The following is a 72,089-nucleotide window of genomic DNA, read 5'->3' on the forward strand; positions in this document are numbered from 1 at the left end:
GTGAGTGTACAGCCTGTATAACAGTGTAAATTTGCTGTCCCCTCAAAATAACTCAACACACAGTCATTAATGTCTAAACCGTTGGCAACAAAAGTAAGTACACCCGTAAGTGGAAATGTCCAAATTGGGCCCAAAGTGTCAATATTTTGTGTGATCACCATTATTTTCCAGCACTGCCTTAACCCTCATGGGCATGGAGTTCACCAGAGCTTCACAGGTTGCCACTGGAGTCCTCTTCCACTCCTCCATGATGACATCACGTAGCTGGTGGATGTTAGAGACCTTGTGCTCCCCCACCTTCCATTTGAGGATGCCCCACAGATGCTCAATAGGGTTTAGGTCTGGACACATGCTTGGCCAGTCCATCATCTTTACCCTCAGCTTCTCTAGCAAGGCAGTGGTCGCCTTGGAGGTGTGTTTGGGGTCGTTATCATGTTGGAATACTGCCCTGCGGCCCAGTCTCCGAAGGGAGGGGTTCATGCTCTGCTTTAGTATGTCACAGTACATGTAGGCATTCATGGTTCCCTCAATGAACTGTAGCTCCCTAGTGCCGGCAACTCTCATGCAGGCCCAGACAATGACACTCCCACCACTGTCAGTATATTTATGAAAATCTAAGTAGTGCTCTCCAAATAATATATCAGCTTATGGCAGGGTTATAACACAATATATTTAATAATTATCCTTAAAAATAGAAACCCTTAACCAACATGCATCTACTAGAAACCATATAATTAATATAAATACCTGAATTCTTTTATTTAGTTAATATCCATGAATATTTGAAATATATTTGCAATACCAGAATATGACACAATATTATATACGTTAAAACCGACTATTAAGATATGCTATCCTTCTTACAAAGCCCAGAAAAATGTACCTTCACAAATCAGCCTTATTTACAAATAGCCTTTCATTCAGTTAACACAATGGGACTAAAACCTTTAACTTTTCACATCCAAACAATAAAATCATAAACAGTGCTTATAAACAATAGGATAATATATATATTATGCTATTTAACTGCAATTTATCCTAATACAATATTGATTTAAAACATCAGAACTTGCACAGATAAGTTACTTAGTCTACCAGATACAAATTTAAACAATAATACAATATACACTTCTGAGTTATTATTATATATTTGCATAGATAAACAATTTAATATTGGGATTAGTTTAACAATACATAGGCTATGAAATGCTAACTTGAAATATAAACTATTTCCTTAACTCTGCTACATACAGCAATAGTAAATGTTTTTACTTTAAATGTTTGCATACAAATGGGCAAGCTAAGAGCTATTCAAGGTTATGCAATACAATTTAAAAGCACAATTTGCTCTCTCCAATCTTCCAATTGTAATTTAACTGTAGTGACTATGCCTATAACTTATTCTAAAACATCACATGTAATTTCAATACTTTACCAAATAAACCAATCGATATCCAATATTCCTTAATAGGAATTATTTTACCTCAGATCACCAATAAGTGTATATCGCAATCAATGAGAAAGGTAGATTAGCTTTGCTTGAGTAAAGTGGTATCTCGCGCCCAACAAACCAATTACAAGTTTTAGCTCAGCAGAAAATCTCCTCTCTCTCTGTTGCCATCACTTTATATGGGTTCTCCATCATGGGTAAATTTGGAAACGCCAAAAACGGAAACCTTGTCTCGGATTGGTTCATCTGGGAATATATGTTGCCAAGGAGATGCATCCTTGCAACAACCAATCATCTTATGGCTGCAATTCTCGCAACATTACACTGGGTGGCAGTAGACATACAAACAAAACAAATTCACCTTAACATTTCTAAACATTTTTAACAAGTTAATTATTCTCATAAAATGGTTATTTAATCAGATTACACTCTCTGCATTAATCATATATAACCCCAATTATAGATGGGTAGTATTAGATTATTTTTTCTGATTATTCTGATACCAAATATGTTATATTATTAACATTGTATTATATTAAGGCAATTTAATACTGCTAATTATTAGCTTAAAATGTATTAAAATTTTATCAGTATCCTGGCATTTCTATATCTAATATGTTTTCACATAATATAGTATGCTCTATTTCATATTTCCAATACTTCTGCCTGCATGCACTCCTCTATGATCCATCTGAAAAATAGAAAATTTATGTTATATATATGCACTTCATATATGGGATTATTAAAATGGTTATTTAATCTATACTAATTCTGAATTTATTTCCTAAATAAATATCCCATGCAGCAATTATCTATTTAATATAATGTGTTTAATTTCAATATATATTCATGTGTTTAAATTTATTATCATATAAAAGACCGTCACATATCCATTCAAAATATATATATTTTGTTATAATGCTGAAGTGTATTCTACTTGCCTATAACATAGTTGTTTTAAAATTTCATTGTGAGCCATGTGCTTTCTCTGTGTTATCCTCCCCAGACTCTTCCTCTTTTACTCACCACATGGGGTCCTTTTGTACCTGAGAGTAATGCTGACATTCTCACAAAACATGTAATTTGAAACTAGACTAACAGGTTCCTCTGTGAGGAGTAGGGAGTTTATCACACATTTCCACTTTGAAAGACAAATGGTATCCTGAGATGGTTGTCAAAGTTTAACAAGCCAAATGTTTTAGTGTCAGGGGGAAGTTTTAATTACAATTTGGTATGGGCTTCATGTTCACACTTTAGCTAGGAATGTCTCTTTTAAAGTAATCTTTAAGAGTTTCCTGTGTTAATTTTCAGCTCCTTGTGGTTATACAATTGCATAATTTAGCATATTGAGTGTGGGAGATCTCTTGGAAACAATCCTTTGTTCTACAAACAATCCATTTGATAAGAGGGAGGGGATTGTTTCTTTTTTTAGTGTCCATTTTCAGCTTTTAGAAGGTAAATGAATTATTTGATGTACACATCCACAGACTTATTAAATAAAGACAAACATACTTGTATATATTATTTAATAATATTTCAAATACCTTGACATAAATCCCCCTTTCCAATTCAAAAATATGTAGGACACATGTATTTGAATTGGATCAAAGTTAGTGGTATTTGTGAGGATGTTGACCGTACACATCATAGACAGTCTTCTATGTAGAAAGTCTGTCATTTTTGAGCCTTCATGTTCATTAGTGATGTCACAAACCTAAAATTTTTGGTTCGCGAACGGCGGACTCGAACTTCCGGTATTGTTAGCGAACCGCGCGAACCGCCATTGAATTTAATAGGCAGGAGAACTTTAAAACCTACAAGGACTCTTTCTGGCCACAATAGTGATGGAAAAGTTGTTTCAAGGGTACTAACACCTGGACTGTCGCATGCTGGAGGGGGATCCCTGGCAAAACTCCCATGGAAAATTACATAGTTTATGCAGAGTCTGCTTTTAAGCCATAATGGGCCTAAATCAACTAACATTCCCAAAGTGGCTGTCTCAAAACATCCCGGACAGAAGATAGATTGATAGATAGGATAGATAGATATACATAGATTGATAGTTAGATAGAAGAGAAATAGATAGATTTGTTAGATATATAATTACCCTGATAAAGTCTAATAATTAAACATGTGTTCTTGGACCCAACAAAGGCCTCGCTTCCATTGAGTCGTTAAAAATGGAGCCGTAAGCTACCGAAGCGGACGACAGCTAAAAGTAATTTACGGCTCCATTTTAGTACCAGGTTTCCATTGAAAAGATTAGCGTGTTGCGCGCAGTCGCTCTTTTCGGCCGTACGTAAGTTTGCGTTGCCAACCGATGTCGGATTTGTCGAAAAGCGCGCCATAACAAGTGCATTGCCATGGTAACCCGACCTCTGTCTATAAGATTAACGGTTTGCGCCTGCGCTCTATACCTGTGATCGCCTCTAGAGAGAAAGACACGGGAGCTAGTTGCGTTGGTAGGAGTTTTGGGTTTTTGAGAGTTGTTTGAGAGTTAGTGGAGAGTTTGATATTTTATTTTCATATATTCTTATTGTAGGCCTCATATAATATTAGGAACACACACACACATCCATACATTAGTTAATTAACACACATTAGTTTATACACACAAATACACACACACACACATACACACTTTTATTTGATACAAACACATTCACATTTTTTTTTTTTTCATTAACCCCCATATCCCCATCTTCCTTTATTACTCCTTTCATTAATCCCCTTATTCCACTTCCCATCCCCCCTTTGACTACCCTTCCCTTCCTCACTATATAACTTGTTTTTTTTATATATACATTTTGCCCATCCTATTTTTTTTTTTTAACATCCCATATTTTTTGTTTCATTTGACTATATAGCTCACCCCTTTCTTAATTTGCATCCCTTATTATTTTTCTATAATTTTGTTCTAATCCTCCTTAGTTTTTCCTTTTTCATTTACATCCCTTTGTTTATTTTCACCCCCACATTTTATTTTTATTTTGAGGGATATAGAATAGAGATAGTTAGGGTCTAGATAGGTTAGGTAGTTCGTTTTGGGGCTATTTAATTTAGGGTTTAGTTAGGTGAATTAGTGTAGTTAGGTAAGCTAGGGACTTTAGTGTTAGGTTAGAGTTAGGGAGGAAGGAGAAAGGGATGGATAGGCCTAGTGGAGTTGGGAAGGGGGTGGCTAGGGGGAGGGCAGTGGTGAGGGTGGATAGAGGGAGGGGGAAGGGGGAAGTAGGGAGTAGTATGGGCAGGAATAGGGGCCGAGGTTTGGGTGGAGGATTTATCCTTCCTCAAACCCTGGCAGAGGAGGGAAGGAGAGAGGGTGGAAGAGGAATGGAGGTGGGAGGAGTGAGGAGGAGTCAGCCTCAGCTAGGCACAAAAAGAAAAGGGAAAGTGGGGCAGACTGTGGCAACTGGGGGTGGGGCTGGTGGTAGCCTGTCACAGCCTGCAGGGACAGAGGAGGTAGAGAGGGCTGGTCCCCAGTCACAGGAGGGAGAGTCTGTGTCTGCTGGCCCTTCAGGTGTGAAGGGCAGGCTAAGAGAGGAGAGGTACTCTGAGGAGGAGAAGGAGGCTCTTGTTGAGGCATACTTGGAGAGGGCAGCTCAGCTGGAGAACCCTAACCTGAGGCCGGCTGTCCGGAATAAGCTGTGGGAGGAGATTTGAGTGGCAGTCAGCTGCTTAGGACGTAATCGTTCTACTGCCAGCATTAAACACCGCTATCATGACTGCAGGAGGGAAACCAAAGCTAAGCTGGCACAGCAGGCCAAATATGCACGTGGGACAGGTGGTGGCCCTAGCAAGAGAATACACCTAAGGTCATGGGAGGAGATGATGGCCAATGTCATCTCAGATGAATCTGTCCTAGGATGTAAGGGGACAATGGACACATCAGTGCCAGCTGAAGAGGTCCATGAAGGTGAATATTAAATATCATATGTAATAAATGTTTTATTTCTAACAAATATATGTTAACATCAGAAATATATATCGGCTTTGTTTTTTAAAATATAAATGTAATCATACACATGTGTAATACAGAATATAGAATGTTCATATATTATATATGTTTAGTAATCAATTGTGTTCAAGCATCAGTTGAAAACATACCTAGGTAGGATTAGTACAAGTAATGTTTTACATGGTTCAAAGTCTAATTTGCACAGTAACGTAAAGTGATAGTAAACCCAATGTTTTTATTTCATGATTCAGATAGAGCAGCAATTTTAAGCAACTCTCTAATGTACTACTATTATCAATATTTCTTTGTTCTCTTGGTATCTTTATTTGAAAAAGTAGGAATGTAAGCTATGGAGACTTTGCATTTTTGGTTCAGAACCCTGGCTAGCGCTCGTGATTGGTGGCTACATTTAGCCACCCAATAAGCAACAGCAACCCAGGTTCTGAAACAAAAATTGTCTGGCTCTTAAGCTTTACATTCTTGCTTCTCAAATAAAGATACCAAGAGAAGGAAGAAAATATGATAATAGGAGTAAAATATAAAAAGTTGACTAAATTTGCATGCTCTGTCTGAATCATGAAAGTTTAATTTGTACTTCATTGCCCCTTTAATGGCATCTTAACATAGTTGTAGTGGATATATTCATCCTGATTTCTGGAGTGGCTATCTGCTCAAACAAGCAAGGGTATAGATTTAAATTCTTTCTATCTATATCATATATATGGACTATGTGTAATACAAAGAGTCGCTTGGAGGCACAATCTTTAAATATACACCTCTGGTTAAATATGTTTAAGTTCATACAGAAATAATATATATATATATATATATATATATATATATATATATATATATATATATATATATATATATATAAAACTATATCTATATCTATAAATTTGATTTTCAAATGTTAGATGTTTCATCAGATTAATTTATAATTACAATTTATTTTTCAGAATTGGAACATGAGTATGAGTCCTCAACAAGACCGGAGGCCAGTGATGTTCTGGAATTCAGTGAGGAGGAGGAGGGGGATGTTATTGAAGCTGGATACTCCTACCTCAGCATACTTGAAGGAGATGAGCAACAGCCACTGGCTTATGAGGTTGAAAATGTTCCTGGCCCATCCCCATATTCATCTGGGAGGACATATCATCAGATGCAGCCTCCACCACCACAGCATTATCAGATGCATCCTCCACCACCACAGCATTATCAGATGCATCCTCCACCACAGCATTATCAGATGCATCCTCCACCACCACAGCATTATCAGATGCATCCTCCACCACCACAGCATCAGCAGATGCATCCTTCATCACCACAGCATCAGCAGATGCCTCCTTCATCACCACAGCATCAGCAGATGCCTCCTTCATCACCACAGCATCAGCAGATGCATCCTCCACCGCAGCATATGTACTATATGCCACCTCAACAACAGATTCAGCACCCTCCCATGGCACAACAAATGCCGCCACCACTACCACCACAACAACAATCACCCCCCCCCCCCACCAATGTCTGTCCTCAATTGGATATTGAGCCACCCACACAGTCCCCAAGACTGAGTGACGACAACCTCACACAGAGCCAGGAATATGTGCCGGAGACACCTATACAGCCACAAGTGCCCCCCATGGAATCCAATATCCCCGCACAGTCCCAGCAGGATGCTCTACTGAGGCTCATTCACAGGGAGCTTAGACTTACTAGGCTCCAGCAGCAGCATGATTTCAGGAGGCTACAGAGCCAGATGGACATACATAATGCCGCACTCTTCCGCCTGGCAGAGGCAGTGGCAAGGCTTGCAGATAGGCCGCAAACTCCCTCCTCACTCGCATCCTCCGTTATCTCCCTGCAGGACCCTGAATCGCATGTTTTAGCCTCCCAGTCAGCTGGTGTGCGTCGCCCAAGACGCCACACTTCCATCCCAAGTACCTCTCCTCCAAAGGCCAAATCCCGCCGCAAGCATTAATAAGTATTTTTCTTTTTAAATTATTTCCAGATATATAATATCTAATTTTTTTGTATGAAGCACTTTCTTAAGTGTGATTTCCATCTCATAAATATGCATATATTTTTCTAATCAAAATTAGAAAATATATTTCAAAATTGTTTTAATAGCTGTTTATTTTCAAAACATTAACAGCTTTATTCATTTTTATTTCACATGATGTCAATTAATATGCAGGTGTACATTGTTGATAAATGTATGTGTCCTTTTATTGAGGATATTATGCCGTTTAAGAATACTTGGGGATACGTGTCTGAAATTTATACAGTATATGCTATCTAACATTGGTCAACGTGACATGTGTAAATGTTATGATTTATATTCCACAAGCATATGTTGTTTGCTCCTTCAGATGAAGCTAATAAGGCTTATACAGTTATAGAAGAGTTGAAAAGTAAATATTCCTTCCTGTTGATATGGCCAAACACCTTGCATTCATTCTAGTCCTATGTGGAATGTAATATCTGAAATATATACCTATCATGACTAATACCTATCATGACTAATGCACTCCTTTTTGTCAAGATTATTATTCAATATTTAGAATAATTAGATAAATGTATCTTTATGATATTTAAGCAATGATGTCTACACAACATATATGTGATTGCCATGATATAGAGGTGATTAATACATTTTAATTGACATCATATGAACAGACACAGACTCTCCCTGGGACCAATGCACAATGCACTTTTAAATTGTTTCAATAATTCCATGTTAAAGACAATACTTCATATCTCTTGAAGTATGTAATATTAAGCACGTATGTATTTTGGTTAATAGTCTAAATATTGCAAATGTATTATCTGCTTTAGCAGACATGACATTACATATATTTTTTAAATATTAGTACTATGACACATTATAACTTTAATGTGTTATCGTTTTGTATTGAATAAATATGATTTTCACATTGAAAATTACATTTGAATGAGGGTAAATCTGTAATAATAAAACTCATCTTCATTATAAACAACTTATTTCCTTTGAATTATTTTTCTATATGTATTGAGATTATATATAGCATCCCTGGGCAAAGGTTTCATTTTGAATAGGTAGATATTTTATTTATTTTTATAATATTTTACCAGGAAAGATACATTGAGATTTCTATAGTTTTCAAGTATGTCCTGGGTACACAAAACATTGCATTGATACAATGGGTACAATAAAATAAAAAAATAATAATAATACATATGCCCAAAAATTTAACATAGAACAGGTAGGAAATATATAATCAACAATGACAGGTGCATTCTGTTTTGAGATATGTAGAGAGGGATCTCTTAAAGAATATTAGGCATGGGGAAGGTTTGAAAGTGTGCGGGAGGTCGCTCCATAATTGTGGTGCTTGCATATATTTTTATATGTACATACATATTGATATTTCTATGACAACATGGGTGCAAATATTCCTATACATAGGACCAATAAATGTAGCATATATAATGTTATTTGTACATTGAAACACTCATAATTTCTTTGGGATTTGCAATTTCAATGAGAAACAGGCCTCAAAAAAGCTCTTTTTCCTCCTTTACACCTAGTTGAGCTGGGGGTAATATGTCTCAATGTATCGACAGCCTCCGACAGTGTATTAACGGTTAGCGCTTTCAATGGAAACCTGGTATAATTTATTGATTAACGGCTTCTATTACTTTCTATGGGACGCGAAAATCTTTTCGGCAGCCGAAGTCCGGCAGCCGATATTGAGGTATAACGCGCCATTGGAAACAGTCGTTAAACGCTATTGCTTTCGACAGCATATTTAACGGTTTGCGAGTGCACGCAAACTGAATTACGACTCAATGGAAGCGAGGCCTAGGTTGTGTTAAGTAGTAGCCTGGCACAAAAGGCTGGCAGGCAGGAGGTAAATGCAATTCAAGGACACTAGGAGACTGAATACTGACAGTCAAAACAGTGAAGATTGACAATTTTTGCAATACTGTTTAAAGAAATATGATTGCTGGCAATAATTGGCTAGGTGGGCCTGGCACACAGGCTGCAAGGCAGGAGGAAAGTGCAATTCAATGGCACGAGCAAACTGAGGATTCACAACAACTATTACCAAAAATTTTAATTTTTAATTATTAAGAATACTGTGACAACAAATATGATTGGTGTAAATATATTTCAAGTAGGCCTGGCACACAGGCTTGGAAGGCAGTAGAAAAGTGCAATTCTAGGGCACACAAGCAAACTGAGGATTAAGATCATCAACAATCAAGAATTTTTTAATTTTAATTAGTAATTTTTGCAATGCTGTTAAAAGAAATATGATTGCTGGCAATTATTGGCTAGGTGGGCCTAGCACACAGCAGGCTGCAAGGCAAGAGGAAAGTGAAATTCAATGGCACCAGCAAACTGAAGATTTAATCAGATTACACTCTCTGCATTAATCATATATAACCCCAATTATAGATGGGTAGTATTAGATTATTGTTTCTGATTATTCTGATACCAAATATGTTATATTATTAACATTGTATTATATTAAGGCAATTAAATACTGCTAATTATTAGCTTAAAATGTATTACAATTTTATCAGTTTCCTGGAAATTTCTATATTTAATATGTTTTCACATAATATAGTATGTTCTATTTCATATTTCCAATAGTTCTGCCTGCATGCACTCCTCTATGATCCATCTGAAAAATAGAAAATTTATGTTATATATATATGCACTTCATATATGGGATTATTAAAATGGTTATTTAATCTATACTAATTCTGAATTTATTTCCTAAATAAATATCCCATGCAGCAATTATCTATTTAATATAATGTGTTTAATTTCAATATATATTCATGTGTTTAAATTTATTATCATATAAAAGACTGTCACATATCCATTAAAAATATATATATTTTGTTATAATGCTGAAGTGTATTCTACTTGCCTATAACATAGTTGTTTTAAAATTTCATTGTGAGCCATGTGCTTTCTCTGTGTTATCCTCCCCAGACTCTTCGTCTTTTACTCACCACATGGGGTCTTTTTGTACCTGAGAGTAATGCTGACATTCTCACAAAACATGTCATTTGAAACTAGACTAACAGGTTCCTCTGGGAGGAGTAGGGAGTTTATCACACATTTCCACTTTGAAAGACAAATAGTATCCTGAGATGGTTGTCAAAGTTTAACAAGCCAAATGTTTTAGTGTCAGGGGGAAGTTTTAATTACAATTTGGTATGGGCTTCATGTTCACACTTTAGCTAGGAATGTCTCTTTTAAAGTAATCTTTAAGAGTTTCCTGTGTTAATTTTCAGCTCCTTGTGGTTATACAATTGCATAATTTAGCATATTGAGTGTGGGAGATCTCTTGGAAACAATCCTTTGTTCTACAAACAATCCATTTGATAAGAGGGAGGGGATTGTTTCTTTTTTTAGTGTCCATTTTCAGCTTTTAGAAGGTAAATTAATTATTTGATGTACACATCCACAGACTTATTAAATAAAGACAAACATACTTATATATATTATTTAATAATATTTCAAATACCTTGACATAAATCCCCCTTTCCAATTCAAAAATATGTAGGACACATGTATTTGAATTGGATCAAAGTTAGTGGTATTTGGTGAGGATGTTGACCGTACACATCATAGACAGTCTTCTATGTAGAAAGTCTGTCATTTTTGAGCCTTCATGTTCATTAGTGATGTCACGAACCTAAAATTTTTGGTTCACGAACGGCGGACTCGAACTTCCGGTATTGTTCGCGAACCCGCGAACCGCGCAAACCGCCATTGAATTCAATAGGCAGGAGAACTTTAAAACCTACAAGGACTCTTTCTGGCCACAATAGTGATGGAAAAGTTGTTTCAAGGGTACTAACACCTGGACTGTCGCATGCTGGAGGGGGATCCCTGGCAAAACTCCCATGGAAAATTACATAGTTTATGCAGAGTCTGCTTTTAAGCCATAATGGGCCTAAATCAACTAACATTCCCAAAGTGGCTGTCTCAAAACATCCCGGACAGAAGATAGATTGATAGATAGGATAGATAGATATACATAGATTGATAGTTAGATAGAATCGATAGAAGAGAAATAGATAGATTTGTTAGATATATAATTACCCTGATAAAGTCTAATAATTAAACATGCGTTCTTGGACCCAACTAGGTTGTGTTAAGTAGTAGCCTGGCACAAAAGGCTGGCAGGCAGGAGGTAAATGCAATTCAAGGAAACTAGGAGACTGAATACTGACAGTCAAAACAGTGAAGATTGACAATTTTTACAATACTGTTTAAAGAAATATGATTGCTGGCAATAATTGGCTAGGTGGGCCTGGCACACAGGCTGCAAGGAAGGAGGAAAGTGCAATTCAATGGCACGAGCAAACTGAGGATTCACAACAACTATTACCAAAAATTTTAATTTTTAATTATTAAGAATACTGTGACAACAAATATGATTGGTGTAAATATATTTCAAGTAGGCCTGGCACACAGGCTTGGAAGGCAGTAGAAAAGTGCAATTCTAGGGCACAAGCAAATTGAGGATTAAGATCATCAACAATCAAGAATTTTTTAATTTTAATTAGTAATTTTTGCAATACTGTTAAAAGAAATATGATTGCTGGCAATTATTGGCTAGGTGGGCCTAGCACACAGCAGGCTGCAAGGCAGGAGGAAAGTGAAATTCAATGGCACCAGCAAACTGAGGATTTAATCAGATTACACTCTCTGCATTAATCATATATAACCCCAATTATAGATGGGTAGTATTAGATTATTTTTTCTGATTATTCTGATACCAAATATGTTATATTATTAACATTGTATTATATTAAGGCAATTTAATACTGCTAATTATTAGCTTAAAATGTATTAAAATTTTATCAGTATCCTGGCATTTCTATATCTAATATGTTTTCACATAATATAGTATGCTCTATTTCATATTTCCAATACTTCTACCTGCATGCACTCCTCTATGATCCATCTGAAAAATAGAAAATTTATGTTATATATATGCACTTCATATATGGGATTATTAAAATGGTTATTTAATCTATACTAATTCTGAATTTATTTCCTAAATAAATATCCCATGCAGCAATTATCTATTTAATATAATGTTTTTAATTTCAATATATATTCATGTGTTTAAATTTATTATCATATAAAAGACCGTCACATATCCATTAAAAATATATATATTTTCTTATAATGCTGAAGTGTATTCTACTTGCCTATAACATAGTTGTTTTAAAATTTCATTGTGAGCCATGTGCTTTCTCTGTGTTATCCTCCCCAGACTCTTCGTCTTTTACTCACCACATGGGGTCTTTTTGTACCTGAGAGTAATGCTGACATTCTCACAAAACATGTCATTTGAAACTAGACTAACAGGTTCCTCTGTGAGGAGTAGGGAGTTTATCACACATTTCCATTTTGAAAGACAAATGGTATCCTGAGATGGTTGTCAAAGTTTAACAAGCCAAATGTTTTAGTGTCAGGGGGAAGTTTTAATTACAATTTGGTATGGGCTTCATGTTCACACTTTAGCTAGGAATGTCTCTTTTAAAGTAATCTTTAAGAGTTTCCTGTGTTCATTTTCAGCTCCTTGTGGTTATACAATTGCATAATTTAGCATATTGAGTGTGGGAGATCTCTTGGAAACAATCCTTTGTTCTACAAACAATCCATTTGATAAGAGGGAGGGGATTGTTTCTTTTTTTAGTGTCCATTTTCAGCTTTTAGAAGGTAAATGAATTATTTGATGTACACATCCACAGACTTATTAAATAAAGACAAACATACTTGTATATATTATTTAATAATATTTCAAATACCTTGACATAAATCCCCCTTTCCAATTCATAAATATGTAGGACACATGTATTTGAATTGGATCAAAGTTAGTGGTATTTGGTGAGGATGTTGACCGTACACATCATAGACAGTCTTCTATGTAGAAAGTCTGTCATTTTTGAGCCTTCATGTTCATTAGTGATGTCACGAACCTAAAATTTTTGGTTTGCGAACGGCGGACTCAAACTTCCGGTATTGTTCGCGAACCCGCGAACCGCCATTGAATTCAATAGTTTATGCAGAGTCTGCTTTTAAGCCATAATGGGCCTAAATCAACTAACATTCCCATAGTGGCTATCTCAAAACATCCCGGACAGAAGATAGATTGATAGATAGGATAGATAGATAGATAGATAGATAGATATACATAGATTGATAGTTAGATAGAATCGATAGAAGAGAAATAGATTTGTTAGATATATAATTACCCTGATAAAGTCTAATAATTAAACATGCGTTCTTGGACCCAACTAGGTTGTGTTAAGTAGTAGCCTGGCACAAAAGGCTGGCAGGCAGGAGGTAAATGCAATTCAAGGACACTAGGAGACTGAATACTGACAGTCAAAACAGTGAAGATTGACAATTTTTACAATACTGTTTAAAGAAATATGATTGCTGGCAATAATTGGCTAGGTGGGCCTGGCACACAGGCTGCAAGGCAGGAGGAAAGTGCAATTCAATGGCACGAGCAAACTGAGGATTCACAACAACTATTACCAAAAAATTTTATTTTTAATTATTAAGAATACTGTGACAACAAATATGATTGGTGTAAATATATTTCAAGTAGGCCTGGCACACAGGCTTGGAAGGCAGTAGAAAAGTGCAATTCTAGGGCACGAGCAAACTGAGGATTAATATCAACAGTCAAAAATTTTTTAATTTTAATTAGTAACTATACTGTCTGTGACAACAATTATGATTGGTGTAAATAGTTGGCTAGACGGCCTGGCACAAAAGGCTGGCAGTGGCAGGCAGGAGGTAAATGCAACTCAATGGCACTAGGAGACTGAATATTTGCAGTCCAAAAAATTATGATTTTTATTTTTTTATATACTGTTACAAGAATTATGATTGGTGCCACTAATTGGCTAGTTGGGCCTGCCACACAGGCTGGCAGATATGAGTCGTGGATGGTATGTAGGGCAGCAATTTAACACAGTATGCTGTGTAAGTGACAAAAACACAGGCCTGATAGAAAATTAAGTTAGATTACACTAGCAAAATATTTTAAAATTTTAGATTTTAATATTGAAATTATGTTAAGAAGTGCAATGCACATATGACTCTATGAGTGGTCGCACTGGCTGGCTGCTACGTAGGGCAGCAATTAACAACAGTATGCTGTGTAAGTCAGATGGACAGTTAGACACAGGCCTGATAGAAAATAAAATTAGATTACATTAGCATAATGATTTAAAGACTTTTTTGGGGGAATTTAAAAAAAAAGGTTAAGCACATACATATGAGTTGGAAGGGCAGCTATTAAAAACAGTAGGCTCTGTAAGTCAGATACACACACGCCTGATAGAAAATACTATTAGATTACACTAGAAAAATGATTTAAATTATTTTTTTTGGGGGGGGGGGAATTAAAGAAAGGTTAAACACATATGAGTCGTGGCTCATAGACTAGGGAGGGCAGCAAGTAAACACAGTAGGCTCTGTATGTCTGCAAAACACACAGGCCGGATAGAAAATTATATTAGATTACACTATCAAACAAATTTAAACTTTTTATTTTATATTAAAATTAAGGTGAAGAAGAATAGATATGAGTGCTGGGTGGCTGCCTGGCACAGACCAATTAACCAAAAGACTGAAAAAAAATGAAGTATATTAATGCTGAGTGAGCCTGACAGACACAGGCCTGATAGTAAATGTAATTAGATTACACTAGCAAAATATTATTATTTTTTTAAATTTAAAATAATGTTATAAACGGATATTAACACTGGTGGCTGCTGGCTGGCAGAGAGCAATGAACCAGAGTATATGCAGTGTGCCTGATAGAAAATGAAAAAAAATTACACTAGCAAAATAATTAAATTTTTTGGTTAGTTAAATTTAAACTAATGTTGTTAGGGAGATATCAGTGGTGGCAGCATATGCTGTGAGCCTTAAACACACAGCCTGAAAGCCAGGCAAATGCTAATAAAAAAAAAACGGAAAAAAAAAAAAACGTCACGAAATATAGCCCTAAAAAAGGGCTTTTTGGGGTGCTGTGCTTGCAGCAGAGATGAGTGGAGTCCTTCTGGACTGTAAATACACTAGCCTAGCTATGTTTTTCCTATTAATGTCAGGAGCAAAAACACAACACGTCCTCTCATTAAGAAAGCAAGGTCGGCGGATTCCGAGTAGCTGGGAGGGTCTGTGAGGGAGTGTCTGATGTTGATTGGCTCTAATGTGTCAGGCGGCTGTGACATAAAGGGTCAAAGTTTCCTCAATGATGACACATAGGGGCGCATCGCCATGTGTTCGCCCACAAACGCGAACGCAAACAAGCTATGTTCGCTGTGAACCGTTCGCGGGCGAACAGTTCGGGACATCACTAATGTTCATCAGCTAGGCATCTTTAAATTATAGTAAGTCTTTAGTGCATTTGGGGATATGACACTTCATTCTCCCTCTACGACTTGTAGTTGGGATCAGGGATGACATGCCCGCAATTGATTGATATGGACCCATTTATCTATGAAACTTTCATTTTTGAGGATGCTTATTTTCTAGGCCACTGGAGATATTTTGTCAGAAATTACAAAAGGACCTTTCCATGAGGGAAGAAATTTCTTCTCCCTAACCTGATCTCTTCCAAAGTTATAAAGATAAACTTTATCATTTATTTCATATTCCCTTTTGGACGTTTTGAGATCATAATAGGTTTTAGTGGCTATTTCTAAATTCCTTTGAGCAAATACAAAGGCATATTGCAGATGCTTTCTTAGGTTCTCCACATATTGATGTGTATTGGTAGCGTTTATCAAGTTTTGGTCTGATGTACGGTACAGCAGATGCTGAGGTAGAACCATTCTTCTACCAGTCATCAGTTCAAAAGGTGACATCTTGGTAGCACTACTTGGAGTTGCTCTTAATGCCATTAGGACTAGAGGTAGTTTTACATCCCAGTCTTTACCCGTTTCACTCACAAACTTTTTGAGGATTTTAACAATGGACTGGTTGTAACGCTCTACACCACCACTTGAGGCAGTTCTATAAGCAATATGGAGCTTTCTTTTAACCCCTAGTATTTTCCACATTTTGGTCATCACTTCGCTAGTGAAGTGGGTCCCCCGATCTGACTCGATTCTTTGGGGTAAACCAAATCTGGAAATTACGTGGTTGATGAGCAATGCTGCGCATGTTTCAGCACTATTGTTAGGTGCACTGATGCACTCTACCCATTTAGTGAACAGGCATGTCACGGTTAACATGTATTTGTTACCTCTTGATGATCTTGTTACCGGACCAAAAAAATCAATTTGTATATCTGACCATGGCATTACCATCCCCCTTTTCTGCAATGGCGCTCTATGCGTTGGTGCAGTGGGTTGGAACTGTGGGCAGATTAAACACCCTTGACAGTAGGTTTGAACATCTTTCAACATGTGTGGCCAAAAAGCATAGTCATGCAATATTTCATACGTGAGTTTGGCACCACGATGACCAGATGTGGGAACATCATGGGCATGTTGAAGCATTAGACCTCTGAACTTGGTGGGTACTACCCATTGCTGGATGCCAGTTTTGGAGGTTCTAATTAACAAACCATCCTGTAACTTGAATTGTGATCTAGATTTTATTAAGATTCTAAGATCTTCTTTGCCAATACAATCATCTTTTGAGATGGGGTTGCTTTCAGGATCTTCTATGTGTTTATAGAAGATGCCTACAATGGGGTCTTCTTTTTGACTAGAAATCAGGTCCTCACTAGGAGAATCCTGACTCCATTGTACCAGGTTAGGCTCACTCTGTGGTTTGGCCTGGTTTCTGGTAATGGCTTCTACCTGAATTGCACCCATTAAATGGTCAATATTAAGGAGTTCTCCAGTTATGGCTCCTTGTTTGGCTAATGAATCCGCAAGATCATTGCCTTCCTTATCAGGACCTAGAACTCTGGAATGACCCTTGGTCTTTTTCCAGTGTATGGTTAAATCATTAGATACCACCAGATTATCAATCTCGCAGAACAACTTGCCATGCTTGACTGTTTTTTTATTGCTTTTTCTGCATGCCATTTCTCTTCCAAGTTGGCAGGTATTCAACAAAATTGTCACGCACATAATTTGAGTCAGTTATGATCACAAATTCATGAATACCATGTTCAATAGCCATTTCAATGGTTTTGAAAACGGCAGTTAGTTCTGCAACTTGACTGGATCTTGGTCCAATGTTGAAACCTATAGATATATTTGGGAATCCATTTGCCCCAGTTATACCAATGCCAGCGACTAATCTGCGCTCATTTTCAACGGTGGCATGGTAAGAACAACCATCAACATATACCCAAGGTAATGTTTGACAATGGTCCTCATTGTACATTTTATATGGGGAAAGCAATTGTTCCTCCAGAAAATCATCTTCTGATAATTCTTCCCCAGGATCTCTAGCAGTACAGTCATGGAGCTCAGCAAGCCCTTGTGCGACTGTATTCTTTTTATTCTGCTTGTAGCGAATTTCTAATGGCCAGCCTTGTAAGGAAAGAGTCCACGCTGTTATGCGGCTATTTGACAAATTCCCATCTCTTATTCTTTCACTTTGCAAATATAGCAAAGGCTGTTGGGCCGTTTCTACAATAATTTTCTCGCCCTGTATATAGCTGCGGAAATTTTGTAGAGCCCATACAGTAGATAAGAGGGCTTTTTCACAATCGTTAAAATTTATTTCTACTGGGGATAGATTTTTGCTCGCATAAGCAATGGCTTTGTTTAAATGATCATGCTTTTGGTATAAAACCGCACTCATGCTTACATCTGTGTAACCTGTTTCTAAGAAGAAAGGTTTACCTCCCTCAGGGTATGCTAGGCAAGGTGCTTGTGTGAGTTTTCTCTTCAGCTCTTTGATGGCTGTCTCTTGAGACTCACTCCAGTGCAATTTCACATCTTTCTTTAGAAGAAGTAGTAGTGGTTTAGCCAATTCTGCATAATTATCAATGAATTTGCGGGAATAATTTGTCATACCCAGGAATGATCTCATTTCCTTTAAGTTAGTTGGGTTTTTAGAATTTACTATAGCTTCCACCTTTTTCTTCTGCGGATTTAGCCCTTCAGAAGTAACTTCATGTCCCAAGAAGTTTACACGAGTGCGGCACCATTGAGCTTTCTGTAGGGATAATTTGACACCTGCCCTTTTATGTTGGCTGAGGACGTGTTTAAGCTCTGCTATGTGTTTTTCAAAGTCTGTGCTTATTAAAACATCATCAACATAAGATAAGGTCCCCCTTTCCAGTGCATCAGGCATAGCCTTATGCATGAATACAGCAAATCCATGTCCGGAATTTATGTATCCATGACTCTGGAATGCATATTGGACCTTTTGGAAGGAGAATGTCAGTTTATACTGGTCCTCCTCATGTACCTTCATGGTCCAATATCCCTGTGCACAATCAATGGCAGTGAATATTTTGGATCCCTGAATTTGTGCTAGGCACTGGTCAATGTATGGTACAGGCCAGCCAGACATGTACACTGGTTTGTTTAGCTGTCTTAAATCAGCACACAAACGCCATTGTCCACTGGGCTTGACAACGCCTAGATAGGATTATTATATGAGCTGTGCACCTGTCTGATAATACCTCTTTCTTCCAAATTCCTTATGATCTCTGCAAGAGAATCATATGAGGCTAAGGGAAGTCTGTATTGTTTGACAAATACAGGTGGTGCATCAGGATCTGTTTGTATTCTTGCAATGTGCAAGTCTGTAGTACCACAGTCATAAGAATCCTTAGCAAAAATATCCTTGTACTCCATCAGGAGTTCTCGCAGCTGTTGGCGTTCATCATCGCTGGAACAGCCGTTAGCTAAGGATATTTGCTCTTCGACTATATGCTGAAATCCTGGAAAGATTTCAGGCTGTCCTATTTCATAGGCTTCTTCCAACCTAGAGGTGAGATCCCCTTGATTATGGTTTACATTGCCCCCATGACTCTGGGAATTGGGGTAATCTTGCTGTTTGATTGGCTGATCAAACACTAGAGAGGCTTCTTCAATTTTACAGATGCCTTCCTCTGAGCTGAAGGGATAAATAGACTGAATATTAAATAGACCCTCTGGCATAGATGCAAAGGATTGTTCTATTAATTGTTCTTCAGTTAAGTATCCTTCAGGTATTAGCCCAATTACATTATTCTGGAATCCAAAAGTGTAATAACTTGATTCCAGTGCATATCCTATGGTAGTTCCCTTGGATAATGTTATATCCTGTGGGGTCATGTTATGCACAACAATATGTATTGGAACAGTTCCAATATTCACCATAGGAGTGTAGGTTACTGTGACACCCAGATTTTGTATTCTATGGGAGAGGCAAATTAGCGTTTCAGAAGTTTTTAATTTCTGGCCTCTCTTTACCTGTAAGGGTAAAAGAAATTTATCAGCCCCAGCAGGAATTATAACATTGCTAGATACCTGCATATTCACAGCATATGGCAATTGCTGGTTTGACTTCAGGGCTGCATTTTCATCCTGAAATACTTCAGGGTCCCCCTTTAACCTGCTCCAGAGGCAAGAGTTAATCAAATCTATTTGTATGGCATATCTATGTAAGATATCATTGACAATGTATATTTGATTATGGGGAGTATTTAAAACTAAAAACAGGTGCTTCACTGACTTATTACCAATAGAGATAGATAATAAGCACTTAGCTGTGATGTTATAGCTTTCAGACCTGTTATCCATGTTGTGGACACAGTGGTCTTGGGGAGAAAGATATTTAATCACTTTAGGTTCAGCTATTTGTGCTAATAAACCTTCGCTTATATAGCTAGCTTCCTGTTTTAAGTTTATTTTAGCATACTTGGTTTTACCAAGGTCATGTACTTGTATAGGGATAAATAGATCCTCTTTAACTCTCTCAATCCCTGTGAGGTATTGAGCGTGGCCTCCCCCTTAGGGATTTTATGATCCCCCTTGTGGAGTGATATGGTTAATACATTGCCATCTAGGGAAATATTCGCTATCTTTCCAGGCGAAATTTTAAATGTATTACCATCAGAGCCACTTAAAGGAGTCTGATCTATGTTTCTATAATGGAAAATTCAAGAACAAGGGGTCATGAGCTCAAGCTAAAGGGTAGTAGATTCAGGAGTAATTTGAGGAAGCACTTCTTTACAGAAAGAGTGATTGATTTATGGAATAAACTTCCTCAAGAGGTAGTAGCAACAAACACTGTGGGGGACTTTAAAAATGCATGGGACAAGCATAGGGCTATCCTACGAACTAGATAAGTTTATACTGTTAGGTAAGGTCGGGCAGACTTGTTGGGCCTATGGCTCTTATCTGCCGTCAATATCTATGTTTCTATGTTTCTATGATCATCTATTTGTAGAATAGTGATTTCAGGTACAGAGTTATTCCTGAAATGAATCTCCACAGCATCTGGTTTCTCTTCCAGCATATGACAGCTATGTCGGGTGCGAGATATACCAGATTTTTCATAATTTATAGGCCTTTTAACTTGTGACCAAATTACATTATTTATGCAATCAATTATGGTGCTTAATCGCTTCAGGAGATCACTACCAATAATTAAACGATCAGTTGGCAGATCCACTATAATGACAGGGTGTCTTATGACCCTGTTCCCCAATTTAGATTTTAACCAGGCAGTACCATAAACTTTTAGGGAGTCACCCCAACACCTATTAGAGAACTGTCAAATTCTCTTATTTTAGGTTTGTGGGGTGTTAAATCATTTAGCTGTGTGTAGTACCTGTGGGATAAGATAGTTGCCTGAGATCCGGTGTCAATTAATCCCATGATAGGGTTGGAGACTGAATCTTGCAGCTAAACTAATACATAATATCTTCCTGTATTTTCTACCATTTCACACATAAAGTTGGCGTTATCATACATCTGTGGGCTTCGCCACGTGTTACCTGAGTTCCCCCGTGTTTTCCGATGCAGAAGTTTCATACCTACCGGTCTCCTCTATGACAGGGTCGTCTGGATTCTTGTGTACTGCATCTGTGGAAATAAAGTTAAGGGAGTGCTGCAAAGGAAGAGATTTGTTAATTTTTTCCGGATGAGGTTGCCTGTCATCACAGCTAAATTGTCCGTTTTCGATCTGTGGGGAGAGAACATGATTAGTATCATTGATATTTATTATTACATTTTGTATATCTCTCCCCTTCAGGTGATACTGCAGTATTTATGACTGTGCCTGTGGTCCACTGCTGACCACTCGCTGTACCCCTAAAAAAGTATTGTTCAGTTGCTGAGCCGTAGAAAGTTGACTCATATTAGCGAATTGTTCACTCAACCGATTTAACTGGGTAAACAGCATATCTACCTGATTGTACAAGTTACCTCTACCCCTGGGCCTATCTCTTGGTGCCCCATGATAATGATTCCTGGACCATTGGGTTCCCTCAGAATCAGTGCCGCTATTTCTATTCTGGCGTGGTTTCCCCTGGGGTTCAGCTTGTTCAGTATTAGTACTTTGGGGAGCATTATATACCTGGGGTGTCTCGTTACCCTGAGAATATCTTCGCCGTCTATTGTATCTACCCTTGCGCGGATACCAATTATTTGGTGAGTATTCTCTTTGTGATTAATTATTCACCTGATTATGTCCCCCACTTTGGTTATAGTCTCCCTGCACCTCAACCCGTGTAGGGGAGGGGGCAGAGTTAAACCTCTGTGGAGATGGCCTGTTTTGACTGGCCACCTCCGCATAGGTTTTATTTTTAGACTCCAAATTGAGGGGGCTAGGTGACACTCTAGTTTCTGCTACACTTTTGGGTTTTGACTCCTTTTTCACCCCCTGTTCACTGGATTGCTGAATAGAGTATAATTTTGTACTCTCTTTGATCAGCCATTCCAATGAGCAGTCCTCATCAAAATCTCTAGCTAAGTTAATTTTGATGGGTGTAGGCAATGCTTCAAAAAATAAATTTATAAATTCTGAGCCATCAAATCTGGGATTATCTTCAGCCATGCTGTACGTATTCTTCAATTCAGAAAGGAATTAGATTGGACTCTGATTCGCACTACATTTTAAACCATATACCGCTATTTTCACGGCAGTTTTAGTGCGATATTGCCCGAATTCTTTTCTGCATTGTCGTTTTATTTCATTCAAGGAATGAATATTCATATCCTTTAGTGAAGTAAAGAATTTGTGATGCTTACTGTCAAATACCCAGGGCAGAAATTCAATTTTTAATTTCTCACTTGTAACATTCATTATAGCTAATGCATTTTCAAAAGCCTCTAAATCAATCAATTACAGATTTTGTTCCCTTATTGGAGAATATAGGTACTGCGCGCTGTATGAAGGTCATTATTTTATGGGAATCATATACTTTATCAGACTTATTTTGGGATTCTCTGTTAGAGTTTCCCTCCCCCGCACCAGCTGCGTTACAGCAGTCCTCTGGATTTACATCATGAGGTGACTGCCTATTTGGGAAATCTATTTCTGACCCATTAGGGGTCATTTGTCTATACTGTTCCATATATTTTTGTACCTCGTCCCTGACACGTTCGCTAAAAGAATTAGCATTATCTGCATTATTCTCACTGTTAATATAAGGGTTTTCATTATGGCGATATGACCTTTTTACATCGCTTAATTCCTTCTGGCTTTGCGCAAGCTGCTTATTTAATTCTTGTATCTGAGCGAGTAAGTCTATGTTATGCTTATCTAAGGCGGTTAGGTTTTGGGCAAATTCATCCATTTTATTTTTGGCTATTTTTAAATCCTCTTCGCATCTGCGTGAGGAATGAATACTATTTTCTAGCTCCTGTATTTGCAATCGTTTGTCTATTACACAAAACGGCATTTCGTCAATAATGCATATTAAAAGGGGCCAAGATTTTAGTATTAGTTCGTCTCGCTTTTTGGGAGTCTTGCATTGATTAATCATTAATAATTCTTGGAAGAATTCATTCTCTTCATTCCACATATTATTATTAATGGTAATATTTTTAGCCCTAGTTTCAAGCATATCCATAAAATAATTTAATTCACCCGCAATAATAAACTTCCCTTTAATGTAACTTAAGATATCTTTCTTAAAGACCTGACCTTTAGTAATGGGTATGGTAATGGGACCATTTTCATCGCTATGTATAGAATTAAATGAGTCACTTCTGGCTACAGACATTATTATATTGGTTTAGTATTTAGTTAAATTAAAACGCTAATACAATTTTTGCCAATAAAAAGAGGCCTCTGAGGAAGAAGTTTTAAACTTTGAAACGCGTAAGGCTGAGTGTTGAATCTGGCTGCTCATCCTTAAAGACTTTTTTATGCATACCACTTATTATTGAAGTGGAAACTTTTACCACAGTGTGGGACGACGGTCCTTTTAGTGAGATGCTATATTGATACCTCATACTAACTGAGGTCTCGTTTGTGAGTATCATTCTTGTGCTGTAAATAAATTTGTGTTACCTTTTAAACAGTATTATGCTATGTGCCGTGTTTGTTTCTTCTACATAATACGTTGGAGTTATCAAAGAAACATAGAACGGTTGCTGACAACAACATTGGAGAACCCGGGAAGGGGAGAGAATTGAAATAAACTGCGCTCTGTGGCTCCAACTAACAAACAGAAAATCTATCCGGGACAATGCACAGGATCACAAGCTTGCTACTGGAGGATCAGTGCTGGGGCCTGGCACATCAACAACACCCGTTCCTTACCTCATATGATTGAGGTCACCCATTGTGAGTAGCCTGTGAAACCATTTTGGGATTGCTGTAACTTTATGTTTGCAAGGTTGAACGCTCACATTTTGAAGATAGAACACCCTTGCTTATTTAAGACACGATCAACATATTTGGGAACTAAATATTCTCTCTCCATTATCCACCGCAATATTGAAATAACAGTTGTTAATATTTAATTAGACGGGTCATTTCCTATCCAGTGTATATATACATTGTAGCGATGTGCACTTTTTAAGAATTATTGTTTAATACATTTACGCAATTATTTTTGTTACATTAGGTGTACTGAAATAGTACACTATATATTGTGAGATCAGCGCTGTGAAGTGAACAACTCTTTGTTTTGCTCATATTAACACGGTCTGTTCACCTGTAAGGGTAGTGTGACCATACTGCTCCGTTCACTCCAGCAGCTTATCTCGTTTAGGTGGTAATATATTCTTTACGCCTCCAGTGTGGCCTATACCTAGGTATAGCTCACATCACGAAAACCCTTTTCTTCTGATATATATATATATGAGCAAAAAAGATGGGTGTAAGGGTGGCGCTGTAAAAATATATATTCAAATGTGACTAGAGTGATGAATTTGCTGCCTATGAATATCTATCCAGAGAAAACTGTGCCCCCAGGAACAGTGAACCTGATAGAATAAAATGTGTAATAAAGTTAGGGAAAAAAGGGGATAAGGAATATTCAAGAGGGCGCAACACTCAAAAAGTAAGACCCTAAATATGGGAGTCTGTTTTAAATTAGTTTAAAAAACCCAGTTTACTGAAATAGAGCAACTGGTTAATGTATATGTCTGGGTTTCCAAATGATAGAAATGCTGTAGATCAGAAAAAAAGTGATTATAGTTATTATTTGATGTCACTATTAAAAGCTAATATTTAGTAGGATAACAAATGGTATCTAAAATGAATGTATACAATATGCACAATTAACTTAGTTGGAATGCAGTTAACAATATTGTTGTTCTAGCCACATAACTAGTGTAGTACCCGCTGGATTTGTGTGTGACAAATTAAGTGCACAAAGACATATATCAAAATGCAGCCACCTGTTTTAGGAGTAACCTAAATATTAGCAGAAGTCACTACGCTTGGTGCTTTAAATATTATGATAGCCTAAGCGTACCATGCGTAGTAATAATAATAATGATAAGAGAGTTTCAATATCAATCTAAATCACAACAAAAAAAGCCCAATAAAGTTCAATAAAGTTCAAAGTATAAGTCCAATATTGGTGGAAAGCTTCAATAGCTGTAGGTAGATGCGAGTAATGCAAAATGTTTAGGCAAATATAACAATGTATCCACGTTCCACAACGAGCCCGTTGGGAGTATACTTACACTCCGTTACCTCAATCTAATGAGGTAAGTGCCGCGCACATAACTAGTGTAGTACCCGCTGGATTTGTGTGTGACAAATTAAATGTCACATGTCATTCATTATCCTTTTTATCTGTTGGCAAACAGATAAAAAGGATAATGAATGACATGTGACAGCAAGAGGTGGGGAAATCCGAAGTGTGCAGAGTGACCACAACCTACTGCACCTATACAACAGTCCATTTACAATTGGATTGAGCCAAATTCGAGAGAGAGTGCTAAAGAGATCTCTGGATCGTAAGAGGACACCGCTCCACTATACCACAGATACCGGGAGGGAGAACTACCTATACACTGCGCGGCACTTACCTCATTAGATTGAGGTAACGGAGTGTAAGTATACTCCCAACGGGCTCGTTGTGGAACGTGGATACATTGTTATATTTGCCTAAACATTTTGCATTACTCGCATCTACCTACAGCTATTGAAGCTTTCCACCAATATTGGACTTATACTTTGAACTTTATTGAACTTTATTGGGCTTTTTTTGTTGTGATTTAGATTGATATTGAAACTCTCTTATCATTATTATTATTACTACGCATGGTACGCTTAGGCTATCATAATATTTAAAGCACCAAGCGTAGTGACTTCTGCTAATATTTAGGTTACTCCTAAAACAGGTGGCTGCATTTTGATATATGTCTTTGTGCACTTAATTTGTCACACACAAATCCAGCGGGTACTACACTAGTTATGTGGCTAGAACAACAATATTGTTAACTGCATTCCAACTAAGTTAATTGTGTATATTGTATACATTCATTTTAGATACCATTTGTTATCCTACTAAATATTAGCTTTTAATAGTGACATCAAATAATAACTATAATCACTTTTTTTCTGATCTACAGCATTTCTATCATTTGGAAACCCAGACATATACATTAACCAGTTGCTCTATTTCAGTAAACTGGGTTTTTTAAACTAATTTAAAACAGACTCCCATATTTAGGGTCTTACTTTTTGAGTGTTGCGCCCTCTTGAATATTCCTTATCCCCTTTTTTCCCTAACTTTATTACACATATATATATATATATATATTTTAAAAAAAATAATATTAATTTTGAAATATGAAAAATTAATATTTCGAAATATGAAAAATTAATATTTTTGATTAACTTTGAAAATATGAAAAATGTATATTTTTGATTAATTTGCCGAAAATAAATCTTTTAATAATATTTCAAGATATTAATATCAATCACGAAATATGAAAATCAATATTTAAATTTTTCAAAAATTATATCTTCGAAATATTAATATCGAAATATGAAACGTTTTCTCTCTTTTATAATAATTTCTATTTACTACAAATATATGATATCAATATGATGAATTTTAATACATCTCAGCAGTGCCTCCAATCAATATGTCAGTATATTTATGAAAATCTAAGTAGTGCCCTCCATATAATATATCAGCTTATAGCAGGGTTATAACACAATATATTTAATAATTATCCTTAAAAATAGAAACCCTTAACCAACATGCATCTACTAGAAACCATATAATTAATATAAATACCTGAATTCTTTTATTTAGTTAATATCCATGAACATTTTGAAATATATTTGCAATACCAGAATATGACACAATATTATATATGTTAAAACCGACTATTAAGATATGCTATCCTTCTTACAAAGCCCAGAAAAATGTACCTTCACAAATCAGCCTTATTTACAAATAGCCTTTCATTCAGTTAACACAATGGGACTAAAACCTTTAACTTTTCACATCCAAACAATACAATCCTAAACAGTGCTTATAAACAATAGGATAATATATATATTATGCTATTTAACTGCAATTTATCCTAATACAATATTGATTTAAAACATCAGAACTTGCACAGATAAGTTACTTAGTCTACCAGATACAAATTTAAACAATAATACAATATACACTTCTGAATTATTATTATATATTTGCATAGATAAACAATTTAAGATTGGGATTAGTTTAACAATACATAGGCTATGAAATAACTAACTTGAAATATAAACTATTTCCTTAACTCTGCTACACACAGCAATAGTAAATTTTTACTTTAAATGTTTGCATACAAATAAGCAAGCTAAGAGCTATTCAAGGTTATGCAATACAATTTAAAAGCACAATTTGCTCTCTCCAATCTTCCAATTGTAATTTAACTGTAGTGACTATGCATATAACTTATTCTAAAACATCACATGTAATTTCAATACTTTACCAAATAAACCAATCGATATCCAATATTCCTTAATAGGAATTATTTTACCTCAGATCACCAATAAGTGTATATCGCAATCAATGAGAAAGGTAGATTAGCTTTGCTTGAGTAAAGTGGTATCTCGCGCCCAACAAACCAATTACAAGTTTTAGCTCAGCAGAAAATCTCCTCTCTCTCTGTTGCCATCACTTTATATGGGTTCTCCATTATGGGTAAATTTGGAAACGCCCAAAACGGAAACCTTGTCTCGGATTGGTTCATCTGGGAATATATGTTGCCAAGGAGATGCATCCTTGCAACAACCAATCATCTTATGGCTGCAATTCTCGCAACATTACACTGGGTGGCAGTAGACATACAAACAAAACAAATTCACCTTAACATTTCTAAACATTTTTAACAAGTTAATTATTCTCATAAAATGGTTATTTAATCAAATTACACTCTCTGCATTAATCATATATAACCCCAATTATAGATGGGTAGTATTAGATTATTTTTTCTGATTATTCTGATACCAAATATGTTATATTATTAACATTGTATTATATTAAGGCAATTTAATACTGCTAATTATTGGCTTAAAATGTATTACAATTTTATCAGTATCCTGGCATTTCTATATCTAATATGTTTTCACATAATATAGTATGCTCTATTTCATATTTCCAATAGTTCTGCCTGCATGCGCTCCTCTATGATCCATCTGAAAAATAGAAAATTTATGTTATATATATATGCACTTCATATATGGGATTATTAAAATGGTTATTTAATCTATACTAATTCTGAATTTATTTCCTATATAAATATCCCATGCAGCAATTATCTATTTAATATAATGTGTTTAATTTCAATATATATTCATGTGTTTAAATTTATTATCATATAAAAGACCGTCACATATCCATTTAAAATAAATATATTTTCTTATAATGCTGAAGTGTATTCTGCTTGCCTATAACATAGTTGTTTTAAAATTTCATTCTGAGCCATGTGCTTTCTCTGTGTTATCCTCCCCAAACTCTTTGTCTTTTACTCACCACATGGGGTCTTTTTGTACCTGAGAGTAATGCTGACATTCTCACAAAACATGTCATTTGAAAATAGACTAACAGGTTCCTCTGTGAGGAGTAGGCAGTTTATCACACATTTCCACTTTGAAAGACAAATGGTATCCTGAGATGGTTGTCAAAGTTTAACAAGCCAAATGTTTTAGTGTCAGGGGAAAGTTTTAATTACAATTTGGTATGAGCTTCATGTTCACACTTTAGCTAGGAATGTCTCTTTTAAAGTAATCTTTAAGAGTTTTCCTGTGTTAATTTTCAGTTCCTTATGGTTATACAATTGCATAATTTAGCATATTGAGTGTGGGAGATCTCTTGGAAACAATCCTTTGTTCTACAAACAATCCATTTGATAAGAGAGAGGGGGTTGTTTCTTTTTTTTAGTGTCCATTTTCAGCTTTTAGAAGGTAAATTAATTATTTGATGTACACATCCACAGCCTTATTAAATAAAGACAAACATACTTGTATATATTATTTAATAATATTTCAAATACCTTGACACCACCATGCTTGACTGTAGGCAAGACACACTTGTCTTTGTACTCCTCACCTGGTTGTCCCCACACACGCTTGACAACATCTGAACCAAATAACTTTATCTTGGTCTCATCGGACCACAGGACATGGTTCTAGTAATCCCTGTCCTTAGTCTGTTTGTCTTCAGCAAACTGTTTGCAGGCTTTCTTGTGCATCATCTTTAGAAGAGGCTTCCTTCTGGGACGACAGTCAGGCAGACCAATTTGATGCAGTGTGCAGTGTTTGGTGTGCAGTGTTTCCCTCACATGACAACGGGGAGGGAAAATGCCTAATTGGCCCAATTTGGACATTTCCACTTAGGGGTGTACTCACTTTTGTTGCCAACGGTTTAAACAGTAATGGCTGTGTGTTGAGTTATTTTGAGAGATCAGCAAATTTACACTGTTATACAGGTTTTACACTCACTTCTTTACATTGTAGCAAAGTGTAATTTCTTCAGTGCTGTCACATGAAAAGATATAATAAAATATTTACAAAAATGTGAGAGGTGTACTCACATTTGTGAGATACTGTGTATATATATATATATATATATATATATATATATATATATATATATATATATATATATATATATATATATAACAGGGGTGGTAAATTATCACTAGGGTTTACTACTCGGGGTTCCCCCAGCATCATAATCAATTTTCAAGAAGATTTCCAGCCTCCAAATGGTAAGTAAAAAACATTTATTTATACAGGGTCCATAATACAGCAACGCAACAACGTTTCAAACCAGTCATTGGAGCCTACTTATCAAGCTGTCAACTGTGCTGCATTTGCCGGCACCAATACGCTCGCCTGACATCGCCTAACCTCGCTTCCGTGGATCTGAATACATTCTCCATATTTAACAAAAAAGCTGTCAAAAAGCTGTGCACCAAGTACGGGGCGATGAGCAGCGGACTGTTGTTAACTAACAGTCATTGATCTTGCTGCTCTTCTGCTTTTTCCCAGCTTTATTTGTATACTGTCACTATACACCCACACTATACTAAACTGTTTATCCCCTATCCCGCCGCTCCCGGACCCCACTGCAACTGAATAAATTTATTAACCCCTAAACTGCCGCTCCCGGAGCCCACCGCCACTCTAATAAACTTATTAACCCCTGTTCCTCCGTTCCCGGAGCCCACCACCACCTACATTATACTTATTAACCCCTAATCTGCCGCCCCCTACACCGCCGCCACCTACATAAAGTTATTAACCCCTAAACCGGCAGCCCCCCACATCGCCATAAACTAAATTAACCTATTAACCCCTAAACCTAGCAACCCGCTAACTTTATATTAAATATTAACTCATCCCTATCTTATAATAAATTTAAACTTACCTTTAGATTTAAAATAAACTATATTAAACTATTAATTAACCTATTCTAACTATTATAATAAAATTACATTAAACTATATTAAATTAATAATTAACCTACCCTAACTATTATAATAAAATTACATTAAACTATATTAAATTAATGATTAATCCAACCTAACTTTTAAACTAAAATTACATTAAACTATATTAAAAGAAAAAATAATCTAACCTAACTTTTATACTAAAATTACATAAAACTACAAATTAAATTAAATATATTATATATTTAAACACCTAACCCTACTTAAATAATTTAAATCTACACTAAAAAATTACAAAGTTACAAAAAACTGACTAAGTTACAAAAAATAACAAACACTAAGTTACACAAAAAAATAAACACTAAGTTACAAAAAATAAAAATGAAATTATCAAAGCTTTAAACTAATTACACCAAATCTAAGGACCCTATGAAAATACCCCCCCCCTCCCAAATAAAAAACCCCTAGCCTACAATAAACTACAGATAGCCCTTAAAAGGGCCATTTGCGGGGCATTGCCCCAAAGTAATCAGCTCTTTTACCTGTAAAAAAAATACAAATACCCCCCCAACAGTAAAATCAACCACCCACACAACCAACCCCCCAAATAAAAAGCTAGTCTACAAAAACCTAAGCTCCCCATTGCTCTGAAAAGGGCATTTGGATGGACATTGCCCTTAAAAGGGCATTTAGCTCTATTGCAGCCCAAGACCTAATCTAAAACTAAAACCCACCCAATAAACCCTTAAAAAATCCTCACACTAAACCCAGAAGATTTGCTTACACTTTTGAAGATCCGACATCCATCCTCCAAGAAGCCAATAGAAGTCCCCAACGAAGCGGCCGAAGTCTTCATCCAAGCCCGCAGAATTCTTCACCCAGACGGCATCTTCTATCTTCATCCATCCGGCGCGAAGCGGCTCCATCTTCAAGACATCCGACGCAGAGCATCCTCTTCTTTCCGACGACTACCGACGAATGAAGGTTCCTTTAAATGATGTCATCCAAGATGGCGTCCCTTAGATTCCGATTGGCTGATAGAAAGAAGAGGATGCTCCGCGTCGGATGTCTTGAAGATGGAACCACTCCGCGCAAAGACTTTGGCCTCTTCGTTGAGGACTTCACCCGGCTTCTTGGAGGATGGATGTCGGATCTTCAAAACTGTAAATAAATCTTCTGGGGTTAGTGTTAGGATGTTTTAAGAGTTTATTGGGTGGGTTTTAGTTTTAGATTAGGTCTTGGGCTGCAATAGAGCTAAATGCCCTTTTAAGGGCAATGCCCATCCAAATTCCCTTTTCAGGGCAATGGGGAGCTTAGGTTTTTTTAGATTAGCTTTTTATTTGGGGGGTTGGTTGTGTGGGTGGTGGGTTTTACTGTTGGGGGGGTATTTGTATTTTTTTTTACAGGTAAAAGAGCTGATTACTTTGGGGCAATGCCCCGCAAAAGGCCCTTTTAAGGGCAATTCGTAGTTTATTGTAGGCTTTTTTTTATTTTGGAGGGCTTTTTTATTTTCATAGGGCCCTTAGATTTGGTGTAATTAGTTTAAAGCTTTGATAATTTATTTTTTATTTTTTGTAACTTAGTGGTTTTTTTTGTAACTTTGTAATTTTTAGGGTAGATTTAAATTATTAATTAGTTTAATATAGTTTAATGTAATTTTATTATAATAGTTAGGGTAGAGTTTAATATAATTTTAGTATAACAGTTAGGGTAGATTAATTAATAGTTTAATATAGTTTAATTTAAATCTAAAGTTAAGTTTAAATTTATTATAAGATAGGGATGAGTTAATATTTAAAGGGACAGTTTACTCAAAAAAATTCTCACTTTTAATTTGTTCCCAATTATCCACTTTACCTGCTGGAGTGTATTAATTGGTTTACAAGTAGCTCCTTTACCCTTATATTGGCATTTGAAATAGTTGATTTAGCATGTGGTATCCCCACCTATTCTGAAAGTTTGTGGCCGCAGGTCCAAGCTATAGATAAGCTGTGTAAGCACAGCCAGCAGATGAAATTACACTCCCAGGGGGGTATAGCAAAGATAAGGTAATAAAATGTTGATCTTCCATTGTTCTCTCCAAGTATTGGTCATTGTTTTATGGACAGATATAAGATAAAGAAGCAGGTGATATGTACACAATGTGATACAGTAATGAGATCTGATTATACCTACAAGCTCAACCCATTTTATTAGGCTGTGGCTTTAAAACACAAAATCTGAGCTTTAAAATACACAAATAAACCTTAAAAAGCTCATTTTCATACATTTTTACTCTGCCGTTGTTAAAAAAAGCAATTGTAAACACATTAAGGGAAAAACTATTTTACAGTGTACTGTCCCTTTAATGTAAGGTTAGTGGGTTGTTAGGTTTAGGGGTTAATAGTTAAATTTAGTTTATGGTGATGTGGGGGGCTGGCGGTTTATATGTTAATAGGTTTAGTAATTGGTAGTGATGTGGGAGGCCAGGGGTTTAGGGGTTAATAACTTTATTTAGTTGCAGTGGGCTCCGGGAGTGGCGGGTTAGGGGTTAATAACTTTATGTAGGTGGCGGCGGTGGCGGGAGCAGCAGATTAGGGGTTAATAACTTTTATTTAGGTGGCGGCAGTGTTACGGCAGTAGATTAAGGGTTAATAAGTATAATGTAGGTGGCGGCAGATTAGGGGTGTTTAGACTCGGGGTATATGTTAGGGTGTTAGGTGTAAACATTACTTTTATTATACCACAGGAATCAATGGGATATCGGGCAGCAGCGAACATGAGCTTTCGCTGCTTTCAGACTCCCATTGATTCCTATGGCATCCGCCACCTCCAGGGCGGCGGATTGAAAACTAGGTACGCTGGGCCGGAATAGTGGTAAGCGTATCTGGTAGATTTTTGATAACTTGCAAAAGTAGTCAGATACTGCCGAATTTGCATTTGGAACATCTGTAGTGACGTAACCATCGATCTGTGTCGGACAGAGACCGACGGATCGTATGTTACGTCACAAAATTCTACTTTTGCCGGTCTGTAGGCTTTGATAAATAAGGTGAATCAAGCTCTCCACAATTACGCTGCGGAATTTCAGCGTATTTGCGGTTGACGGCTTGATAAATAGGCCCCATTGGTTCTTAGTCATGACTAAGAACCAATTTACTTACCATTTGGAGGCTGGAAATCTTCTTGAAAATTGATTATGATGCTGGGGTCTGGCTAACCCTTTTTGCATGCCCCATAACTTGGAGTTAGGTGCTGTCTTCCCATTTGAATTGTTAAAAGCTACTAGCCCAGAGGGAAAAAGTGACTATGTTATGTTAAATATAGGAAAAAGTCAAATTTCTATGTCATCCACTACAATTTCTAAGTTGTCCGGGACTAGGGGACCACTGGAAATTTGAATCCCTATAAATATAAAAACATATATACATGAACAAACTTAGAATGGAGAAAAAGGGGCAGACAGCAACCTTCTTGTGGACAGGACCGCTCTGTACTAAAAACACAATAGGTTTAGGGTACAGCTGGCTAAAGTAGCTAGGAATAAAATGTAAGTGTATCAATATGTAAAAAAAATAAAATAAATACAATAAAAAATATTGTGATTAAAACCGTCCAACTGGGGGATACACAGTTGTTTTGTTATAAAATAAACTGTTGTTGCTGAGTAGAACAACAGGTGGCTCAGACACCTCACAGCAGTAGCAGTTCCAGATATCTTATTTTGGGGCAATAAGCACTCCTTGGTAGGTGTTCCTTTTGGTGGAGGAGCTGTAGTTACGGGGGTGCCATGGGCAGGGCCCGTGTGTTCTGAGAGCAGGTTGTTACTGGGAGTCATTTGATGATCATAACTACTTTAAAAGTAATTTGCACATCATCAGACATCATCAGGATTGTAAAGTCATAAGCTAAGGTAAACAATTCTAGGTGATGACTTCAGAATGATTAGCAGATTACATTACTGATTACTTCCCATTCATGAGCAGCCAGTTATTGGCACTAGAGTCATCATATTTACATATTTTGGCCTGTGAGCATACTTAAGGATGGCTTCTGATGACTAGTGTAGAGTCATTGATTATTTCCGAATGACTTCAGGAAGATCATCCTTTTTGACTATGGAAACTACAAAATGAATATGAATTTATGTTTATAGAGGCAGGGTTTTCAAGATGGCCACCACAGTGTTGTTATACAGGAAAAACTTCCACCATCTTTGTTGGGGGGTTGGGGAGAGGGCAGGACTGTCTTAAAATGCCTGGGCCTATTTTTGATTCTAGTTCAGCCTTGCATGTCACAAACTAATATTATCAGTCAAATTAAAAAAAACTGCTTATAGGCAATCAATATGAAAAAATAAATAAAATAAAATAAAAAATTAAACGTGCTGGTTTATTGACTGAGTACTGATAATGACAACCTAATGTGTCTGACAGCACATAACCAATAATATGATTCATTGCATCTATGTAGTTAACAGTTTCATATCATTGTGCATAAGTTTATAATTAACATTTTATAAACAAGAAAACACTCATTTGCAATCGTTAGCGAAGATAGTTGTTATTGTTTTGCACAAATGTTATCATTTAAATATGTAAGTTGGGTATATTTTAGCTCTCAGCAAACAATTGTATATATTGATTTGAATGGAGCAAGCAGATAAAGAAAACCAAAATAAAGGGACAGTCTACACCAGAATTTTTATTTTTTTAAAAGATAGATAATCCCTTTATTACCCATTTCCCAGTTTTGCATAACTATCACATTTATAATAATATACTTTTAACCTCTGTGATTATCTTGTATCTAAGCCTCTGCAAACTGCCCCTTTTTTCAGTTCTTTTGACAGACTTGCAGTCTAGCCAATCAGTGCCTGCTCCCAGATAACTTCTCGTGCACGAGCACAGTGTTATCTATATGAAATACGTGAACTAACACCCTCTAGTGGTGAAAAACTGTTAAAATGCAATCTGAAAGAGGTGGGCTTCAAGGTCTAAGAAATTAGCATATGAACCTCCTAGGTTAAGCTTTCAACTAAGAATACCAAGAGAACAAAGCAAAATTGGTGATAAAAGTAAATTGGAAAATTGTTTAAAATTACATGCTCTATCTGAATCATGAAAGTTTATTTTGGCCTAGACTGTCGTGAAATGAATTTTCAAGAGATCAACAAATGTTAAATTAGATAAATAAAATAAAATATGCACAAAGAGACATTATACATTAAAATGTTCAACTTTAAATATGCATGTCCTGAAGATAAAATTGATCATTGTTGAGCCTCAGTTATGTGCTTATTTTGCCAATGACGCAGTACCGCCTGCAATATGGCCGTATTGTAGTTGGAGCTCCTGTGTTCACTCTATACCATCAGGTTCTGAAAGAAGATGGGCAACATATTTTCAATTTCTGCCATTAACACACAGACAGATACTAAAGGTAAAGGATAAACAATACAATTCAGCTATAATAAAGTGGTACGTTTTCAATGACAAAATAAACATATACAGTAAATGAGTTGCAGCAATTATTAGTATTGCCTTCAAATCTATCTAAAAGGCCTCAAGCACTTTTTAAAAAAACGTTAAAATCTTAAAGGACCCGTAATACAGTAGATTTCAAAATCAACAAATACATGATAGAAATACGATGCAACAGCACTTAGTCTGAACTTCAAACGAGTAGTACATTTTGTATCTATTCCCACTCCTCCTATATCATGTGACAGCCAATCACAGGTGCATATACGTATATTGTGTGAATTCTTGCACATGCTCAGTAGGAGCTTACTCAAAAAGTGTAAATATAAAAAGACTTTGCACATTTTGTTAATGGAATTAGATTGGAAATTGCTGCTCTATCTGAATAATGAAAGTTTAATTTTGACTTGAGTGTCCCTTTAATATTTACTGTCTCTTTAAAAAGTGTTTTGCAATGGATTGGAATACCACTGTCAGATTTTTACAAAACAATTTATACCTAGAAAAACACCACAAAAGTCACATAAAGCACTTGTCACAGCTTCCAATGGATTATAAAAAAAAACAGTCAAAACAAAGTGTTGAGAAATGAAGTTAAATAAATGCCACTTTTGTGTGGTACTTTGGTATTTTATTGAGCGTATATATCAAAGAAAGTCTTGTTAAACTCTGTTTGATAAATAGCTTTCACCAGTGCAGTAGAATATTACAGAAATCAATTTAACTTCAGGTGTGACTCCCTTTTCTATAAAAACCCCGCATTCCATGAGATGCATAACACTGGCAGTACCAAAATGTCCTTCTCTCTGCAGCCACAACAAATATGAGAAAGGAACTGATATATTTTGAACCTTATTGGAGTACCTGTGGGAATAATAATCTTCTGAATCATTAATCTTATATTTTGCCTTTCAATTCAGAGCAGCAATTTTTTGCTTTTTGTTTACAGACAATTTGTTATATCTATAAGGAAAATAATAATTTGCAGTTACTTCTGTAGATGAATTAATCATATATATCCCAGCGACTGGCATTTTTTTATGGGTGAAATACCTAGTTAGCCTGACAACACTAATTATATATAATTGTGTTATGTAAATACTAGTCCTAAAGGCCGTTCATACGGGCCATTTTTTGCAGTCTCTCTCTCCCCCTCTCTTTTGCTCTCTCTCTCTCCCCCCTCTCTTTTGCGCTCTCTCTCCCCCTCTCTTTTGCTCTCTCTCTCCCCCTCTCTTTTGAGCTCTCTCTCTCCCCCCCTCTCTTTTGAGCTCTCTCCCCCCTCTCTTTTGCGCTCTCTCTCTCCCCCTCTCTTTTCCGCTCTCTCTCTCCCCCCTCTCTTTTTTGCTCTCTCTCCCCCTCTCTTTTGTGCTCTCTCTCCCCCTCTATTTTGCGCTCTCTCTCTCCCCTCTCTTTTGCTCTCTCTCTCCCCCATCTCTTTTGTGCTCTCTCTCTCCCCCCTCTCTCTCTCCCCTCTCTTTTGCACTCTCTCTCCCCCTCTCTTTTGCACTCTCTCTCTCCCCCTCTCTTTTGTGCTCTCTCTCTCTCCCCTCTCTTTTGCACTCTCTCTCCCCTCTCTCTTTTGCGCTCTCTCTCCCCCCTCTCTTTTGTGCTCTCTCTCCCCCCTCTCTTTTGCGCTCTATCTCCCCCTCTATTTTGTGCTCTCTCTCTCCACCCCTCTCTTTTGTGCTCTCTCCTCCTTCTCTTTTGCGATCTCTCTCCCCCTCTCTTTTGCTCTCTTCCCCCTTTCTTTTGTGCTCTCTCTCTCTCCCCCCTCTTTTGCGCTCTCTCTCCCCCTCTCTTTTGCGCTCTCCCCCCCTCTTTTGCGCTCTCTCCCCCCACTCTTTTGCACTCTCTCTCCCCCCTCTCTTTTGCGCTCTCTCCCCCCTCTCTTTTGCTCTCTCTCTCTCCCCCCCTCTCCCCCCTCTCTCTCCCCCCCTCTCTCCCCCCTCTCTCTCTCCCCCTCTCTCTCTCCCCCTCTCTCCCCCCCCCTTTCTCCCCCCTCTCTCTTCCCCTCTCTATCTCTCCCCCCTCTCTCCCCCTCTCTCCCCTCTCTCTCTCTCTCTCTCTCTCCCCTCCTCTCTCTCTCCCCCTCTCCCCCCTCTCTCTTCCCCTCTCTATCTCTCCCCCCCTCTCTCCCCCTCTCTCCCCTCTCTCTCTCTCTCCCCTCCTCTCTCTCTCCCCCTCTCCGCCTCTCCCCCCCCTCTCTCTCCCCCCTCTCTCTCTTCCCCTCTCTCTCCCCCCTCTCTCTCCACCTCTCTCTCCCCCTCTCTATCTCTATCCCCTCTCTATTTCTCCCCCTCTCTATCTCTCTATCTCTCTCCCCTCTCTATCTCTCTCCCCTCTATTGCACGGCCGAGCCCGGACACGCCCCCTTCACGACCATTCACGACCGACCACGCCCCCTTCACGCTGGCCACGCCCTCGCTCATGCCCAGCCATGGACAGATCAGCTATGGACTCAAAGGCCAGGTGTGTTTGTCCTCGTGCTGTCTCTACTGCGCATGACAGCTTCAGACAAACACACTTGGCCTTTTATTATATAGGATTAGAATCTCAAAATATCAGCACTATATCTTTTGTATCACTTCCAACAACAAGTATACCTTGCACATGACCTATTCATCTTTTTGTACATTCAGGTGACACCCAGTTTAAAAAAAGTCCTCACATTACACATAGGTATAACTATACAATATTTTAGCGCTACTATGACTAACTGGAAATTTGGTACATTATTCTTTTTTATTATTATGTTTCATTAAATGATTTCAATAATTTTAGTGCACATACAAAATAAATTATGAATCGTCAACCAATTTCATAAAGACATCATACTGAAAAAAGTTATCAGGTCCATCTCTGACACAGGTGAAATGTGTTCATAAACTCTAATCACAAATGATCATACATAAAAAGGTGATCGTACTTAAATTATGGACATTAAGCAGCCTAATCAGTCCCTGGCTCTTAATTTTTAGGTTTCTTTACCCTAATTTAAAGTAAGTTTTTTTTATTAGTTTGAACAGAATCACATTTGTTATATCAACTCACTATAAAAATCCATTTATTATGAACATTAACTTAAATTTTAGATCACTATAATCTCCAAATTCAAGTTAAATTGAAGTTAAAATGAATTTACGGTGGATTACTATTTTGTGCTCATGCTCGTGTTAACTTTGTTAGACGCAGGCTTTTTTGCACAAGTCGGGTTGTACTTGTATTACCAGTTGAAAGTGAAAAGTTTGTGCGCAAGGAAAACCCTAAAAAAATAGACTTCACAAAGTTGTGATCGCGTTAACGTATTACCCATAGACAATGGCGCGTGCTAACTGGAAAAAACTAACCTCCATAACCAAACGTCCATTATGAATATTTCACACCACTGGCTTTAATCACAACTATCTCCTGCTATAGTATATAACTGTAGACCTACCTAAGCTCTGCACACACTGTACCTGGCACAGATGGTCCCTCTATAGCTGCATCAGACAGGCATTGATCACCACTATGCCCTGCTATAGAATATTAGTATAGGACTACACCAGCTCTGCACACTTTGTACCAGACATAGATGTCCCTGTATAGCAGCAGCAGACAGGCATTGATCAACACTATATCCTGCTATATGATATAAGTCTAGACCTACCCAAGCTCTGCACACACTTAATTACACACAGGTGTAATTAATTAATTAGAGATTAGGAGGCAGTTGTATGCGCATACAAATAGATCCAGTGTGAGCATACTTGACTAGTTGTGAGTACGGGGCAATCCCGAAATGCGTCCTTGGTTGGGATGTGTGTCGCACTGTCTTTCTTATGTTTTTACCAATTTTTTTGTACGCTGTGGCCCATGTTGGTAACTTTTTTACTAAATTAATACAATTGTGGTGGTGATAGAGCAGTCCTGGTGTTCTTTCTTTTTGCTGTATGTTAACGGACTGTACTATTGGGCTCTCACACCACGCACCAAGGCTGTGAACCTCTACCGGAAGTGTTTGCACTGGAAGGCACACAAGGTGAAAGGCTGGAGAGTTGATCAGCGGAACGGCATGTGATATACCTCATGGAGGTGAGGTGAACACTGAAGACTAACCGCCAAAGAAACTCATTGTAAGTGCCTGTATCCGCTTTATTCTGCTGATTGAATGCTTGTGCCAAGACCCCTGTAGTAATATCCCGCATCACTGGGTGCATTTGAAGTTGCATTGTCCCTGCTAGTGCTGAGAAGCTTATCTGTTGCTGTTTCTGCACACACTGTACCTGGCACATATGGTCCCTGTATAGCAGCAGCAGACAGGCATTGATCACCACTATGCCCTGCTATAGTATAGGACTACACCAGCTCTGCATACATTGTACCAGATACAGATGTCCCTGTATAGCAGCAGCAGACAGGCATCGATCACATCTAAGTCCTGCTATAGTATATAAGTGTAGACCTTCCCAAGCGCTGCACACACTGTGCCTGGCACACATGGTCCTTGTATAGCAGCAGACAGGGATTGATCACCACTATGCCCTGCTATTGTGACGCCACCACCACCCATCCGTTGCTATGGCCATTGCCATGGACACAGCGGTGGTGGGCGTGCAGCAATGATGTCATCGTCACATGCTGTCTCTTCCTGGATGCTGCCTGGCTGGAACGCACCTGTGTTTTCTCCTTGGTGTCAATCTACGCCTATGTAAGTGCTTTCTTTTCCTTACTAAACTGCCCAAGTATAGGTTGTCTTGTGCTCCTGGATGCTAATTTAATCTTTTGTCTTTGCTGATACTATGGATTGCCTTAACGTTACTGAACTTTGCTTGTCTCTGACCACTCCATTGTTTAATCCCTGAATTGCTGAACTGCTGGATTGCCTTATTGTTGTTGACCTCTGCCTGTCTCTGATCATTCTACTGTTTAACCCATGAACTGCTGAACTGCTGGATTGTCTTATTGTTGCTGACCTCTACCTGTCTCTGACTATTCTCTGCCTTACCCTTATTGTCGTGAAGGACTACCCTGTCTACAGTGAGTACTGCTTACCTTATTTCTTAAACTCACTTTGTTCTGGAAAATCAGTGCCTGCTCCCAGATAACTTCTCGTGCACGAGCACAGTGTTATCTATATGAAATATGTGAACTAACACCCTCTAGTGGTGAAAAACTGTTAAAAAGCAATCTGAAAGAGGTGGGCTTCAAGGTCTAAGAAATTAGCATATGAACCTCCTAGGTTAAGCTTTCAACTAAGAATACCAAGAGAACAAAGCAAAATTGGTGATAAAAGTTAAATGGAAAATTGTTTAAAATTACATGCTCTATATGAATCATGAAAGTTTATTTTGGCCTAGACTGTCCCTTTAAAATAGAGTGAAATTAATTTTCAAGAGATCAACAAATGTTAAATTAGATAAATAAAATATGCACAAAGAGACATTATACATTAAAATTTTCAACTTTAAATAAGCATGTCCTGAAGATAAAATTGATCATTGTTGAGCCTCAGTTATGTGCTTATTTTGTCATTGACGCAGTACCGCCTGCAATATGGCCGTATTGTAGAGTGTGCTCCTGTGTTCACTCTATACCATCAGGTTCTGAAAGAAGATGGGCAACATATTTTCAATTTCTGTCTATAAGAATAGGGGGCGCCCTAGAGGTTATATAATATGTTAAATAAAGGTATAATGATAAATTTATTACTCAATATAGTGTGTAATGATAGTGTGTATGATGTATATCTAAAGTAGATAATCCAATAAGGAACAATGTGATAAATACAATTTGTTATCACAATTGATACACTATTAATCAAATATTACAAGCATTGAAAACTGTGAGAATGATTAAAGTCTTTAGTCTTTGGATGGTAGATAGAGGAGATGCAGGGCAGCAATCTGTGGAGAACCCGGCCAGGATCCTAATAGGGTTATCTATAAACAAGAAGAGAGACAGATGCGCCACATGGCCCAATATTGTTTGATCCACACAGATATACGTTCAGGTAGTACTATATTAGACTCACAATCTTGAGAGCACTCCAATTAGTGCATTGGGAGCAGTCTGGGATCTATGACAGTCACCCAGCAGACCGGCCTCTTAGGGTTGAGATGGAATTTCTGTGAGAAAGATACAAAAAGACACAGAGGTGCCTATATGACCTAGTACAGTCTTGAACCCAGGAGCAGTGATGTATGTAATAAGAGATATACTCACATTTGGTAGTGCATCCCTATTGATGCTATTCAAACAGGAAGGGATCAATACAGTCACCCAACAGACTATGACAAGGCTTCCACAGGAGGCAATCAGCAAAATTCCAATGGACCAGAGATAGAATAAAAAAATCCACAATAGCAAGTGTTTTGGTAAAAAAAAGTTATAAACTCAGACTGCTCAGACATCATTACATGATCTAAAATCAAGTAAGTATAGCTTAAAAAGACTTATAGTCCTTATATTTCACCAATAGGGAGATCTAGTCTAAGCACTCTTAAGTACATAACAAAAACAGCTATCACACTGAATGGTGTCATTAAACATTGTTTGAATTGCTTTTATACAATTGTTATAATGATTATCCATAAAGGTAACAATTGTGAAGAATATGAATTCACACTGCGAGTTTGTATTAACACTCAAATTTGTTTTGAATTTTGACTGTCATTTTATTATATTGAATGCTGATATGCTCAAAAATGAGGGAGATGCCTCCTGCCACTCCTTTCACAGGTGTTGCTAATCATGTTGATACAAATGTGGGTATATATAGCAAGTGTTTAAGTCATATTTTATAAGCCTGATGAAACAGCTTGTTGCTGAGAAACACGTTGTTTGATTTTAATCCTTGTTAGTAAAGTTTATAACTTTTTTTACCAAAACACTTGCTATTGTGGATTTTTTGATTCTATCTCTGGTCCATTGGAATTTTGCTGATTGCCTCCTGTGGAAGCCTTGTCATAGTCTGTTGGGTGACTGTATTGATCCCTTCCTGTTTGAATAGCATCAATAGGGATGCACTACCAAATGTGAGTATATCTCTTATTACATACATCACTGCTCCTGGGTTCAAGACTGTACTAGGTCATATAGGCACCTCTGTGTCTTTTTGTATCTTTCTCACAGAAATTCCATCTCAACCCTAAGAGGCCGGTCTGCTGGGTGACTGTCATAGATCCCAGACTGCTCCCAATGCATAGTCTGTTGGGTGACTGTATTGATCCCTTCCTGTTTGAATAGCATCAATAGGGATGCACTACCAAATGTGAGTATATCTCTTATTACATATTTTCAATTTCTGCCATTAACACACAGACAGATAATAAAGGTAAAGGATAAACAATACAATTCAGCTATAATAAAGTGGTACGTTTTCAATGACAAAATAAACATATACAGTAAATGAGTTGCAACAATTATTAGTATTGCCTTCAAATCTATCTAAAAGGCCTCAAGCACTTTTTAAAAAACGTTAAAATCTGCCTGTCTTTTAACGTTGATCATTCTACTGGTTAACTCATGAACTGCTGAATTGCTGGATTGTCTTATTGTTGCTGACCTCTACCTGTCTCTGACCATTCTCTGCCTTACCCTTATTGCCGTGAAGGACTACCCTGTCTACCGTGAGTATTGCTTACCTTATTTCTTAAACTCACTTTGTTCTGGAAAATTTCCTTATCCTTCCACTTGACACTGGGATAAGAAGACTACTGGCCAAGTTTGGTCTGATAGGGAAATATCCCAGGAACATTACAGCTATAGTATATAAGTATAGACCTACCCAAGCTCTGCACACACTGTACCTGGTGCAGATGTCACTGTATAGCAGCAGCAGACAGACATTGATCACTGCTAAGTCCTGCTACAGTTTATAAGTATAGAACTACACCAGCTCTACACAAACTAACCCTGGCACAGATGGTCACTGTATAGCAGCAGCAGACAGGCATTGATCACTGCTAAGTCCTGCTACAGTTTATAAGTATAGACCTACCCAAGCTCTGCACACACTGTACCTGGCACAGATGTCACTGTATAGAAGCAGCAGACAGGCATTGATCACTGCTAAGTCCTGCTACAGTTTATAAGTATAGAACTACACCAGCACTACACAAACTGACCCTGGCACAGATGGTCACTGTATAGCAGCAGCAGACAGGCATTGATCACTGCTAAGTCCTGCTACAGTTTATAAGTATAGACCTACCCAAGCTCTGCACACACTGTACCTGGCACAGATGGTCACTGTATAGCAGCAGACAGGCATTGATCACTGCTAAGTCCTGCTACAGTTTATAAGTATAGAACTACACCAGCTCTACACAAACTGACCCTGGCACAGATGGTCACTGTATAGAAGCAGCAGACAGACATTGATCACTGCTAAGCCCTGCTACAGTTTATAAGTATAGAACTACACCAGCTCTACACAAACTGACCCTGGCACAGATGGTCACTGTATAGCAGCAGCAGATAGGCATTGATCACTGCTAAGCCCTGCTACAGTTTATAAGTATAGAACTACACTAGCTCTACACACTGACCCTGGCACAGATGGTCACTGTATAGAAGCAGCAGACAGGCATTGATCACTGCTAAGTCCTGCTACAGTTTATAAGTATAGAACTACACTAGCTCTACACACTGACCCTGGCACAGATGGTCACTGTATAGCAGCAGCAGACAGGCATTGATCACTGCTAAGTCCTGCTACAGTTTATAAGTATAGAACTACACCAGCGCTACACAAACTGACCCTGGCACAGATGGTCACTGTATAGAAGCAGCAGAGAGGCATTGATCACTGCTAAGTCCTGCTACAGTTTATAAGTATAGAACTACACCAGCTCTACACAAACTGACCCTGGCACAGATGGTCACTGTATAGCAGCAGCAGACAGGCATTGATCACTGCTAAGTCCTGCTACAGTTTATAAGTATAGAACTACACCAGCTCTACACAAACTGACCCTGGCACAGATGGTCACTGTATAGAAGCAGCAGACAGACATTGATCACTGCTAAGTCCTGCTACAGTTTATAAGTATAGAACTACACCAGCTCTACACAAACTGACCCTGGCACAGATGGTCACTGTATAGCAGCAGCAGACAGACATTGATCACTGCTAAGTCCTGCTACAGTTTATAAGTATAGAACTACACCAGCACTACAAACTGACCCTGGCACAGATGGTCACTGTATAGAAGCAGCAGACAGACTGACCCTGGCACAGATGGTCACTGTATAGCAGCAGCAGACAGACATTGATCACTGCTAAGTCCTGCTACAGTTTATAAGTATAGAACTACACCAGCGCTACACAAACTGACCCTGGCACAGATGGTCACTGTATAGAAGCAGCAGACAGGCATTGATCACTGCTAAGTCCTGCTACAGTTTATAAGTATAGACCTACCCAAGCTCTGCACACACTGTACCTGGCGCAGATGTCACTGTATAGCAGCAGCAGACAGGCATTGATCACAACTATGAATACCACAAGATCTATCCTGCCTTACTTTGCAGCCACTTGGGACAGCTCCAGCTCTGTTACCCTGCTGGTTAGTACCTCCTCCACCAGCTTCATGCCAGCCATCCTCCACAAGGCGCAGAGCAAGTAGACTACCACTTCTGCTGTCACTGGCAATGTGAACTGGGATATGCCGGATTGTAGAAGTAACTGCAGCTGATTTTGTAGAAAGTGAAGTTGTATCTTGTCTTTTACACACTGGGACAAGGGACAGGAAACCCATTTGGCCAAATGCAGGACAATTAGGGACAGCATAGCTGAGCCGTTTAGGAAATTAGGGATAGACTGCTCATATTCAGGACTGTCCCTAAAAATAGGGACATCTAGTCCCCTTAAAAAGGGCAACTTGTTGAACAATCTGTTGCCTCTGCTGCTTTTGCTATTGTGCTCATATTTGCTTTTCAAATGTTTATCATAAAAGACTAGGCCACATATATATATATGTTACTTTACAGTAAAGATGTCTATTTAAGATAAAAAAAATTGATCTTGAGAGAGGTCCTTGTATGGACCGAAACTTTGACAATAAAAGAAAGAGTTACAGAATTATAGAAAAATCATAAGTCCTGAGAGTGTGTCTTCATTTTAAGATAATATATATATATATATGTATATACTGTTACAACTGAAATAAAAAGGCATTGCAGAGAGTACAATATTAAAAACCTACTTTCTCATTCCCTGCCGTCTAACATCAAATACATGTTAAGTAGCTATTTGGGGTTACACAGTAGAGTTGTCAGGAAGCACACACTGCATGTTTGTTTTACCCATAAAAGAGTCTAAGGTAGGTGTGACTACATTACATGCTCTCCTGCTGTTCACCCCGGGGACCTCTCAGTGTCAGTCACAATGAGGTTCTCCAGAAAAATAAGATTTTCATAGGATCCAAAACAATAGCTGAAACTCAGCCAGGAAATTAGATTGAGAGCATTCCCTGTAATTGCACAATGTGATAAAACCATGGTGCATGTGATTGGAGGCTCAGCCGCCTCATCGCTTGTTATTGACAATGTGTTGCTGCTCAGATTCAACTTAGGGGAAAATATAGTAGTTCTGAGAATATCATCCTTAGGTTTAGTGGTCACATGGCTCATGCCTGACTGCAATAAACACAAACACTAGTTCCTGTCACACCCATATAGACTCACACATATATATCTAGCTTGTAAGCTCTTTAAAACAGGCTACTACTTCTGTATTAATTACACTGTCAGCTCTAATTGTATTGCACTACAGGGATGACCAACGGATGGCCTGTGGGTCACATTACAACCTCTGCACCAGTTTTTGTGGTCCTGGGATAAAGCAGAGTGAGCATGTGAGCTACAGTCTATGTGGCTCCAGGTAAAAGCAGAACTAAAACATATGCTTTAGAGGTTTCCTTTGGGTACATAACCTCTGAAGAGTGGTGTGGAGGAGAGAACAGTAGATAGATGGTAACCTGCAACCTCACCTATAAGTGACCCCGTGTCAGTGACTAGAAATATATTAATTGTGGTATTAATAGCTATACATTTATATACAGTTTGAGATTGGTTTATTGTGTGTTTTAAACAAATATATATTTTTATTATTTAATTATCCCCTTTTGCTATATTTTAGCTGAAAATTGTTGGTTTTCTCATTCCGACTGAGTTCCTATAAAGTAATGTCACTGCCATGTTGGAACCTAGATTTCCCCTTATCTATCTCTTTTTCTAAGGATAATTAGGACAATTAAAGACAAATATCAAACTGACCATGAAATAAAGCATGCAGACATGGCTGTGTGCAATATACACATATTAACACATAAATATATATGTATATATTGTATATACTCATATACATATATATTTACAGGGAACACACAGTTCCCATAGAGCACAATGTAGAGGCACTTTTCAGTGCCGTTTTTTTTCCTAACACCCCACACCTGCCAACTTTAAAGCCCCAAAACTGCCTAGTGCAGCTTTTTTTATTGAAAAAAAAGGCTACTTATTTTTTTAATAAAAAAACGATAATGCCCTATATTTTGAGGGCTTTTGGGGCACTTTTAAAAAATGAACGAGAGATCCGGTTAATAAAAATAACAATAAAAATCGTAATAATCTTAATATTTGCTGTGAGAAATCTTTTCACACACTAGCCGAGATTCAGTAATGCTCACTGGGATTGAGAGCTGCGGCTGCATCATCTATAACAAGGACAATGCCCTTTTTTGGGAGAGTGTAAACAAACTGGTTATAATTATCTAAAAATGGAACATCCATCTGGTGAAATGTGAGTAGAAAAAACAAACAAACATCCAATGAAATAAAGAAACAATGACAAAAGCACATTACTGTAGATAAAGGGAAATCATTTAGCTGAATTTCAGCTGCATAGTGTGAGGTGCATGCACTTAGAACCCTGCTGATATCGTTATATGGTAATATCTTTTCCACCCGCAGGAACTGACTCCAGGACTGTACAAAAGAAGGAGAGCAATTCATTTGACATCAATATCAATAAACCAATGTGTGGTTGAAAAAAAAGTCTACCCCTTTTGTGGCTTTCTATAGTCTGTTACCTCTATGCATAAGGCCAGATAACAAGTGCAGCGCGATTTAACGCTCCAATTTGAGTGTTCATTGTGCTAGAAGTAAACATTTTGTGCTCGTAGGGTTGCGCTTGTATAGCTATATATATTCACAAACAAATATACACACATATGCATCTTTAGACGTATATTTATGTATCTCAATATTAAAGCCCTTTGCCTGACATTTTTTTTTCTAACTCCTGGGATCTCATATCTTTGAGCCCTTATAGATGGTGTTATTATGCGTGTAACTGTACTGTGTAATGTATATTTATTAGATAGTGTTATTATGCGTGTAACTGTACTATGTAATGTATATTTATTAGATAGTGTTATTATGCGTGTAACTGTACTGTGTAATGTATATTTATTAGATAGTGTTATTATGCGTGTAACTGTACTATGTAATGTATTTTTATCAGACAGTGTTATTATGAGTGTAACTGTACTGTGTAATGTATATTTATTAGATAGTGTTATTATGAGTGTAACTGTACTGTGTAATGTATATTTATTATATGGTGTTGTTATGCGTGTAACTGTACTGTGTTATGTATATTTATTAGACGGTGTTATTATGAGTGTAACTGTACTGTGTAATGTATTTATTAGATAGTGTTATTATGAGTGTAACTGTACTGTGTAATGTATATTTATTAGATAGTGTTAATATGAGTGTAACTGTACTGTGTAATGTATATTTATTAGATAGTGTTATTATGAGTGTAACTGTACTGTGTAATGTATATTTATTAAATAGTGTTATTATGAGTGTAACTGTACTGCGTAATGGATATTTATTAGATGGTGTTATTATGCGTGTAACTGTACTATGTAATGTATATTTATTAGATAGTGTTATTATGTGTGTATCTGTACTGTGTAATGTATATTTATCAGACAGTGTTATTATGTGTGTAACTGTACTGTGTAATGTATATTTATTAGATAGTGTTAATATGAGTGTAACTGTACTGTGTAATGTATATTTATTAGATAGTGTTATTATGAGTGTAACTGTACTGTGTAATGTATATTTATTAAATAGTGTTATTATGCTTGTAACTGTACTATGTAATGTATTTTTATCAGACAGTGTTATTATGAGTGTAACTGTACTGTGTAATGTATATTTATTAGATAGTGTTATTATGAGTGTAACTGTACTGTGTAATGTATATTTATTAGATAGTGTTATTATGCGTGTAACTGTACTATGTAATGTATTTTTATCAGACAGTGTTATTATGAGTGTAACTGTACTGTGTAATGTATATTTATTAGATAGTGTTATTATGAGTGTAACTGTACTATGTAATGTATTTTTATCAGACAGTGTTATTATGAGTGTAACTGTACTGTGTAATGTATATTTATTAGATAGTGTTAATATGAGTGTAACTGTACTGTGTAATGTATATTTATTAGATAGTGTTATTATGAGTGTAACTGTACTGTGTAATGTATATTTATTAAATAGTGTTATTATGCGTGTAACTGTACTGTGTAATGTATATTTATTAGATAGTGTTATTATGCGTGTAACTGTACTATGTAATGTATATTTATTAGATAGTGTTATTATGCGTGTAACTGTACTGTGTAATGTATATTTATTAGATAGTGTTATTATGCGTGTAACTGTACTATGTAATGTATTTTTATCAGACAGTGTTATTATGAGTGTAACTGTACTGTGTAATGTATATTTATTAGATAGTGTTATTATGAGTGTAACTGTACTGTGTAATGTATACTTATTATATGGTGTTGTTATGCGTGTAACTGTACTGTGTTATGTATATTTATTAGACGGTGTTATTATGAGTGTAACTGTACTGTGTAATGTATTTATTAGATAGTGTTATTATGAGTGTAACTGTACTGTGTAATGTATATTTATTAGATAGTGTTAATATGAGTGTAACTGTACTGTGTAATGTATATTTATTAGATAGTGTTATTATGAGTGTAACTGTACTGTGTAATGTATATTTATTAAATAGTGTTATTATGAGTGTAACTGTACTGCGTAATGGATATTTATTAGATGGTGTTATTATGCGTGTAACTGTACTATGTAATGTATATTTATTAGATAGTGTTATTATGTGTGTATCTGTACTGTGTAATGTATATTTATCAGACAGTGTTATTATGTGTGTAACTGTACTGTGTAATGTATATTTATTAGATAGTGTTAATATGAGTGTAACTGTACTGTGTAATGTATATTTATTAGATAGTGTTATTATGAGTGTAACTGTACTGTGTAATGTATATTTATTAAATAGTGTTATTATGCGTGTAACTGTACTATGTAATGTATTTTTATCAGACAGTGTTATTATGAGTGTAACTGTACTGTGTAATGTATATTTATTAGATAGTGTTATTATGAGTGTAACTGTACTGTGTAATGTATATTTATTAGATAGTGTTATTATGCGTGTAACTGTACTATGTAATGTATTTTTATCAGACAGTGTTATTATGAGTGTAACTGTACTGTGTAATGTATATTTATTAGATAGTGTTATTATGAGTGTAACTGTACTGTGTAATGTATATTTATTATATGGTGTTATTATGCGTGTAACTGTACTGTGTTATGTATATTTATTAGACGGTGTTATTATGAGTGTAGCTGTACTGTGTAATGTATATTTATTAGATAGTGTTATTATGAGTGTAACTGTACTGTGTAATGTATATTTATTATATGGTGTTATTATGCGTGTAACTGTACTGTGTTATGTATATTTATTAGACAGTGTTATTATGAGTGTAACTGTACTGTGTAATGTATATTTATTAGATAGTGTTATTATGAGTGTAACTGTACTGTGTAATGTATATTTATTAGATAGTGTTAATATGAGTGTAACTGTACTGTGTAATGTATATTTATTAGATAGTGTTATTATGAGTGTAACTGTACTGTGTAATGTATATGTATTAAATAGTGTTATTATGAGTGTAACTGTACTGTGTAATGGATATTTATTAGATGGTGTTATTATGCGTGTAACTGTACTATGTAATGTATATTTATTAGATAGTGTTATTATGTGTGTATCTGTACTGTGTAATGCATATTTATTAGACAGTGTTATTATGTGTGTAACTGTACTGTGTAATGTATATTTATTAGATAGTGTTATTATGAGTGTAACTGTACTGTGTAATGTATATTTATTAGATAGTGTTAATATGAGTGTAACTGTACTGTGTAATGTATATTTATTAGATAGTAATATTATGAGTGTAACTGTACTGTGTAATGTATATTTATTAAATAGTGTTATTATGAGTGTAACTGTACTGTGTAATGGATATTTATTAGATGGTGTTATTATGCGTGTAACTGTACTATGTAATGTATTTTTATTAGATAGTGTTATTATGAGTGTAACTGTACTGTGTAATGAATATTTATTAGATACTGTTATTATGAGTGTAACTGTACTGTGTAATGTATATTTATTAGATGATGTTATTATGTGTGTAACTGTACTGTGTAATGTATATTTATTAGATGATGTTATTATGAGTGTAACTGTACTGTGTAATGTATATTTATTAGATAGTGATATTATAAGTGTAACTGTACTGTGTAATGGATATTTATTAGATGGTGTTATTATTAGTGTAACTGTACTGTGTAATGTATATTTATTAGATAGTGTTATTATGTGTGTAACTGTACTGTGTAATGTATATTTATTAAATAGTGCTATTATGAGTGCAACTGTACTGTGTAATGTATATTTATTAGATGTGTTATTATGCGTGTATCTGTACTGTGTAATGTATATTTATTAGATAGTGTTATTATGTGTGTAACTGTACTGTGTAATGTATATTTATTAAATAGTGTTATTATGTGTGTAACTGTACTGTGTAATGTATATTTATTAGATGTGTTATTATGCGTGTATCTGTACTGTGTAATGTATATTTATTAGATAGTGTTATTATGTGTGTAACTGTACTGTGTAATGTATATTTATTAGATGGTGTTATTATGCGTGTAACTGTACTATGTAATGTATTTTTATTAGATAGTGTTATTATGAGTGTAACTATACTGTGTAATGTATATTTATTAAATAGTGTTATTATGTGTAATGTATTTATTAGATAGTGTTATTATGAGTGTAACTGTACTGTGTAATGTATATTTATTAGATAGTGTTATTATGAGTGTAACTGTACTGTGTAATGTATATTTATTAGATAGTGTTAATATGAGTGTAACTGTACTGTGTAATGTATATTTATTAGATAGTGTTATTATGAGTGTAACTGTACTGTGTAATGTATATTTATTAGATAGTGTTAATATGAGTGTAACTGTACTGTGTAATGTATATTTATTAGATAGTAATATTATGAGTGTAACTGTACTGTGTAATGTATATTTATTAAATAGTGTTATTATGAGTGTAACTGTACTGTGTAATGGATATTTATTAGATGGTGTTATTATGCGTGTAACTGTACTATGTAATGTATTTTTATTAGATAGTGTTATTATGAGTGTAACTGTACTGTGTAATGAATATTTATTAGATACTGTTATTATGAGTGTAACTGTACTGTGTAATGTATATTTATTAGATTATGTTATTATGTGTGTAACTGTACTGTGTAATGTATATTTATTAGATGATGTTATTATGAGTGTAACTGTACTGTGTAATGTATATTTATTAGATAGTGATATTATAAGTGTAACTGTACTGTGTAATGGATATTTATTAGATGGTGTTATTATTAGTGTAACTGTACTGTGTAATGTATATTTATTAGATAGTGTTATTATGTGTGTAACTGTACTGTGTAATGTATATTTATTAAATAGTGTTATTATGAGTGCAACTGTACTGTGTAATGTATATTTATTAGATGTGTTATTATGCGTGTATCTGTACTGTGTAATGTATATTTATTAGATAGTGTTATTATGTGTGTAACTGTACTGTGTAATGTATATTTATTAAATAGTGTTATTATGTGTGTAACTGTACTGTGTAATGTATATTTATTAGATGTGTTATTATGCGTGTATCTGTACTGTGTAATGTATATTTATTAGATAGTGTTATTATGTGTGTAACTGTACTGTGTAATGTATATTTATTAGATGGTGTTATTATGCGTGTAACTGTACTATGTAATGTATTTTTATTAGATAGTGTTATTATGAGTGTAACTATACTGTGTAATGTATATTTATTAAATAGTGTTATTATGTGTGTAACTATACTGTGTAATGTATATTTATTAAATAGTATTATTATGTGTGTAACTATACTGTGTAATGTATATTTATTAGATGGTGTTATTATGCGTGTAACTGTACTATGTAATGTATTTTTATCAGACAGTGTTATTATGAGTGTAACTGTACTGTGTAATGTATATTTATTAAATAGTGTTATTATGAGTGTAACTGTACTGTGTAATGTATATGTATTAAATAGTGTTATTATGAGTGTAACTGTACTGTGTAATGTATATTTATTAAATAGTGTTATTATGTGTGTAACTGTACTGTGTAATGTATATTTATTAGATGGTGTTATTATGCGTGTAACTGTACTGTGTAATGTATATTTATTAGATAGTGTTATTATGTGTGTAACAGTACTGTGTAATGTATATTTATTAAATAGTGTTATTATGAGTGTAACTGTACTGTGTAATGTATATTTATTAAATAGTGTTATTATGAGTGTAGCTGTACTGTGTAATGTATTTTTATTAGATGGTGTTATTATGTGTGTAACTATACTGTGTCATGTATATTTATTAGGAGTGTTATTATGTGTGTAACTGTACTATGTAATGTATTTTTGATGTGTTTTGTGCTACTTTTTTCTTTCACGATACATTTAACCAGAGCTCTAAGCACGCGGTTATCATTCTAGCGTAAATTGGTATTGTGCTTAAGCGATTGCCTTCACTTTCAACTTCAAATACAAGCGATTAGCCCGACGTGTATAAACATTCGTGATGAACCCCTTATCGCTTGCGCACCAATGTTTTGCACTCCACTCGTAATCTGGCCCACAGAGTGCCCCAGTGTTAGGTTAAATAGGCAACTGCCTAAGGCCTCACTCATGATGGGGCCTCGCAGACGGGCATAGAAATAAAATATGCTTTGTTTGTTTTCTTTTTCTGCCCCTAGGATGTTAGTTTTTGCTGTACAGTGGTCCTGACCATTAGCTTTCTTCTGGCACAGCTGGATATTCTAAACCTCCCAGCCTCTTACACAACTGCACGTTCTCTGGCTGTCAAGTGCAGACTCCTCAGTTCCCTCCACCTTCTTCCTGCCCCTGTGCGGAGCTATAAGCTTCAGCATACAGAGGAGGCAGAGGGGAGACGGCAACAATAAACATGCAAGCTGCCTGTGCGGTGCTATAAGCTTCAGCATACAGAGGAGGGAGAGGGGAGACGGCAACAATAAACATGTAAGCTGCCTGTGCATAACTATAAACTTCAGCATACTGAGGAGGCAGAGGGGAGACGGCAACAATAAACATGTAAGCTGCCTGTGCGGAGCTATAAGCTTCTGCATACTGAGGAGGCAGAGGGGAGACGGCAACAATAAACATGCAAGCTGCCTGTGCGGTGCTATAAGCTTCAGCATACAGAGGAGGCAGAGGGGAGACGGCAACAATAAACATGCAAGCTGCCTGTGCGGAGCTATAAGCTTCAGCATACAGAGGAGGCAGAGGGGAGATGGCATCAATAAACATGTAAGCTGCCTGTGCAGAGCTATAAGCTTCAGCATACAGAGGAGGCAGAGGGGAGACGGCAACAATAAACATGTAAGCTGCCTGTGCGGTGCTATAAGCTTCAGCATACAGAGGAGGCAGAGGGGAGACGGCAACAATAAACATGTAAGCTGCCTGTGCCGAGCTATAAGCTTCAGCATACAGAGGAGGCAGAGGGGAGACGGCAACAATAAACATGTAAGCTGCCTGTGCGGTGCTATAAGCTTCAGCATACAGAGGAGGCAGAGGGGAGACGGCAACAATAAACATGTAAGCTGCCTGTGCAGAGCCATAAGCTTCAGCATACAGAGGAGGCAGAGGGGAGACGGCAACAATAAACATGTAAGCTGCCTGTGCGGTGCTATAAGCTTCAGCATACAGAGGAGGCAGAGGGGAGACGGCAACAATAAACATGTAAGCTGCCTGTGCGGTGCTATAATCTTCAGCATACAGAGGAGGCAGAGGGGAGACGGCAACAATAAACATGTAAGCTGCCTGTGCGGAGCTATAATCTTCAGCATACAGAGGAGGCAGAGGGGAGACGGCAACAATAAACATGTAAGCTGCCTGTGCGGAGCTATAAGCTTCAGCATACAGAGGAGGCAGAGGGGAGACGGCAACAATAAACATGCAAGCTGCCTGTGCGGAGCTATAAGCTTCAGCATACAGAGGAGGCAGAGGGGAGACGGCAACAATAAACATGCAAGCTGCCTGTGCGGAGCTATAAGCTTCAGAATACAGAGGAGGCAGAGGGGAGACGGCAACAATAAACATTAAAGCTGCCTGTGCTGAGCTATAACCTTCAGCATACAGAGGAGGCAGAGGGGAGACGGCAACAATAAACATGCAAGCTGCCTGTGCGGTGCTATAAGCTTCAGCATACAGAGGAGGCAGAGGGGAGACAGCAACAATAAACATGTAAGCTGCCTGTGCGGAGCTAAAAGCTTCAGCATACAGAGGAGGCAGAGGGGAGACGGCAACAATAAGCATGTAAGCTGCCTGTGCGGTGCTATAAGCTTCAGCATACAGAGGATGCAGAGGGGAGACGGCAACAAAAAACATGCAAGCTGCCTGTGCGGAGCTATAAGCTTTAGCATACAGAGGATGCAGAGGGGAGATAGCAACAATAAACATGTAAGCTGCCTGTGCGGAGCTATAAGCTTCAGAATACAGAGGAGGCAGAGGGGAGACGGCAACAATAAACATGTAAGCTGCCTGTGCGGAGCTATACGCTTCAGCATACAGAGGAGGCAGAGGGGAGACGGCAACAATAAACATGCAAGCTGCCTGTGCGGTGCTATAAGCTTCAGCATACAGAGGAGGCAGAGGGGAGACGGCAACAATTAACATATAAGCTGCCTGTGCAGAGCTATAACCTTCAGCATACAGAGGAGGCAGAGGGGAGACGGCAACAATAAACATGCAAGCTGCCTGTGCGGTGCTATAAGCTTCAGCATACAGAGGAGGCAGAGGGGAGACGGCAACAATAAACATGTAAGCTGCCTGTGCGGAGCTAAAAGCTTCAGCATACAGAGGAGGCAGAGGGGAGACGGCAACAATAAACATGTAAGCTGCCTGTGCGGAGCTATAAGCTTCAGCATACAGAGGAGGCAGAGGGGAGACGGCAACAATAAACATGCAAGCTGCCTGTGCGGAGCTATAAGCTTCAGCATACAGAGGATGCAGAGGGGAGACGGCAACAATAAACATGTAAGCTGCCTGTGCGGAGCTTTAAGCTTCAGCATACAGAGGATGCAGAGGGGAGACGGCAACAATAAACATGCAAGCTGCCTGTGCGGAGCTATAAGCTTCAGCATACAGAGGAGGCAGAGGGGAGACGGCAACAATAAACATGCAAGCTGCCTGTGCGGAGCTATAAGCTTCAGCATACAGAGGAGGCAGAGGGGAGACGGCAACAATAAACATGTAAGCTGCTTGTGCGGTGCTATAAGCTTCAGCATACAGAGGAGGCAGAGGGGAGACGGCAACAATAAACATGCAAGCTGCCTGTGCGGTTCTATAAGCTTCAGCATACAGAGGATGCAGAGGGGAGACGGCAACAATAAACATGTAAGCTGCCTGTGCAGTGCTATAAGCTTCAGCATACAGAGGAGGCAGAGGGGAGACGGCAACAATAAACATGCAAGCTGCCTGTGCGGAGCTATAAGCTTCAGCATACAGAGGATGCAGAGGGGAGATAGCAACAATAAACATGTAAGCTGCCTGTGCGGAGCTATAAGCTTCAGCATACAGAGGAGGCAGAGGGGAGACGGCAACAATAAACATGTAAGCTGCCTGTGCAGAGCCATAAGCTTCAGCATACAGAGGAGGCAGAGGGGAGACGGCAACAATAAACATGTAAGCTGCCTGTGCGGTGCTATAAGCTTCAGCATACAGAGGAGGCAGAGGGGAGACGGCAACAATAAACATGTAAGCTGCCTGTGCGGTGCTATAAGCTTCAGCATACAGAGGATGCAGAGGGAAGACGGCAACAATAAACATGTAAGCTGCCTGTGCGGTGCTATAATCTTCAGCATACAAAGGAGGCAGAGGGGAGACGGCAACAATAAACATGTAAGCTGCCTGTGCGGAGCTATAATCTTCAGCATACAGAGGAGGCAGAGGGGAGACAGCAACAATAAACATGCAAGCTGCCTGTGCGGAGCTATAAGCTTCAGCATACAGAGGAGGCAGAGGGGAGACGGCAACAAAAAACATGCAAGCTGCCTGTGCGGAGCTATAAGCTTCAGAATACAGAGGAGGCAGAGGGGAGACGGCAACAATAAACATGTAAGCTGCCTGTGCGGAGCTATAATCTTCAGCATACAGAGGAGGCAGAGGGGAGACGGCAACAATAAACATGTAAGCTGCCTGTGCGGAGCTATAATCTTCAGCATACAGAGGAGGCAGAGGGGAGACGGCAACAATAAACATGTAAGCTGCCTGTGCGGAGCTATAAGCTTCAGCATACAGAGGAGGCAGAGGGGAGACGGCAACAATAAACATGCAAGCTGCCTGTGCGGAGCTATAAGCTTCAGCATACAGAGGAGGCAGAGGGGAGACGGCAACAATAAACATGCAAGCTGCCTGTGCGGAGCTATAAGCTTCAGAATACAGAGGAGGCAGAGGGGAGACGGCAACAATAAACATGTAAGCTGCCTGTGCGGAGCTATACGCTTCAGCATACAGAGGAGGCAGAGGGGAGACGGCAACAATAAACATGCAAGCTGCCTGTGCGGTGCTATAAGCTTCAGCATACAGAGGAGGCAGAGGGGAGACGGCAACAATTAACATATAAGCTGCCTGTGCAGAGCTATAACCTTCAGCATACAGAGGAGGCAGAGGGGAGACGGCAACAATAAACATGCAAGCTGCCTGTGCGGTGCTATAAGCTTCAGCATACAGAGGAGGCAGAGGGGAGACGGCAACAATAAACATGTAAGCTGCCTGTGCGGAGCTAAAAGCTTCAGCATACAGAGGAGGCAGAGGGGAGACGGCAACAATAAACATGTAAGCTGCCTGTGCGGAGCTATAAGCTTCAGCATACAGAGGAGGCAGAGGGGAGACGGCAACAATAAACATGTAAGCTGCCTGTGCGGTGCTATAAGCTTCAGCATACAAAGGATGCAGAGGGGAGACGGCAACAATAAACATGCAAGCTGCCTGTGCGGAGCTATAAGCTTCAGCATACAGAGGATGCAGAGGGGAGACGGCAACAATAAACATGTAAGCTGCCTGTGTGGAGCTTTAAGCTTCAGCATACAGAGGAGGCAGAGGGGAGACGGCAACAATAAACATGCAAGCTGCCTTTGCGGAGCTATAAGCTTCATCATACAGAGGAGGCAGAGGGGAGACGGCAACAATAAACATGCAAGCTGCCTGTGCGGAGCTATAAGCTTCAGCATACAGAGGAGGCAGAGGGGAGACGGCAACAATAAACATGTAAGCTGCCTGTGTGGTGCTATAAGCTTCAGCATACAGAGGAGGCAGAGGGGAGACGGCAACAATAAACATGCAAGCTGCCTGTGCGGTTCTATAAGCTTCAGCATACAGAGGAGGCAGAGGGGAGACGGCAACAATAAACATGTAAGCTGCCTGTGCAGTGCTATAAGCTTCAGCATACAGAGGAGGCAGAGGGGAGACGGCAACAATAAACATGCAAGCTGCCTGTGCGGAGCTATAAGCTTCAGCATACAGAGGAGGCAGAGGGGAGACGGCAACAATAAACATGTAAGCTGCCTGTGCGGAGCTATAAGCTTCAGCATACAGAGGAGGCAGAGGGGAGACGGCAACAATAAACATGTAAGCTGCCTGTGCTATAAGCTTCAGCATACAGAAGAGGCAGAGGGGAGACGGCAACAATAAGCATGTAAGCTGCCTGTGCAGAGCTATAAGCTTCAGCATACAGAGGAGGCAGAGGGGAGACAGCAACAATAAACATGTAAGATGCCTGTACAGAGCTATAAGCTTCAGCATACAGAGGAGGCAGAGGAGAGACGGCAACAATAAACATGTAAGCTGCCTGTGCGGTGCTATAAGCTTCAGCATACAGAGGAGGCAGAGGGGATACAGGCAACAATAAACATGTAAGCTGCCTGTGCGGTGCTATAAGCTTCAGCATACAGAGGAGGCAGAGGGGAGACGGCAACAATAAACATGCAAGCTGCCTGTGCGGAGCTATAAGCTTCAGCATACTGAGGAGGCAGAGGGGAGACGGCAACAATAAACATGCAAGCTGCCTGTGCGGTGCTATAAGCTTCAGCATACAGAGGAGGCAGAGGGGAGATGGCAACAATAAACATTTAAACTGCCTGTGCGGTGCTATAAGCTTCAGCATACTGAGGAGGCAGAGGGGAGACGGCAACAATAAACATGTAAGCTGCCTGTGCAGAGCTGTAAGCTTCAGCATGCAGAGGAGGCAGAGGGGAGACGGCAACAATAAACATGTAAGCTGCCTGTGCGGTGCTATAAGCTTCAGCATACAGAGGAGGCAGAGGGGAGACGGCAACAATAAACATGTAAGCTGCCTGTGCCGAGCTATAAGCTTCAGCATACAGAGGAGGCAGAGGGGAGACGGCAACAATAAACATGTAAACTGCCTGTGCGGTGCTATAAGCTTCAGCATACAGAGGAGGCAGAGGGGAGACGGCAACAATAAACATGTAAGCTGCCTGTGCAGAGCCATAAGCTTCAGCATACAGAGGAGGCAGAGGTGAGACGGCAACAATAAACATGTAAGCTGCCTGTGCGGTGCTATAAGCTTCAGCATACAGAGGAGGCAGAGGGGAGACGGCAACAATAAACATGTAAGCTGCCTGTGCGGTGCTATAATCTTCAGCATACAGAGGAGGCCGAGGGGAGACGGCAACAATAAACATGTAAGCTGCCTGTGCGGAGCTATAATCTTCAGCATACAGAGGAGGCAGAGGGGAGACGGCAACAATAAACATGTAAGCTGCCTGTGCGGAGCTATAAGCTTCAGCATACAGAGGAGGCAGAGGGGAGACGGCAACAATAAACATGCAAGCTGCCTGTGCGGAGCTATAAGCTTCAGCATACAGAGGAGGCAGAGGGGAGACGGCAACAATAAACATGCAAGCTGCCTGTGCGGAGCTATAAGCTTCAGAATACAGAGGAGGCAGAGGGGAGACGGCAACAATAAACATTAAAGCTGCCTGTGCGGAGCTATAACCTTCAGCATACAGAGGAGGCAGAGGGGAGACGGCAACAATAAACATGCAAGCTGCCTGTGCGGTGCTATAAGCTTCAGCATACAGAGGAGGCAGAGGGGAGACAGCAACAATAAACATGTAAGCTGCCTGTGCGGAGCTAAAAGCTTCAGCATACAGAGGAGGCAGAGGGGAGACGGCAACAATAAGCATGTAAGCTGCCTGTGCGGTGCTATAAGCTTCAGCATACAAAGGATGCAGAGGGGAGACGGCAACAAAAAACATGCAAGCTGCCTGTGCGGAGCTATAAGCTTCAGCATACAGAGGATGCAGAGGGGAGATAGCAACAATAAACATGTAAGCTGCCTGTGCGGAGCTATAAGCTTCAGCATACAGAGGAGGCAGAGGGGAGACGGCAACAATAAACATGTAAGCTGCCTGTGCGGAGCTATAAGCTTCAGCATACAGAGGAGGCAGAGGGGAGACGGCAACAATAAACATGTAAGCTGCCTGTGCAGAGCCATAAGCTTCAGCATACAGAGGAGGCAGAGGGGAGACGGCAACAATAAACATGTAAGCTGCCTGTGCGGTGCTATAAGCTTCAGCATACAGAGGAGGCAGAGGGGAGACGGCAACAATAAACATGTAAGCTGCCTGTGCGGTGCTATAAGCTTCAGCATACAGAGGATGCAGAGGGAAGACGGCAACAATAAACATGTAAGCTGCCTGTGCGGTGCTATAATCTTCAGCATACAAAGGAGGCAGAGGGGAGACGGCAACAATAAACATGTAAGCTGCCTGTGCGGAGCTATAATCTTCAGCATACAGAGGAGGCAGAGGGGAGACGGCAACAATAAACATGCAAGCTGCCTGTGCGGAGCTATAAGCTTCAGAATACAGAGGAGGCAGAGGGGAGACGGCAACAATAAACATGTAAGCTGCCTGTGCGGAGCTATAATCTTCAGCATACAGAGGAGGCAGAGGGGAGACGGCAACAATAAACATGTAAGCTGCCTGTGCGGAGCTATAATCTTCAGCATACAGAGGAGGCAGAGGGGAGACGGCAACAATAAACATGTAAGCTGCCTGTGCGGAGCTATAAGCTTCAGCATACAGAGGAGGCAGAGGGGAGACGGCAACAATAAACATGCAAGCTGCCTGTGCGGAGCTATAAGCTTCAGCATACAGAGGAGGCAGAGGGGAGACGGCAACAATAAACATGCAAGCTGCCTGTGCGGAGCTATAAGCTTCAGAATACAGAGGAGGCAGAGGGGAGACGGCAACAATAAACATGTAAGCTGCCTGTGCGGAGCTATACGCTTCAGCATACAGAGGAGGCAGAGGGGAGACGGCAACAATAAACATGCAAGCTGCCTGTGCGGTGCTATAAGCTTCAGCATACAGAGGAGGCAGAGGGGAGACGGCAACAATTAACATATAAGCTGCCTGTGCAGAGCTATAACCTTCAGCATACAGAGGAGGCAGAGGGGAGACGGCAACAATAAACATGCAAGCTGCCTGTGCGGTGCTATAAGCTTCAGCATACAGAGGAGGCAGAGGGGAGACGGCAACAATAAACATGTAAGCTGCCTGTGCGGAGCTAAAAGCTTCAGCATACAGAGGAGGCAGAGGGGAGACGGCAACAATAAACATGTAAGCTGCCTGTGCGGAGCTATAAGCTTCAGCATACAGAGGAGGCAGAGGGGAGACGGCAACAATAAACATGTAAGCTGCCTGTGCGGTGCTATAAGCTTCAGCATATAAAGGATGCAGAGGGGAGACGGCAACAATAAACATGCAAGCTGCCTGTGCGGAGCTATAAGCTTCAGCATACAGAGGATGCAGAGGGGAGACGGCAACAATAAACATGTAAGCTGCCTGTGTGGAGCTTTAAGCTTCAGCATACAGAGGAGGCAGAGGGGAGACGGCAACAATAAACATGCAAGCTGCCTTTGCGGAGCTATAAGCTTCAGCATACAGAGGAGGCAGAGGGGAGACGGCAACAATAAACATGCAAGCTGCCTGTGCGGAGCTATAAGCTTCAGCATACAGAGGAGGCAGAGGGGAGACGGCAACAATAAACATGTAAGCTGCTTGTGCGGTGCTATAAGCTTCAGCATACAGAGGAGGCAGAGGGGAGACGGCAACAATAAACATGCAAGCTGCCTGTGCGGTTCTATAAGCTTCAGCATACAGAGGATGCAGAGGGGAGACGGCAACAATAAACATGTAAGCTGCCTGTGCGGTGCTATAAGCTTCAGCATACAGAGGAGGCAGAGGGGAGACGGCAACAATAAACATGAAAGCTGCCTGTGCGGAGCTATAAGCTTCAGCATACAGAGGAGGCAGAGGGGAGACGGCAACAATAAACATGTAAGCTGCCTGTGCGGAGCTATAAGCTTCAGCATACAGAGGAGGCAGAGGGGAGACGGCAACAATAAACATGTAAGCTGCCTGTGCTATAAGCTTCAGCATACAGAAGAGGCAGAGGGGAGACGGCAACAATAAGCATGTAAGCTGCCTGTGCAGAGCTATAAGCTTCAGCATACAGAGGAGGCAGAGGGGAGACAGCAACAATAAACATGTAAGATGCCTGTACAGAGCTATAAGCTTCAGCATACAGAGGAGGCAGAGGAGAGACGGCAACAATAAACATGTAAGCTGCCTGTGCGGAGCTATAAGCTTCAGCATACTGAGGAGGCAGAGGGGAGACGGCAACAATAAACATGCAAGCTGCCTGTGCGGTGCTATAAGCTTCAGCATACAGAGGAGGCAGAGGAGAGACGGCAACAATAAACATGTAAGCTGCCTGTGCGGTGCTATAAGCTTCAGCATACAGAGGAGGCAGAGGGGAGATGGCAACCATAAACATTTAAACTGCCTGTGCGGTGCTATAAGCTTCAGCATACTGAGGAGGCAGAGGGGAGACGGCAACAATAAACATGTAAGCTGCCTGTGCAGAGCTGTAAGCTTCAGCATACAGAGGAGGCAGAGGGGAGACGGCAACAATAAACATGTAAGCTGCCTGTACAGAGCTATAAGCTTCAGCATACAGAGGAGGCAGAGGGGAGACGGCAACAATAAACATGTAAGCTGCCTGTGCGGTGCTATAAGCTTCAGCATACTGAGGAGGCAGAGGGGAGACGGCAACAATAAACATGTAAGCTGCCTGTGCGGTGCTATAAGCTTCAGCATACAGAGGAGGCAGAGGGGAGACGGCAACAATAAACATGTAAGCTGCCTGTGCGGTGCTATAAGCTTCAGCATACTGAGGAGGCAGAGGGGAGACGGCAACAATAAACATGTAAGCTGCCTGTGCAGAGCTATAAGCTTCAGCATACAGAGGAGGCAGAGGGGAGATAGTAACAATAAACATGTAAGCTGCCTGTGCAGAGCTATAAGCTTCAGCATACAGAGGAGGCAGAGGGGAGACGGCAACAATAAACATGTAAGCTGCCTGTGCGGTGCTATAAGCTTCAGCATACAGCGGAGGCAGAGGGGAGACGGCAACAATAAACATGTAAGCTGCCTGTACAAAGCTATAAGCTTCAGCATACAGAGGAGGCAGAGGGGAGATAGCAACAATAAACATGTAAGCTGCCTGTGCGGTGCTATAAGCTTCAGCATACAGCGGAGGCAGAGGGGAGACGGCAACAATAAACATGTAAGCTGCCTGTACAAAGCTATAAGCTTCAGCATACAGAGGAGGCAGAGGGGAGACGGCAACAATAAACATGTAAGATGCCTGTGCGGTGCTATAAGCTTCAGCATACTGAGGAGGCAGAGGGGAGACAGCAACAATAAACATGTAAGCTGCCTGTGCGGAGCTATAAGCTTCAGCATACAGAGGAGGCAGAGGGGAGACGGCAACAATAAACATGTAAGCTGCCTGTGCGGAGCTATAAGCTTCAGAATACAGAGGAGGCAGAGGGGAGACGGCAACAATAAACATGTAAGCTGCTTGTGCGGAGCTATAAGCTTCAGAATACAGAGGAGGCAGAGGGGAGACGGCAACAATAAACATGTAAGCTGCTTGTGCGGAGCTATAAGCTTCAGAATACAGAGGAGGCAGAGGGGAGACGGCAACAATAAACATGTAAGCTGCCTGTACAGAGCTATAAGCTTCAGCATACAGAGGAGGCAGAGGGGAGACGGCAACAATAAACATGAAAGCTGCCTGTGCGGTGCTATAAGCTTCAGCATACAGAGGAGGCAGAGGGGAGACGGCAACAATAAACATGTAAGCTGCCTGTGCAGAGCTATAAGCTTCAGCATACAGAGGAGGCAGAGGGGATACAGGCAACAATAAACATGTAAGCTGCCTGTGCAGAGCTATAAGCTTCAGCATACAGAGGAGGCAGAGGGGATACAGGCAACAATAAACATGTAAGCTGCCTGTGCAGAGCTATAAGCTTCAGCATACAGAGGAGGCAGAGGGGAGACGGCAACAATAAACATGTAAGCTGCCTGTGCGGAGCTATAAGCTTCAGCATACAGAGGAGGCAGAGGGGAGACGGCAACAATAAACATGTAAGCTGCCTGTGCGGTGCTATAAGCTTCAGCATACAGAGGAGGCAGAGGGGAGACGGCAACAATAAACATGTAAGCTGCCTGTGCAGAGCCATAAGCTTCAGCATACAGAGGAGGCAGAGGGGAGACGGCAACAATAAACATGTAAGCTGCCTGTGCGGTGCTATAAGCTTCAGCATACAGAGGAGGCAGAGGGGAGACGGCAACAATAAACATGTAAGCTGCCTGTGCGGTGCTATAATCTTCAGCATACAGAGGAGGCAGAGGGGAGACAGCAACAATAAACATGTAAGCTGCCTGTGCGGAGCTATAATCTTCAGCATACAGAGGAGGCAGAGGGGAGACGGCAACAATAAACATGTAAGCTGCCTGTGCGGAGCTATAAGCTTCAGCATACAGAGGAGGCAGAGGGGAGACGGCAACAATAAACATGCAAGCTGCCTGTGCGGAGCTATAAGCTTCAGCATACAGAGGAGGCAGAGGGGAGACGGCAACAATAAACATGCAAGCTGCCTGTGCGGAGCTATAAGCTTCAGAATACAGAGGAGGCAGAGGGGAGACGGCAACAATAAACATGTAAGCTGCCTGTGCGGAGCTATAAGCTTCAGCATACAGAGGAGGCAGAGGGGAGACGGCAACAATAAACATGTAAGCTGCCTGTGCGGTGCTATAAGCTTCAGCATACAGAGGAGGCAGAGGGGAGACGGCAACATTAAACATGCAAGCTGCCTGTGCGGAGCTATAAGCTTCAGCATACAGAGAAGGCAGAGGGGAGACGGCAACAATAAACATGTAAGCTGCCTGTGCAGTGCTATAAGCTTCAGCATACAGAGGAGGCAGAGGGGAGACGGCAACATTAAACATGCAAGCTGCCTGTGCGGAGCTATAAGCTTCAGCATACAGAGAAGGCAGAGGGGAGACGGCAACAATAAACATGTAAGCTGCCTGTGCGGTGCTATAAGCTTCAGCATAAAGAGGAGGCAGAGGGGAGACGGCAACAATAAACATGTAAGCTGCCTGTGCAGAGCTATAAGCTTCAGCATACAGAGGAGGCAGAGGGGAGACAGCAACAATAAACAAGTAAGCTGCCTGTGTGGTGCTATAAGCTTCAGCATACAGAGGAGGCAGAGGGGAGACGGCAACAATAAACATGTAAGCTGCCTGTGTGGTGCTATAAGGTTCAGCATACAGAGGAGGCAGAGGGGAGACGGCAACAATAAACATGCAAGCTGCCTGTGCAGAGCTATAAGCTTCATCATACTGAGGAGGCAGAGGGGAGACGGTAATAATAAACATGCAAGCTGCCTGTGCGGAGCTATAAGCTTCAGCATACAGAGGAGGCAGAGGGGTGATGGCAAAAATAAACATGTAAGCTGCCTGTGCAGAGCTATAAGCTTCAGCATACAGAGGAGGCAGAGGGGAGACGGCAACAATAAACATGTAAGCTGCCTGTGCAGAGCTATAAGCTTCAGCATACTGAGGAGGCAGAGGGGAGACGGCAACAATAAACATGTAAGCTGCCTGTGCGGTGCTATAAGCTTCAGCATACAGAGGAGGCAGAGGGGAGACGGTAACAATAAACATGTAAGCTGCCTGTGCGGTGCTATAAGCTTCAGCATACAGAGGAGGCAGAGGGGAGACGGTAACAATAAACATGTAAGCTGCCTGTGCGGTGCTATAAGCTTCAGCATACAGAGGAGGCAGAGGGGAGACGGTAACAATAAACATGTAAGCTGCCTGTGCGGTGCTATAAGCTTCAGCATACAGAGGAGGCAGAGGGGAGACGGCAACAATAAACATGTAAGCTGCCTGTGCGGTGCTATAAGCTTCAGCATACAGAGGAGGCAGATGGGAGACGGCAACAATAAACATGTAAGCTGCCTGTGCAGAGCTATAAGCTTCAGCATACAGAGGAGGCGGAGGGGAGACGGCAACAATAAACAAGTAAGCTGCCTCTGTGGTGCTATAAGCTTCAGCATACAGAGGAGGCAGAGGGGAGACGGCAACAATAAACATGTAAGCTGCCTGTGTGGTGCTATAAGCTTCAGCATACAGAGGAGGCAGAGGGGAGACGGCAACAATAAACATGCAAGCTGCCTGTGCAGAGCTATAAGCTTCATCATACTGAGGAGGCAGAGGGGAGACGGTAATAATAATCATGCAAGCTGCCTGTGCGGAGCTATAAGCTTCAGCATACAGAGGAGGCAGAGGGGTGACGGCAACAATAAACATGTAAGCTGCCTGTGCAGAGCTATAAGCTTCAGCATACAGAGGAGGCAGAGGGGAGACGGCAACAATAAACATGTAAGCTGCCTGTGCAGAGCTATAAGCTTCAGCATACTGAGGAGGCAGAGGGGAGACGGCAACAATAAACATGTAAGCTGCCTGTGCGGTGCTATAAGCTTCAGCATACAGAGGAGGCAGAGGGGAGACGGTAACAATAAACATGTAAGCTGCCTGTGCGATGCTATAAGCTTCAGCATACAGAGGAGGCAGAGGGGAGACGGTAACAATAAACATGTAAGCTGCCTGTGCGATGCTATAAGCTTCAGCATACAGAGGAGGCAGAGGGGAGACGGCAACAATAAACATGTAAGCTGCTATTTCTTATTTTCTCTCTCTCGTCTGTCCCTCCTCTCACACTCTCCCCTCTCATCCTCTTATTTCTTTACTCATTTCTTGCTCACTCCCCTCTTTTCTCTCCCTCTTCTCTCCTTAATCTCTACTGTCCGCTCCTCTGTCTGTCTCTCTCCCTCCTCTTTCTTTTTTCTTTCTTCCCTCTCCTTTCTCTTACTACGTCCCCTCTCTTCACTTTCATTTTTCAATCTCCCTCTGGCTTCAATCCCCCACTCACCTTTCTACCACTCTCCCTCCTCTCCCCCCCTCCTTTCTCTTCTCTCATCTCTCCCATTTTCTCTCCTGATTCTTTTTCTTCTCCCTCTCTTTCTCCCCTTCTCTTGTTCTTCCTTTTATTTTTGTTTCCACCTTCTCTCTCTCTCTGTATGTATGTATATATGTATATATATATATATATATATATATATATATATATATATATATATATATATATATATATATATACACACACACACATATAAATATAGATATATAAATAGATAGATATTGTATATATATATATATATAAAGAAATTCTTGCACAGGCAAGTAGGCAATTAGCACGTCTAGGCTGTGCAATAATTTATATTAATTTACTTTTGCGATATGGAGGATTTTAAACTAATGCTTTTATCCCCACCATAATTTTAATGAATATATATACTGTATATATATAATATTTTTCTATGTGAAGAATATTGGAATTTCAATTTCAAGTATTTCTATTTAAAACACATTAAAAAATTTGACTGGGAAGGACACAACATTATAGATATGTATACATACACACACACACACACACACACACACACATATATATATATATATATATACACAGTATATATATATATCCTATATTATAAAAGACAAGTGTTTGTCTGAAGCCGTCATGCGCAGTACAGACAAACACTTGGCCTTAGATTCTATTCTCGCGCACCTCGGCATAGCTGACAGCTGACAGATTGGGAGCGCGAGGTACACAGCATACAAGCAGCTGTGAGATAGGGAGCGCGAGCTACTCAACAGCTGTGAGGTCTGCTGCGTGAGAAGCGGCAACGCGCTCCCCAGACCTCACAGCTGTTTGTGGCCGACGGGAGCGTCGCGTGGGGCGTGGCCGGGCGTCGTGAGGGGCGTGGCCGGGCGTCGCGAGGGGCGTGGCCGGGCAGGGTCCCGCGAAGACAGAGCCAGAGAGGGGGCAGAGAGGGAGCAGGAGGGGGGGGGCAGAGAGGGAGCAGGAGGGGGGGCAGAGAGGGAGCAGGAGGGGGGGGGGCAGAGAGCCAAAGAGAAGGGGGGGGGCAGAGAGCCAAAGAGAAGGGGGGGGGCAGAGAGCCAAAGAGAAGGGGGGGCAGAGAGCCAAAGAGAAGGGGGGGGGCAGAGAGCCAAAGAGAAGGGGGGGCAGAGAGCCAAAGAGAAGGGGGGGCAGAGAGCCAAAGAGAAGGGGGGGGCAGTGAGCCAAAGAGAAGGGGGGGGCAGAGAGCCAAAGAGAAGGGGGGGGCAGAGAGCCAAAAGGAAGGGGGGGCAGAGAGCCAAAGAGAAGGGGGGGGCAGAGAGCCAAAGAGAAGGGGGGGGGCAGAGAGCCAAAGAGAAGGGGGGGGCAGAGAGCCAAAGAGAAGGGGGGGGCAGAGAGCCAAAGAGAAGGGGGGCAGAGAGCCAAAGAGAAGGGGGGGGGCAGAGAGCCAAAGAGAAGGGGGGGGGCAGAGAGCCAAAGAGAAGGGGGGGCAGAGAGCCAAAGAGAAGGGGGGGGCAGAGAGCCAAAGAGAAGGGGGGGGGGGGCAGAGAGCCAAAGAGAAGGGGGGGCAGAGAGCCAAAGAGAAGGGGGGGGCAGAGAGCCAAAGAGAGGGGGGGGCAGAGAGCCAAAGAGAAGGGGGGGGGGCAGAGAGCCAAAGAGAAGGGGGGGGGGCAGAGAGCCAAAGAGAAGGGGGGGGCAGAGAGCCAAAGAGAAGGGGGGGAGGCAGAGAGCCAAAGAGAAGGGGGGGGGCAGAGAGCCCAAGAGAAGGGGGGGGGGCAGAGAGCCAAAGAGAAGGGGGGGCAGAGAGTCAAAGAGAAGGGGGGGGCAGAGAGCCAAAGAGAAGGGGGGGCAGAGAGCCAAAGAGAAGGGGGGGGGGCAGAGAGCCAAAGAGAAGGGGGGGGCAGAGAGCCAAAGAGAAGGCGGGGGGCAGAGAGCCAAAGAGAAGGCGGGGGGGGGGCAGAGAGCCAAAGAGAAGGCGGGGGGGGGGGCAGAGAGCCAAAGAGAAGGCGGGGGGGCAGAGAGCCAAAGAGAAGGGGGGGCAGAGAGCCAAAGAGAAGGGGGGGCAGAGAGCCAAAGAGAAGGGGGGGCAGAGAGCCAAAGAGAAGGGGGGGCAGAGAGCCAAAGAGAAGGGGGGGGGGCAGAGAGCCAAAGAGATGGGGGGGCAGAGAGCCAAAGAGAAGGGGGGGGCAGAGAGCCAAAGAGAAGAGGGGGGCAGAGAGCCAAAGAGAAGGGGGGGGGCAGAGAGCCAAAGAGAAGGGGGGGCAGAGAGCCAAAGAGAAGGGGGGGGGAGAGAGAGCCAAAGAGAAGGGGGGGGGGGAGAGAGAGCCAAAGAGAAGGGGGGGAAGAGAGCCAAAGAGAAGGGGGGGGGAGAGCCAAAGAGAAGGGGGGAGAGCCAAAGAGGGGGGAGAGAGAGAGCCAAAGAGGAAAAAGAGCCAAAAAGGAGAGAGAGCCAAAGAGGGGGGAGAGAGAGCCAAAGAGGGGGGAGAGAGAGCCAAAGAGGGGGGGGGGAGAGAGCCAAAGGGGGGAGGAGAGAGCTAAAGGGGGGGGAGAGCCAAAGAGGGGGGAGAGAGAGAGCCAAAGAGGAAAGAGAGCCAAAGAGGAGAGCAAAAGAGGGGAGAGAGACAAAGAGGGGGGAGAGAGAGCCAAAGAGGGGGGGGGGGCAGAGCCAAAGAGGGGGGGGGAGCCAAAGAGGGGGGGAGAGAGCCAAAGAGGGGGGGAGAGCGCCAAAGAGGGGGGAGAGAACAAAAGAGGGGGGAGAGAGCCAAAGAGGGGAGGGGAGAGCAAAAGAGGGGGGGGGGAGAGCCAAAGAGGGGGGAGCCAAAGGGGAGGGGGGAGCCAAAAGGGAGGGGAGAGCCAAAGAGGGGGGAGAGAGGGAGCCAAAGAGAAAGGGGGGGCAGAGAGCCAAAGAGAAGGGGGGGAAGAGAGCCAAAGAGAAGGGGGGGGAGAGCCAAAGAGAAGGGGGGGGAGAGCCAAAGAGAAGGGGGGGGGGAAGAGAGCCAAAGAGAAGGGGGGGGAGAGCCAAAGAGAAGGGGGGGAGAGCCAAAGAGGGGGGAGAGAGAGAGCCAAAGAGGAAAAAGAGCCAAAAAGGAGAGAGAGCCAAAGAGGGGGGAGAGAGAGCCAAAGAGGGGGGAGAGAGAGCCAAAGAGGGGGGGGGGGGAGAGCCAAAGGGGGGGGGGAGAGCCAAAGAGGGGGGAGAGAGAGAGCCAAAGAGGAAAGAGAGCCAAAGAGCAGAGCAAAAGAGGGGAGAGAGACAAAGAGGGGGGAGAGAGAGAGCCAAAGAGGAAAGAGAGCCAAAGAGCAGAGCAAAAGAGGGGAGAGAGACAAAGAGGGGGGAGAGAGAGCCAAAGAGGGGGGGGCAGAGCCAAAGAGGGGGGGAGAGCAAAAAAGGGGGGGAGAGAGCCAAAGAGGGGGGGAGAGAGCCAAAGAGGGGGGAGAGACCAAAAGAGGGGGGAGAGAGCCAAAGAGGGGAGGGGAGAGCAAAAGAGGGGGGGGGAGAGCCAAAGAGGGGGGAGCCAAAGGGGAGGGGGGAGCCAAAGGGGAGGGGAGAGCCAAAGAGGGGGGAGAGAGAGAGCCAAAGAGGAGAGAGAGCCAAAGAGGGGGGAGAGAGAGCCAAAGAGGGGGGAGAGAGAGCCAAAGGGGGGGGGGAGCCAAAGAGGGGAGAGAGAGAGCCAAAGAGGAGAGAGAGCAAAAGAGGGGAGAGAGCCAAAGAGGGGGGGGGGGGAGAGCCAAAGAGGGGGGAGAGAGAGCAAAAGAAAGGATGGAGAGAGCCAAAGAGGGGAGAGAGAGAGCAAAAGAGGGGAGAGAGAGAGCAAAAGAGGGGAGAGAGAGAACAAAGGAGAGGGGGGAGAGAAAGCAAAAGAGAGGGGGGAAAGAAAGCAAAAGAGAGGGGGGAAGAGACAAAGAGGGGGGAGAGAGAGCCAAAGAGGCGGGGGGCAGAGCCAAAGAGGGGGGGAGAGCCAAAGAGGGGGGGAGAGAGCCAAAGAGGGGGGGAGA

Source organism: Bombina bombina, chromosome 4 (genome assembly GCF_027579735.1).
Source record: "Bombina bombina isolate aBomBom1 chromosome 4, aBomBom1.pri, whole genome shotgun sequence".
Lineage (NCBI taxonomy): Eukaryota > Metazoa > Chordata > Amphibia > Anura > Bombinatoridae > Bombina > Bombina bombina.